This window comes from Ipomoea nil, unplaced genomic scaffold (assembly GCF_001879475.1).
Source record: "Ipomoea nil cultivar Tokyo-kokei standard unplaced genomic scaffold, Asagao_1.1 scaffold2537, whole genome shotgun sequence".
Taxonomy (NCBI): domain Eukaryota; kingdom Viridiplantae; phylum Streptophyta; class Magnoliopsida; order Solanales; family Convolvulaceae; genus Ipomoea; species Ipomoea nil.
The window spans coordinates 1,245,441-1,317,529 of NW_017618965.1; the positions used below are offsets into that span (position 1 = coordinate 1,245,441).

Sequence of the window (72,089 nt, forward strand, 5' to 3'; positions counted from 1 at the left end):
TCTGAGCCTTAGCTCAGGAACAACCCATTGGCCTTCAGCCACTTCCGAACCTGTAGTCCGGGATCAATCCATTCGGTCTTCAACCGACTTCCGAACCTTAGTCCGGGAACAATCCATTCGGTCTTCAACCGACTTCCGAACCTTGGTCCGGGAACCACCCAATTGGCCTATAACCAAAATGGGGGATCATGCAACACATAACACATAGGAGCATGTAGTAGCACATTGGGAGGGGAATGACATATAAATAAACTTACGTGTGATCATTCACTTACTAAGAATAGTCCTAAGGGTTAATACAACTTCCACCTAGGTCAACGGGTTACCAATTAAACTAGCATGCAATTCTTAAGACTCATTTAACCTATGAATGGTGCCTGATATATCAAACTAGACTCAAGCACGGTAAACGGGGTCCATTGCGACACCATGGGGAGCGGGGAACATCAAACAGGGAAGCCAAAGACCCGGGGTGGGGTGCGGACCAGCAGGTAGTCGGTGGGTGGGGGTCACCCGCCAACTGCCCGCCGGAGGGCGCTGTTCCGGGCAGCGGGTTGCCGGCGGGCAGTCAGCTGCCCGATGGCTGCCCGCTGCCGGGCAGTGCCGATTTGGGCAGCGGGTAGGTGGTGGGTTCCCCTACCCCCCACTGACTCTTTTCTCATATATTCGTCCTGAGAACCTTTGTGGGACCCGAAAGCATGCTTAGACACTTTTAAACGCAAATAACGACACCAGGTAAGCAATTAACGACTTATCATATTACGACTTCTAAATATAAACAACACCCGAACATGCGAATTCCCACCCAAATATAAATCAATAACATCACAATACAAATTCCCAACCCAACCTAGGGCTCTAATCCCACCCAAATCATTAAGAACACATTTTATTTTTAGCATAAAGAAATATCAAGATTCGTCAAGAGTCATCACATCATAATCAAGAACTACTTTTTAACATCAAGATCATCAAGATTATCAAGAAAGCATATAAATCATCTTATCAATCATCAAGAACAAAACACAATTATCATAGAAGAATTCAATCAAGACACGAGAATATAGAGGGAGGCCAAGGAAGGAGATTATAGCGAAGAAAATAGGTTTTCTTGAGACATGGGTTACCTCTTAGCGTTAATTAATCATTCCTTGGCTATTAAGGTTCTTCCCTAAGATTTCCATCCGCTTTGATCTCCCTAGGCTTGGTGGTGGGAAGTCCCTTGGAAATTCTTGTGTGGTGATATCTATTGTGGTGTGACTTCTAGGTGCCTCCTATGTCCTTATATATATATATTTAGGAGTCCTAATTAGGGTCTGAATGGTATGGGTTTACTAATTCTATTCCTTATAGGACTAAGGGCTTGTTTTAGGGATAAGGGTCCATGGTCCATGGTGGACCATATTAATTAATTAAAGAGAATCCTAACCATAATCTGAATAGTCAAGGTATACTTTCTTTATTCCTAATAGATGTGTAGGCCTATGATTCCTAATTTGGATCTGATTAGTAAAATGTTGACTTTCTTTATTTCTAATAGGCTTATGACTCTAGTTTAGGCAAGGGTCCACAATCCATGGTGGACCACATTAATTAATTAAATGGATTTCTAATCAAATTAAATCCTTTTTAATTATTATTAATTAAATAATTAATTCAGAATTAAAGGTCGTAACACGGGGTGTTACACTACACACTGCTGGCCCATCACTCGGTGGATCGCAGCCAGCCGTAGCCCTACACACTGCCTGATTACTCAGGTCGGTGGACTACAGCCTTCCTCAGGCTTATTGGCCCTACACACCGCCTGGCGCGTCCAGGTCGTTGGGTCATAGCACACGAGGCCCATGTGGACTGCAGCCCAAGAATTGAATCACTGACCGCAGCAAGGAGGATGAACCACAACTCATAAGTAACCAAACAGTGGACCGTAGCCCTATATAATATTTATATACCTGACCGATCGCAATCGGCCTGGTTAACAGTTGGAATGGTTCTCAACCCATCCAACTGCCCGTATAGCAGATTTGATCGCAACCAAATTGGGGAATCATGCATCACATAACATATAATAGCACATTGGGAAGGGGGAGACACATAAATAAGCTTACATGTGATCATTCACATACTAAGAATAGTCCTAAAGGGTTCATACGACTTCCACCTAGGCCAGTGGGTTACCGATTCGACTAGCATGCAATTCGTAAGACTCTTTCATCCTACGAACGGTACCCGAAACATCAAACTAGACTTAAGCACGACAAACGGGGTCTGTTAGGACACCACAGGGGATGGGGAACATCAAACGGGGAAGCCAAAGACCCGGGGTGGGTGACAAACCAGTGGGTAGCCGATGGGTGGAGGGCCACCCGCCGGCGACAACTTCCGGGCAGCGGGTGCCCGGCGTACAGACGACTGCCCGCCGGCTACCCGCTGCCTGGCGGTCTCACTTTGGGCAGCGGGTAGGTGGCGGGTACCCCTACCCCCCATTGACTCTTTTATCAAATACGCGTCCCGGGATCCTTCATGGAACCCGAAACCATGCTTAGACACTTTTAAATGCAATTAACGACACCACATAGGCATTTAATGGATCGAAAGCAAGAATCATATTGAACACATCCTAACATGACTTCTAGACACGAACAACACCCAAACATGCAAATTCCCACTCAAATATTAATCAAGAACATCACAATACCGATTCCCAATCCAACCTAGGGCTCTAATCCCACCCAAATCATCAAAATCATATTTTATTTTCATTATCAAGAACCATCAAGGTTTATCAAGAATCATCACATAAACATAAAGAACCTCTTTTTAACATCAAGATCATCAAGATCCCTCATAAAATCATCACATCAATCAATCGAGATTATATCACAAATATCATAAAGAAATTCATCACAACCCAAGTATATAGAGGGAGCCAAAGAAGGAGATCATAGCAAGGAAAATAAGTTTTGTTGAGACATGGGTTACCTCTTAGCCTTCATTAATCCTCCCTTGGCTATTAAGGTTCTTCCCTAAAATTTCCATCCGATCGACCTCCCTAGGCTTGGTGGTGGGGAATCCCTTGGGAATTCTTGTGTGGTGATATCTATTGTGGTGTGACTTCTAGGTGCCTCCTATGTCCTTATATATATATATATTTACGAGTCCTAATTAGGGTCTGAATGGTATGGGTTTACTAATTCTATTCCTTATAAGACTAAGGGCTTGTTTTAAGGATAAGGCTCCATGGTTCATGGTGGACCATATTAATTAATTAAAGAGAATCCTAACCATAATCTGAATAGTAAAGGTATACTTTCATTATTCCTAATAGATCTATAGGCCTAGGATTCCTAATTTGGATCTGATTAGTAAAATGTTGACTTTCTTTATTTCTAATAGGCTTATGACTCTAGTTTAGGCAAGGGTCCACAATCCGTGGTGGACCACATTAATTAATTAAAGGGATTTCTAATCAAATTAAATCCTTTTTAATTATTATTAATTAAATAATTAATTCAGAATTAAAGGTCGTAACACGGGGTGTTACACTACACACCGCTGGCCCATCACTCGGTGGATCGCAGCCAGCCGTAGCCCTACACACTGCCTGATTACTCAGGTCGGTGGACTACAGCCTTCCTCGGGCTTATTGGCCCTACACACCACCTGGCGCGTCCAGGTCGTTGGGTCATAGCACACGAGGCCCATGTGGACCGCAGCCCAAGAATTGAATCACTGACCGCAGCTATGAGGATGAACCGCAGCTCATACGTAACCAAACAGTGGACCGTAGCCCTATATAATATTTATATACCTGACCGATCGCAACCGGTCTGGTTAACAGTTGGAATGGTTCTCAACCCATCCAACTGCCCGTATAGCTGATTTGATCGCAACCAAATTGGGGAATCATGCATCACATAACATATAATAGCACATTGGGAAGGGGTAGACACATAAATAAGCTTTCATGTGATCATTCACATACTAAGAATAGTCCTAAGGGGTTCATACGACTTCCACCTAGGCCAGCGGGTTACCGATTCGACTAGCATGCAATTCGTAAGACTCTTTCATCCTACGAACGGTACCCGAAACATCAAACTAGACTCAAGCACGACAAACGGGGTCCGTTGGGACACCACGGGGGATGGGGAACATCAAACGGGGAAGCCAAAGACCCCGGGTGGGTGACAAACCAGTGGGTAGCCGATGGGCGGAGGGCCACACGCCGGCGACAACTTCCGGGCAGCGGGTCCCCGGCGAGCGGACGACTGCCCGCCAGCTGCCCGCTGCCTGGCGGTCTCACTTTGGGCAGCGGGTAGGTGGCGGGTTCCCGTACGCCCCCCCCCCCCCCCCCCACTGACTCTTTTATCAAATACATGTCCCGGGATCCTTCGTGGAACCCGAAACCATGCTTAGACACTTTTAATTGCAATTAACGACACCACATAGGCATTTTATGGATCGAAAGCAAGAATCATATTGAGCACATCCTAACATGACTTCTAGACACGAACAACACCCGAACATGCAAATTCCCACCCAAATATAAATCAAGAACATCACAATACCGATTCCCAATCCAACCTAGGGCTCTAATCCTACCCAAATCATCAAAATCATATTTTATTTTCATTATCAAGAACCATCAAGGTTTATCAAGAATCATCACATAAACATAAAGAACCTCTTTTTAACATCAAGATCATCAAGATCCCTCATAAAATCATCACATCAATCAATCGAGATTATATCACAAATATCATAAAGAAATTCATCAAAACCCAAGTATATAGAGGGAGCCAAAGAAGGAGATCATAGTAAGGAAAATAAGTTTTGTTGAGACATGGGTTACCTCTTAGCCTTCATTAATCCTCCCTTGGCTATTAAGGTTCTTCCCTAAAATTTCCATCCGATTGACCTCCCTAGGCTTGGTGGTGGGGAATCCCTTGGGAATTCTTGTGTGGTGATATCTATTGTGGTGTGACTTCTAGGTGCCTCCTATGTATATATATATATATATATATATATATATATATATATATATATATATATATATATATATATATATATATATATATATATATATATATATATATATATATATATATATATATATATATATAGGAGTCCTAATTAGGGTCTGAATGGTATGGGCTTACTAATTCTATTCGTTATAGGACTAAGGGCTTGGTTTAGGGATAAGGGTCCATAGTCCATGGTGGACCATATTAATTAATTAAAGGGAATCCTAATCATGATCTGAATAGTAAAGACCTACTTTCTTTATTTCTAATAGATAATTAGGTCTAGGACTCCTAATTAGAATCTGATTAGTAAAAATGTTTACTCTCTTTATTCCTAATAGGCTTAAGACTCTAGTCTAGGCAAGGGTCCACGATCCATGGTGGACCACATTAATTAATTAAAGGGAATCCTAGCCAAATTAAATCCCTTTTTAATTATTATTAACGGAATTAATTAAATAATTAATCCGGGGTGTTACATTAGGTTACAATACTAACACAAGGTGAAAGGTCAAGAATACCCTTACTGACATGGAAAGTTGTTAGGAACAAGGGAACTCCTTACAAAGCTCAAGGTACAACTTTGACTTTGGGGTTGACTAGTCAATTACTAGTCCCCGACTATTAAATTTCAGAAATTAAGGAATTAAATTACAAATTGAAATAGGATTAATTACTTAATTAATCCCTTAACCGAATTTGGATTTCGGGGTGTCACAAAACTCAATATCCCTTAGCACAACTGAAGCATAATATATCGCAGCCGACAGCTACTGCACTCAGCTCTTATGGATGAGACAAATGCTTCTTGATTATGGCCTACATCAAAAGTGCATGACTCTTTATTGCGGCAACACAAGTGCTAATCAACATCTAAAAAATCCGGTTCAAAATTCCCGTACGAAACACATTGAAATCAGGCATCATTTCACAAGGGAATTGGTCGAAGATAAAGAAATAAATCTGGAATATATATCAATGGAGAAAAATCTAGCTGACTTATTTACGAAACCTTTGGACAACACAAGATTTGAATTACTTCGAGCAGCTCTAGGGGTGTGCAGGTTTTCCATCTAATTTATATTTCCATGAAATAAATTTTTTTGTGTTGTGTTTTTTTTTTCTTTTTTTTTTTGTTTTGCAGATCTGATCCAGCGGATACTCCAGCCCCGTGCTCTAATCCAGATCGTACTCCAGGCCCTTTCTAATCCAAAATCTTAATCTCGCCCATTTTTTTATTATTTTAATTTTTTTCTCTCTTTCTGGGTTTGTTATAAACTTTCGGCCCTACCCTTTTTTCTACGATCAAAAATCCCTAATGTCTCTCAAAATGTCTATTTATTTTTCCCAAAATCTTCTCTCTATACCTAAATCTAGTCGAAATCATCCACAAAATCTTCTTCCTTCATCTCTCATCCGCAAATGGCATCTCATTCCCATATCAATCCCATCCTTATTTACCATACTGAGGATGAACGCTTAGAAGGAAGTTATCTCTGATCTCTCCACCAGGCTTGTTCTTGCCACTCTCTGTCGTCACCCAATACTCATGGAAGATCTATCTGTACGAGAATCAAAAGTTATCTTCGAGAGAGCTTCGGGCATTACTGAGGACCCCTAGCCACTCGATGAAGTGTTCGACGAGGAAGGCCTCCAAGCAGAGCTTTGGGCTTGGCATTTACGAGATCAATCTACGGTTTGACTCTCTTTCCCCCCTTTAGCGGCAATTGTTGGTTGCTTGATTCTAGGTTTTTGTTTTTTTGCGGTTTTGTGAACTTACAATGTGTGCCAGCGAATAAGTGTGGTTCTTTGCTTAGTTATTCGCTATCTGCTAGTTGTAGTTTCTTTTGCGTGGTCTACTTGATAAATGCATTGTTTGCCTCTATGATAAATGCTAAGTTGATACCCTATGTGTTGTATGTGTTTTTCTAATTTTTTAAGTGCTTTTGTGCTTTATATGTGTTTGAGTTCATTGGCACATCATTGTTTAAGTCTAAGAAGGGTTTGTGGTGAACTACTCCTGACTAGTGACTAATCCAATATTGTCAAGTTTGTAACAAGATTTTCTCATCTGGCAAAACCTTTGATTTTATAAGCCGTTGAGATCTTGTGGTAGTCATTGGTAGTTTTGTCAACTAATAGCCAAAGGAGGAGATTGTAAGTGTAAAAAATGTTGCACATTAAACCTCTTAATATTGGCTTGGATTAGTTGTCAAAGTAGTTAGAGGATTAGTTGCTGGATTAGTCTAAACATCTGGAGTAGTTGACTAGATCTGCGCAAGAAAGCAATCCAGAAGAAGTAAAACCCCTTCAAATCATTAATTCAGTCAAGAACCTATCTTGGAGGAGATCTAAATCCATAGGAGCAGCTGAAATCAAGGAGTGTGTAATTTTGCATTCCCTCTTTTTTAAACAGATTAACTGGATTAATCAACTGACGAAATGTACAGACTGATTAAGCGATGAAGTCAGTAATAATAAATCATAGAGAAGATAAAAGAGAAAAGAACAACACTGTAACACCCCAGATTTTCAAAACTTTTGAAACTTATATAAAGAAGGTAAAATCTCATTAAATCCCAAAACATAATATAAAGAGTATGGGGTGCTATGCCACACCTGAGCTAGAGAACTCAGGTGCACATGCTAACTAACTAATATCCTCAACAAAGTAAATGCATAAACATGGCACGCAGGCCAAAAGGGAAACTATCTACTTCTAAGCTCCACGGTTCTAGCGCGCTCCAGTGTCTACTCTTTTGTGCCTGAAAGCCAAATATATCTGTTCAGCGAGAGATGCTGGTAACCCACTCCAACGCGTTGAAATAAAATATATATAGATATATACATAGATATACGAAAAACCATTTCGAAGCATGAAGATATATCCTAAGAGACTCTAGCTTTCAAAACAGGGAATAGACTCGACAGATAGGGATAAGCACAACCAACAGTCATAAGCATATACAATTCACAAGCGTAGGGAACAGATTCGACAGATAGTGATAAGCACAGTCAATAGTCATAACCAAGCGTATACAGTTTACTAGCATGTATCCTATGGTCACGTTTTCATAACAATCATAACACCAAACCATCCATAACTCATCACATAGCACACTTTGTTGGCGCCACAGGACCAATCGCATGCCCATACATGAGGGTCAGCGCATATAGCTCTGACACTGCCCCGCAGCACCCTGCCCCGTATCGCAACACGGAGGGGTCGATCGCAACCGACTGATCAAACGCAGCTCATCATAGTTTGATCGCAACCAAACAGTGGACCGCATCCCAAGAGTAGTCATCTGACCGCAGCCAGGAATATGAACCGCAGCTCATGTAAAACGTTTGATCGCAACCAAACGGTGGACCGCAGCCCGAGAGTGTAAATCTGACCGCAGCCAGCTTCTGAACCGCAGCTCAGGAATAACCAATTCGATCGCAACCGAATTGGGGTATCATGCACACATAACACATAGCAAACACATGCAACCCACATAGGCACATTGGGGAGGGGAAGAAATCGTATAACGAAACCTATGCGTGATCATTCACATACTAAGAATAATCCTAAGGGGTTCATACTTCTTACGCCTAGGCCAACGGGATACCAATTCAACTAGCATGCAATATATATAGGACTTATTCAACCTACGAATGGTACCCGAACATCAAACTAGACATAGGCACGACAGACGGAGTCCGTTGGGACACCACGGGGGTCGGGGGAACATCAAACGGGGAAGCCGGAATCCCAAAGTGGGGTAAAATCCAGCGGGTAGCCGGTGGGTGAGGGGTCACCCGCCGGCTGCCCGCCGGCGTCGTGGTTCCGGGCAGCGGGTGCCCGGCGGGCAGTCGCCTGCCCGCCGGCTGCCTGCTGCCGGCGACTTCAAAGTTGGCCGCGGGTAGGTGGCGGGTCCCCTACCCCCACCTACCCCCACTGACTCTTTCATCACAAAAACGCCCCGGGAACCTTAGTAGAACCCGGAACCATGCTTAGACACTTTCAATCGCAGTTGATAACAACACGTAGACAATTAACGGATCAAAAGCAGGAAACATACGACACATATCCTATCATGCTTTTCTAAACATAATTAATACCCGAACATGCGAATTCCCACCCAATACATCAAGAGTAACACCATACGAATTTCACGACACGGCCTAGGGCTCTAGACGCATCTAATTTAATAAGAACACGATTCCTCTTTAAACATCAAGAACAATCAAGAATGGCACATAATCATCAAGAAACTAGGTTCCATCAAGAATCACACAATCATCAAGAATCCCTTTTCATCAACAAGATTATCAAGATCGCCCATGGAATCATAACACCAATCGTCAAGAACAATATAACGAATCATCAATACACAAGAATATGGGGAAATCCTAAGAGGGTAATCATAGCTATGAAAATAGGTTTTGTTGAGACATGGGTTACCTCTTAGCCTTTATTAATTCCTTGGCTATGAAGGGTCTTTCTTTAAGCTTTCTTCTTTCTTGATTTCTTCTAAGGGAATTCTTGGAACTTCTTGTGTGGTGAGGGATTATTGTGGTGGGGGGTTCTAGGTGCCTCCTATGTCCCCTATTTATATATCTAAGAGTCCTAATTAGGGCCCAAATACTATAGGCTTGCTAACTCTATTCCTTTAAGGACTAGGGGTTGGGTTTAGAGAAGCGGGCCCACGGACTATGGTGGGCCTTTTCCAATTTAATTATTGTAATTTAATTCTTTCTTTGGATAATTGGTTAAATGATTAATTGGTTTTAGGGGTCGTAACACGGGGTGTTACAAACACAAAGCCAAAGCCAAAGACACAGATTGTTTACCCAGTTCGACACAGTGTGTATCTACGTCTGGGGGACGATCACATAGGCATCCAATCCACTAAATCATAATCCAATGTACAAAGGTAGATATATAATAATCTTACCCAAGTGCCCCACACAAGGTGCATACCCAGTCTACATAGGTTTAGTGGATTGTTGAAGATGGAGAGCCATGCATACAGAAGTCCAATGAAATCCCTTCACTTGGAGAGCCCACTCTGATGCAGTCCACTTTAATGACGCTCTATACAGTTGTTCCCACAACAGTGTGAACACAGTGTCCTTTCGTTTAAGCAGCAGTGATTCTTCTCAAGTTCATCATCTTAATCACCATGAACATGTTGTATTGAGAAGATGCATGACAATCAAAGATCTAGTCTCATATAGCATATGTGGAGTGTTTCTTCTTGCGTAAGGCGTAACCCTAATTCTCTTAGAATGATGGTACTTATAGATCCGTCGATAGAACACTCCTTCCAAAGATGTCTTTTATTGTAGATGGTAGGACAATATTTGAAGAAAGTAATCTTAAAGATTCGGTCCATACATTTCCAAAGCAGATACGTTGATCTTCCTTCCAAATATGTCTCCTGTAAACCGCGTACAGCTTTTAAGTCAATACCTTCTTAAATCAGATCTTCAGTGTCAGTCCTTCTGTTGTTGCTTTTGATTGATCAGACGTCTGTAGAGCTGGACAGACACAAGCTAAACCTATCTTAGTATGCCATAATAATATTGCCAATTATAAGATGGGGTTTTTTGAACAATTAAAAACACTAACAGAGTGAAGGGCTGCATGTTGTTTGGTCGAAGAAGCATGTCATTACCTTTATAAAATGCTACTTTGTCTAGCATTTCTATGCGCACTTTAACAAGCGTATACATTGAGATACTTCAGCTATTAATTCTGATTATCTATAGTATTGCTACGTGTGAAGAAGGTGTCTGTTAGACAATTTTAATATATGTCCTCGCAAGTGCACGAGTCGATTGTAGTTATAGTGTGCTTTAAGCAAGGGTCGATCCCTCAGGGAATTGATACGATGCAATTTAATTAGTTAAAAAGAGTGGAAAGAGAATAAAGTTTGAATTGCAGCGAAATTAAATTGAATGAGAACACTTAATAATAATCTGAAGTCAAGGAAACATAAATGATAATCAGAATGGATTAACTAAATTAAATTATCAAGAAGAAAATAACGACTGAAAAAAATAATTGAATAACCTCAAGATGAAATAGCAAGACATCAAATAAATTCGAGAACAATTTTTATTTTTTTTTTTTGAAAGTTACTGGCTCTATTACATTGTAGTATCTGTTCATATACTTTCTCAACCTACTGAAACACAAAGAACCAATAACGCCTCCACTGAGGCTTGAACTCATAATCTTCCAATTGGAAGCCCAACCCGGATACCATTAGACCACGTAGTCCTGGTAGATGAACAATTTAATAACATGTAATTAAAATAATTAATTAAACAATTTAAAAGTTCAAAGCTAGTTAGGAATCAAATGTCAAATAATTAAAATTCTGAAAGCTAACTGAATGAATAATTGAATCAAAACTTAAGAAGGTGAATAAGTAAATTACCACGAACCAGAATATTAACTAACAATCGAATTAAAAAGGTCTAAAAACATGAACTTAACACCAATTAAATCAGCACATTTGATCTTGATAGAGTAAATAAGATAGAGTAAATAAAAGGAATGAAGGGATAAGGAGATGGCGTGTGCAATTGTTACTGCCAAACAATTATCTAAATAAATTCAAAGACTTTGTTGCCAAACCAAAAAGCTCTACTAGCAATCCTCAAAATCAACAGCGCAATTTACTAAGCAAATTGAAAAGATTAATGAAAAACTAAGCTGATTGAACCAGAAGATGCTATTGATGCGCACCGCCGAGAGCTGCTTGCGCCGGACAAGTCGCTGCCCGGAATCTCTACCGCCAATCGAAGAGTCTTTGTTCACCGCCACCGGAATTGGTCCGGGACGATTGATGATCCCATTGGTGAAGAAGATGCTTCTCTTTTATACTGCTTCTCCTCAAAAGATTGCCGTAGAAACCTCCCTTGACTGCAACGGAATACTGAACCTTAGGACCGTAAGGGAAGACTTGAATTGGTCGTCCGTAATTTGAGCAACAAACTAGACCACTCCCATCGTCAAAATATTGAAAGGGGATATGTTCTTTTACTACTAGGAAGACTAGGTTAATTAAATAAAAGGGCCAACAAACAATATTCAATAACATAATCCTTAGGCTCAAATATCAATATAATCAAGCCTGTTATTATTATCAGAATTCAAATAGTAGATAAAAACAATCCTAAACTAGAATAATATTAATAAAGCTACTTATAACAATAATAAATAAAATAGATATAAAATTAATCGATTATTGTAAATTAACTATAAAAAGATTATTAAAAATAACACTAAAAATAATTTTTATCAAATTTCCCCACACTTATTTATTTGCTTGTCCGCATTATTAAAAAGAAAACAAATTAAAATAAAATCAACATAAGATCGAGCTTTACCCAAATAGACTTCCAAATTTATTGCCACCAATGCAAAGTTAGTGCCAACTCAAAGAATGTATAAAACATTTGACTAGAAATTAAAAACTTTAACAACTAAAATAAATATAAAACGTGTGCTCGTGTGCTGACACCCCTTATATGAACTATACGAAAACTCAATAGAAAATTATGAAAATTTCACCAAATTCAACCTAAACCAAATTCAAAAATATTCTATCACAATGCAGGTGCAAAATATAAGAAATCAGGATTAAGACATTTATTAAAATTGAAATGCAATTGCTCGTCTCTTCTAAAGTTCACTCATTATTTTTCTATTTTGACTTTTTCCAAAGAGAACTTCCCCAAAAACCTCGCCATTTTACGCCAGACTTGTTTGGGTTTTCAATTTTGTGTGTACTCATAAATCAGACCACAACACTTATTGATCTATTTATTATACATGTGTGTATGTGGCTGATTCAGCGGAGTAGAATCTCTTATTTATTGCAAACAAAATAAATAAATATAAATAAATAAAACAGTCTCGTTTATTATTTTTTTAAAATAATTATTTATTTAATCTTTTTTTTTTTTACTTCACTAATGTCATAAAGATGATCCTTGAACCAACACAATATACCACAATTTATAGCACTCAAAAATTGTTTAAGAATTTGAAAAAGGTAAAATAAAGTGAAAGATGCATATAAACTACTAAAGAAATTGTATAGAACACATAAGGGTATTTGTGATTTTCAAATTCTATTTATGATTTTTTTTGTTTTTTTTTTGTTTTTTTTTTTTTTTTTGTTTTTTGTTTTTTTGACAAAGATATAAAATTAGAGAAATTAACAACTAGTCAAAAGCAATATATACACTAAGAGTCGACAAAAATATGCATTATTTCTATCAGCGAATATTTAAAAAAAAAACTTATAAGGGTAAAGCTCAAACTAATGTTAGAATTTTAAAATGAAAAGGTTTAAGAAAATAAACATAAGAAAATTAAAAATTTTGAATTTTTTATATTTTTTGTGATTTGTGGGATGATTTGTGGGTAAAACTTCTTCCCCACACTTATTTTCAACATTGTCCCCAATGTTGTGAGAAGGAAGAAAAGAAGACAAAGAAAGCCCTCGCTTATTCATTTTTTCTTTTGTGTAATTTTTATTTAGCCCTGCAATTTTAGAATAACAAGAAGAAACTGATTTATCAACGTCATTCAAAAGATTTTCCTTTAGGAGTTTATCAAACACCAACTTACCATCATCAGCAAAAGTCAACCCCGTAATTGCAAAAATATGGTTAGATCTATCAGACAGATTCATAGATGGAAAAATTGAAAACTCAGCAGTGTCAACAAACACATTTTTGGTCAATTTGCCAACTTGAGCATCAAAAGAGATTGGGGGCAATTCTTTTTGTAGCTCTGTACCTACCGTTTCAGGCACACAACTTTTGAGCTTATTTGGAAAAGGAACTGGGGGCACATAAGGCTTGGGTTGTACATAAGGCTCGTCTACCTCAAAATATTCATTTTGCATCGGTTTGGTGTTTTCAAAGCTTTCATCAACAGGAAAAGGGATTGGGGGCACATAATGCATGGGAGGCAGATAAGGAGTATCAGATTTATGCAATTGAGGCTCATCATTTTCGACAATAATATCAGCATCATTATTATGCAATTTTTCAATTATTTCAGCTTGTTTAGAAATGATATTATCTCCTGACTTGTTTTCATTGATATCACTAGTCTTAGCCTCTTCAAGTTAACTAGGTAACTTACCTGGCACATGCTCTTGCACAAATTTAGCAATTTTCTCTAAATGTGCTTCGATTCTTTTAAAGCAAGCCTCATTTTCTTGGATATTGCAACCCTGTATGAATTCCTGTAAAGTATCCTCCAAAGATGGTTTTTCAGGATGGGGTGGGTCAATTGGTTGAAAATCATTTTGATTATTATTATCCCAATAGGGTGGAGGAAGTGCATTTATGGTTGTAGTTGTTTCTTGCGGTTCAAAAATTGGGTTTTCAAAAAGTAATATTTCTTGCGGTTCAAAAATTGGGTTTTCAAAAAGTAATATTTCTTGCGGTTCAAAAATGGGGTTTTCAAAAAGTAATATTTCTTTCTTTGTCCTATCAATATGATCGTCTAAAGGCAACAGTTTAGGATATAAAGAACGACGACCCTCCATCAAATAAATAAACAAAATAACAAAAATAAATACACAAAGAAGTAAATAAAATCAAACAATTAAGTAAACAAATAAATATATAGGATAATCAATAAAAAGTGAAATGGAGAATATTAAACAATTATTAAGTACTTCTTTTGTTTTGAAGGTAATATTAAGAGGGGAAAAAAATAAACTTGAGTAGGATCAATTCAAATGCAAATTATTTGAAATTCAGGAAGCGAAAGAATTAAATTGGAAGAGAAAAAAATATAGCAAACAAAAGTATGGGAAAAGAAATTAAGATAGGGAAAAAAATAAACAACGAGAATAGGGAAAGCAAAAAGAAATAGTAAGCAGTTTTTAACTGGACTAATGACTTGAATAAATAGCAATATTAAAAAGGATAATCAAACGACAATAATAATAATGTGATAGAATTAAAGAATCAAGCAGTTAAGGAATGGGAAAAATAAAGAGAATAGTGAAAGTAAAAACAAGTATAAAGCAATTTTTAAATGGACGAATGAATTAAATAAAATTCATGATTAAAAATGAAGAGAAGACAATAATGACGGGAAAAAAAATCAAGCAATCAACGAAAAAAAAAAAGCAAAAAAAATTAAATTGCAAAATAAACAATTCCCCGGCAACGGCGCCAAAAATTGTTAGACAATTTTAATATATGTCCTCGCAAGTGCACGAGTCGATTGTAGTTATAGCGTGCTTTAAGCAAGGGTCGATCCCTCAGGGAATTGATACGATGCAATTTAATTAGTTAAAAAGAGTGGAAAGAGAATAAAGTTTGAATTGCAGTGAAATTAAATTGAATGAGAACACTTAATAATAATCTGAAGTCAAGGAAACATAATTGATAATCAGAATGGATGAACTAAATTAAATTATCAAGAAGAAAATAACGACTGAAAAAAATAATTGAATAACCTCAAGATGAAATAGCAAGACATCAAATAAATTCGAGAAACATTAACCAAATGAACAATTTAATAACTTGAAATTAAAATAATTAATTAAACAATTAAAAAGTTCAAAGCTAGTTAGGAATCAAATGTCAAATAATTAAAATTCTGAAAGCTAACCAAATGAATAATTGAATCAAAACTTAAGAAGGTGAATAAGTAAATTACCACGAACCAGAATATTAACTAACAATCGAATTAAAAAGGTCTAAAAACATGAACTTAACACCAATTAAATCAGCACATTTGATCTTGATAGAGTAAATAAGATAGAGTAAATAAAAGGAATGAAGGGATAAGGAGATGGCGTGTGCAATTGTTACTGCCAAACAATTATCTATATATCTAAATAAATTCAAAGACTTTGTTGCCAAACCAAAAAGCTCTACTAGCAATCCTCAAAATCAACAGCGCAATTTACTAAGCAAATTGAAAAGATTAATGAAAAACTAAGCTGATTGAACCAGAAGATGCTATTGCTGCGCACCGCCGAGAGCTGCTTGCGCCGGACAAGTCGCTGCCCGGAATCTCTACCGCCAATCGAAGAGTCTTTGTTCACCGCCACCGGAATTGGTCCGGGACGATTGATGATCCCATTGGTGAAGAAGATGCTTCTCTTTTATACTGCTTCTCCTCAAAAGATTGCCGTAGAAACCTCCCTTGACTGCAACGGAATACTGAACCTTAGGACCGTAAGGGAAGACTTGAATTGGTCGTCCATAATTTGAGCAACAAACTAGACCACTCCCATCGTCAAAATATTGAAAGGGGATCTGTTCTTTTACTACTAGGAAGACTAGGTTAATTAAATAAAAGGGCCAACAAACAATATTCAATAACATAATCCTTAGGCTCAAATATCAATATAATCAAACCCGTTATTATTATCAGAATTCAAATAGTAGATAAAAACAATCCTAAACTAGAATAATATTAATAAAGCTACTTATAACAATAATAAATAAAATAGATATAAAATTAATCGATTATTGTAAATTAACTATAAAAAGATTATTAAAAATAACATTAAAAATAATGTTTATCAGTGTCCTAACGAGATCATGAAGCGAAGAAGATCGCATGCACATCGAATCCCCTGGAATAGGTTCTGGAGTAGTTATAGGTTATACAATAGTCTGTAATTAAGTTCTCTATTTGTACTCCTGTTTATTATAATGGATTAGGGTTGATGTGAGTGGCCCCGCAGACGTAGGAGTGAGGCTCCGAACTGCGTGAACATTTCCTGTTGCACGGTTCCTTTATTGCTTTCTATTTTATTTTATTTATTCTTTCTGGAGTAGTCCTGGAGCTAGTCTAGTTTCATAATTGAAATAACATTAAGTAGGAACCTTAGGTTATTCCTTGCATTTAAGATCCACGTGCTTTTCATTTATGTTTAATTGCTAGAATCGCTAGAAAAGTGATTGAAAGGGTCAAAGCAATTGAGGAATGCTAGTCCAAGTTTCATGGAAACGGGAAAGGAGGACAATAATCGTAGGATACGAAACACGGGAGAAAGTACAAATATAAAAAATATAAGTGCGTATTTATAAATATTTTTTCTTCATTTATGCATAAAAATTAATTGTTTATCAAATTCTTATTATTATTAGAAAAGGTATTTCAAAATTTTCTAAAATTAGAGAACTCAATTTTAAATATTTATAATGTTTTCATAAATTTATGGATGGAACTATTTCTCCAATGGAAACAAATTTAATTGTTGAGAATTTCCATATAGGAAAATGTCACGTAAGACATGACAGCATTCAACAGCTATATCTCTCCTATATAACATTGGCTAAACTTCACAGTCCAACACATCAGCTATTTTACAATCTCAAAAAGTGAGACAACCTTTTTTTTTTTTTAATGATCGGTATCTCGTAAGTTCTAAGATTGAACTTTTGCATTTTTTCCATTTAATCCATTGATGTTTTCTTTGATCTTTTTTTTTTATCTCTCGTGAGAAATATCAAGAATACCGTTCTAGTAATTTGTTCTCAGTTTCATTTTTTAAAGCTTTGATTATATATAAGATTTTTTAGTGAGATTTTTTTTGGTCTTGTGTTTTATTATTCTCTATGTGTTGTCTTGATCTTTTTAGCCATACTAGAAGTCATAAATTTTCATGTTGGCTCATTCTTGGGGTTTCGTTGTAGCGATCTATTTATTTTCAGTTCTACACTTTCACTTAAACACCATGGCATGGTAGTTATTTTCTCTCTCTCTCTCTCTCTCTCTCTCTCTCTCTATCTCTATCTCTCTTTTATTTTGTGAATTGCATAGAATTAGGTCTTATGTTTGATCTCTTTCATGTCTAATGTATATTTAGTATATATGTCTGATATTTTTTTGAGGAATTATATATTTTAGATTTCATTGTTCATCAGTCCATCAATATTTTTTACTTTGTTTCTCTTGGTGAGATACTTTAAAATTACTTTTCTAGACTTTAACTAATTATCTATATGTTTTGAATTTTTACTTGTAGTTTTGTCAGATCTGGGTGTGCTAAGCTAGTTGATACTTAATTTAAAACAACATAATCATTTTGAATTAGTTTCTACCATTTAAGGCCAACAAAAATCGAAGGGACGACCTGCGATTGGAATTGACTACGGAAAAGATGCACCACCACAACTCCCATGTGAATTCAAACTTGTTTGATGATCCCATATAGACAAAGATAATCCATAGTAGACACCTTCTTCCTGACTCCCTATCACAAATAGAGCGTGAGAGAACATATTGGATCAATTTATACTCCTCCTTTGTGAAGGTAATAGTGACCCACAAAGCTGATAGATACGTAAATTGAAGGTGCAACGGCTTTTCAATGTCCCAAGTGCACTAGCAATCTCCTTTAGACTAGGGTCCCTGAAAGGAGGAATATAAATTGATCCAATATGTTCTTTCGCGCTCTATTTGTAGTAGGGAATTAGGAAGCAAGGTGTTTACTATGGATTATCTTTGTCTATATGGGATCATCAAACAAGTCCCAATTCACATGGAAGTTCTGGTGGCGCATCTCTTCTGTAGTCAGTTCCAATCGCAGGTCCTTTTGATTTTTGTTGGGTCATTTAAAGTCAATGACCTTGTGGTTTAGTGGCACTAAGTGAGTTTCCTAATTGGGGGGGGGGGGGGTCATAGGTTTGAGCCCCAGTGCTGGTATTCACTCTTTATGCTTCAGTAAGTTGAAAAAGTAAATAGTTCATTATGTTATAATAATATTATTATTATAATTATTAAACCAAGCAAGTAATTAATAATTAGTTAATTTGTTGGAAATAATGGGTGTGGGTCATGCATTGTATGTGAAGAGTGGCCTAAATTATAGCATTAGTACATGGAGCATTAGCTTCCTGATTAGTAGCTTTCATTTAGTATAAATATGTGGTTTGTATTCATTTGTTAATAATCCCTTCAAATAACATTATTCATTCCTCTCTCTTCTCTCTCAATATATAAATATAATATATTGATATATTATATTTAATATATATTATAGATATATTATATTATATTTAATATATATTATATTAAATATATTATATTTAATATATCTAACATTTGGTATCAGAGCCAGTCAACCTTTCAACCCCGAGATATTTCCCGTAGTGAAATATGGCAACAAATTTCAATATTGTATGGTCGGGTCCCAAATTGGACGGGAAACTCGATTACAATTATTGGCAAATTATGATGTCCACACATTTGCAAGCTCAGAATCTTTGGAGCTTTGTTGATCCCGGTCTACCCGAAGGAGCTGAAGCAGGCGCTATACGGCGAGATAAATTGGCCTTGGGTCAGATTCACCAAGGTGTTCATTATTCCATTTTTGGGCAATTAGCTCGTGCTCAAACAGCAAAACAAGCTTGGGACATCTTAAAGGTGTCACACAAAGGAGTCGATCGGGCACAGAAGTCTAAGTTGCAGTCGTTGAGAAGGTTGTACGATAATTGTGAGATGACCTCTACAGAAACAGTAGATGCGTATTTCACTCGTCTTATTGATATGGTGAATAAGATGAGGCTATATGGAGATACGATTGAAGATGGTGCAGTGGTTGAAAAAGTTCTTCGAACTATGTCGATGAAGTATGACCATGTGGTGGCTTCAATAACAGAGTCACACAAAACTGAGCTCTTATCAATTGCAGAGCTGAAAGGTATGGTAGAAAGTCATGTTGACAGGATTGCGTCAAAATCGGAACCACTAGCAGAAGAAGCTTTGAAGAGTCAAGTCACCCTTAATGTGACTGGCACTAATCAAAGAGGTGGAGGATCTGGTAGAGGTCGTGGAAGAGGAAGAGGAGGTTCTGGTGGAAGAGGTCGTGGTAACTTCAACCAAGGAGGAGGACGTGGTAGCTCCAACCAAGGAAGAGGTGGAGGTAATACCAAACAAGGTAAATTTCCATTTCATTGCTACAATTGTGGCAAGTATGGGCACAAGATTGCAGATTGTTGGTATAATGAGGACAACAATCGTGGAAATCAAGCAAACATTGCTGAAAACACTGCTGAAAAGTCTGGTGAGAGTTCTGAAACTTTACTTTTAGCCAGCGATAGTTTTTCTGCAGATAAGAACATATGGTTCTTGGATACTGGGTGTAGTAACCATATGTGTGGGAAGAAAGAATTGTTTTCTGAATTGGATGAATCAGTCCGGTCTGAAGTAACGTTTGGCAATAAGTCAAAGGTGCCAATTTTGGGAAAAGGTAAAATCTCTATTCAGTTGAAGGATGGTACTCACAATTTTATATCCGATGTGTTCTATGTTCCTGAACTACACCAAAATTTGTTGAGTATGGGTCAGTTGTCAGAAAAAGGATATAAGATACATATTGCTCAGGGGTGTTGTACCATTGCAGATGCTAAAGGAGTTTTGATTGCAAAGGTAAATATGTCCCAAAATCGACTATTTCCTTTGAAAATTAAGCATACTCTCCTTGCTTGCTTTAATTCTGAAGTTTGTGATGATAATTGGTTATGGCATATGCGGTTTGGGCATTTTCATTTTTCTGGGTTAAACTATCTTGCGAGAAAGGAACTTGTTTCTGATTTACCTGTTGTGAATGTCCCTAATCGTATCTGTGAGATTTGTGTGATTGGGAAGAAGCATAGAGATCCCTTTCCCGTGGCCAAGTCAAGGAGAGCCACAAAACAGTTGGAGATTGTTCACTCAGACCTGTGTTCGTTGGAGGTTCCCTCATATGGAGGTTGTAAGTACTTTATTACTTTCATTGATGACTTCAGTAGGAAAACATGGGTTTACTTTCTGAAGCAAAAGTCTGAAACATGTGATGTTTTCAAACAATTTAAGGCTTTTGTTGAAAAGCAAAGTGGTTATGAAGTTAAAATCTTGAGAACTGATAGAGGTACAGAATATATTGCTTGTGATAATTTTCTGAAAGAAAAGGGTATTCAGCACCAAATGACAGCTAGATACACTCCACAACAAAACGGAGTGGCTGAGAGGAAGAATAGGTCAATCATGGATATGGTGAGGTGCATGTTGAAATCTAAGGATCTGCCTAAGCCTTTTTGGGCAGAAGCTGTTGCTTGTGCTGTCCATGTGTTGAATAGGTGTCCAACTAAGAGTGTCCGTGATAAGACGCCCGAAGAAGCTTGGAGTGGGAGAAAACCCTCTATCAAATATCTCAAGATTTTTGGATGTTTGGCATATGCACATGTGCCAGATCCATTGAGAAAGAAGTTGGATGATAAAGGTGAGAAATGCATATTCATTGGTTATAGTGACGCTTCAAAGGCTTATAAACTATACAATCCTGAAACTAAAAAGGTTGTTATAAGTCGTGATGTCACTTTTGATGAATATGGTGCTTGGGATTGGTTAGCTAAAGATGAAAGTTCAGTTGTTATTCCTGTTGTTGAAAATATTGTTGATGAGCAACCGATTCCAGATAATGTCCGGTCTCCTTCACAGCCAGAGCCGTCAATTCGACGATCTCAGCGCGAGCGCCACTTACCAGCTCGCTTGCAAGATTATGTTTTGGGTCATGATAATGACCTGTCTGATGAAGAAATTGTTCAATTTGCTCTCTTTGCAGATTGTGATCCTTTAACTTTTGAGGAGGCTGCTACAGAAACTCATTGGCTTAAGGCGATGGATGAGGAGATCCGTGCCATTGAAAAGAATGGTACCTGGGAGTTAACAGATTTACCTCCTGGAAAGAAGCCAATTGGAGTGAAGTGGGTTTACAGAACGAAGTACAAGTCAAATGGAGAAATTGACCGTTTTAAGGCACGGTTAGTAGCAAAGGGTTACAAGCAGAAACCAGGTATTGATTATTTTGAGGTTTTTGCTCCTGTAAGTAGACTTGATACAGTTCGAATGGTTATTTCTCTTGCTGCTCAAAATGATTGGAAATTGCATCAAATGGATGTCAAGTCTGCTTTTCTGAATGGTTTTCTTGAAGAAGAAATATATGTTGAGCAACCTGCAGGATTTCTGAAGAAAGGGGAGGAAAATAAAGTGTACAGGTTGAGAAAAGCCTTGTATGGCTTAAAGCAAGCGCCTAGGGCGTGGTATGGTTGCATTGACTCATATTTTGTTGAAAGTGGTTTTATGAGATGTCCTCATGAACACACTTTGTATGTCAAATGCACGGATTCTGGTGATATTGTTTTAATCTGTCTGTATGTTGATGATCTGGTTTTTACTGGAAACAACTTGAAGCTAATCTCAGAATTCAGGGAGGCACTCATTAAGAGGTTTGAAATGACCGATATGGGCCTTATGGCTTACTTTCTTGGCCTTGAGGTTATTCAGATGGATGGTGGAATCTTTATTTCACAGAAGAAGTATGCTGCTGATATTTTGAAAAAGTTCAAAATGGAAAACTCCAAACCAGTTTCGACTCCGTTAGCTGAAAAGTTAAAGGTGTCCAAAGATGAGTGTGGTAAGAATGTGAATGTTACAGCTTATAAAAGTTTAATTGGAAGTCTAAGGTATCTGGTGGCAACAAGGCCAGATATTTCTTTTGGAGTTGGAATTCTTAGCAGATTCATGGAGGAGCCAAAAGAATCACATTGGGCTGCAGCAAAGCGAATTCTGAGATATGTCAAAGGTACGAGTAATGATGGACTTTTTTACTCTACTAATGAAGCTGTGGAACTTGTTGGGTACACAGACAGTGATTGGGCTGGAGATGTTGAGACTAGAAGAAGCACGTCAGGGTATGCCTTCTATCTTGGTTCGGCCATATTTTCTTGGTCTTCAAAGAAGCAACAGATTGTAGCACTTTCAACCGCAGAAGCAGAATATATTGCAGCAGCAAACTGTGCTACTCAAGCAGTTTGGCTGAGGAGAATTTTGGAATTTCTACAACACAACCAAGAAGCACCTACAACTATTTTTTGTGACAACAAATCAGCAATATCGTTGTCCAAAAATCCAGTCTTTCATGGTCGCAGCAAACACATTGATATCAAGTATCACAAAATCAGAGAGTTGGTTGCTGAAAAGCAAATCAACATTGAGTATTGTTCAAGTGAATGTCAAGTTGCAGATATCTTTACGAAGCCGCTGATATCTTTACGAAGCCGCTGAAGACAGAGACATTTCTCAAATTGAAGAAGGAAATTGGAATGACCAATATATCCAACTTGGTTTAAAGGAGGCAATGTTATAATAATATTATTATTATAATTATTAAACCAAGCAAGTAATTAATAATTAGTTAATTTGTTGGAAATAATGGGTGTGGGTCATGCATTGTATGTGAAGAGTGGCCTAAATTATAGCATTAGTACATGGAGCATTAGCTTCCTGATTAGTAGCTTTCATTTAGTATAAATATGTGGTTTGTATTCATTTGTTAATAATCCCTTCAAATAACATTATTCATTCCTCTCTCTTCTCTCTCAATATATAAATATAATATATTGATATATTATATTTAATATATATTATAGATATATTATATTATATTTAATATATATTATATTAAATATGTTATATTTAATATATCTAACACATTATAACGTACAGAGCCAATTTTGTAACAATGCGTATAGTTTGACCCCTAATAAGAAGTTTTTGAAGTGCGCAGATATAGTAAATCCAGCAGTATTCAATCAAAAACGTAAATAATATATGTACTCCGTATGTCTTAAGAATGAGAGATAAAAAACGTAAATAATATATGTACTCCGTATGTCTTAAGAATGAGAGATCAAAAACGTAAATAATATATGTACTCCGTATGTCTTAAGAATGAGAGATAGACTAACTCCTATTATTTACTCTTCGATAATATTTTGAACGCAAGGGTAATTATTTTCTTTCCACTTTCCTTCTTCTTCGAATGAAGAAACTAAATATGAAAAAGCCAAAATTATCAATTCATATTTGTACGCAATGGCTAAATTTTATTATTTATAAATTAATTACCTTCTTGAATTACATTAATGTATGAAGATTAAATCATTTCTCAGTTCTCTCATAGCTTCTAAATATGCACATACAGAAGAATTAAATGAATTTCTTCTCAATATACTAAAATAATTATTTCAAATTACATAATACCCGTTTAAGATGTTTTGGAACAAAATTTAGTTCATTTTAATTAATTATCTAATCGGATTTCCATTATGGTAGGGATTTTGTGTTATATTAGTGGAGTTTGGAGCAATTCCTATGGCCATGGACCAGGCAGGGGTCTACATTGCAATGTAAACCTGGCCCAAAAAATTATTCTTCCCAAAAGGTTGAATCCTCAACTCTAAGGGCCCCCACACCCCGACACGTCAGAGTATATGGGAGGATGTAAATTCAATCGTTATATCGTGCACCAGGGTGCACAATGCAATGTGCGCTCTGGCCCAAAACGAAGTCATTTTAATAAGTTGTCTGGGAGTTGATGCGACGGACACCGTTCTGTCTGTTACTGTTTTTTTTTTCTTTTTGTTTTTTTTTTTTAACACTTGTGTTTATGTGTATTCTGTTAAAAGTTTACATGTATTATCTTAAGAGTTGATGTGTATTATACTATTATGTTAAGAGTTGATGTGTATTATGTTAAGAGTTTATGTGTATTATGTATTATATTAAATTATGTGTAGTATGTAATTAGGAGTTTATATGTATTCAACTATACAATTCTGTACATTCGAAATAGGGAATTTTTTTTTTTTTTTAGAAGTTAACTGCAGAAACGAGAAACAGAATTTGTAAAAAATAGATACAAAACGATGTCGTTTAATTTTGGACCAGAGCGCACAATGCATTGTGCGTCCTGGTGCACGATATAATTTGCCATGTAAATCATGTTACCAGGGCGCACAATGCATTGTGCGCCATGGTGCATGATACAATTTGCCATGTAAATCATGGTAACTCAGCTTTACTGTGTACAAGGAGGACTCCATCCCTAGTCATTCTTTTTAAAGTTAACCTATTATGTATATGTAGTTAACATATTATGTGCCTTCAATTTATTCACAGACACAAAATATGTTAACTGTATGCACATTATATTTTAACTACATACGCATAGTTTGAATGTCATTTTTAAACAGAGTCCAAAATGCAAGGTGACCTTGATCCATGGTAGAATTTATTTTCTTCTAATGGCTAACTAGGCGAAGCCATATTGAATCAAATTTTCTAGTTGGGCTTATGCCATCTTACAACCAAGTCCCCTGATAATAGTCCGACAAATAATATCGTGGATCAAGGTCCACATAGTATTATGGATCATAGATAAAAAGGACATTGCACTGCTGGAAATTTTTAATTTTCTGACCACCTTTCCGATCACCAAGAAAAATGGTCGGAAAAAATGCTATTTTTTCACTTTTCCGTCAAAAAAGTATACTGGACGAAAAAGTGGTTGAAATTCCGACCACATTTACGTAGTGGTCGAAAAAATTTACCGGTCGGTTAAATTTTTTAAATTCAACTTATATTCCCCTCGGTATTTTTTAAAGAACGGTAGCTAAGTATGTCTACTTTTACTCTCTCTACTTTAATTTCTTTTATTTACAGCTGTTCACCTCTCACTTCTCTTCACCTCTTCACACTTCACCTCTCAGGCTCTCACGCCTCTCTCTTCGCCTCTTCAACACTTCTCCTCCGCCTGCCTGAAGAACGACGACGGCGCAGCGGTGCTTATGGATGACGCCGCCCACCTCTCTTCTCCAATTATATCGTCCGGCGAATCGCGTTAGATCAGGAACGCTTCTTCGCCTTGGGATCATCGCATCCTCGTCCAGATCCGGAACCGCTTCTTCTGGTCGCCAATAGCTTCGAGAGACGATAAACGCCACTCAAATGCTCGCCTTTCGACCTCAGGTACCCCTTCCGGCTGCTTGTTCTCCTTAAATTATGACTGTATCTGTGATGTATGTATGATGCCCGTGTATCTGGTAGAGATATCGTGATATAGGGTTTTGTAAGCGCTGCTGCTAACCGAATTACGAGCATGAAGTTTTTGAATTGTTCATAAAGTAACTTTTGGTGTTGGACCTCAGTTATTGAGATTATGGAAGGTATGCCAGTGTAATTTGAGCTGGTGATTCCTGTATTTTGTTTCTCATTCAAGATATGAAGCTTAGATTACATGTTTATTTGTGGATTTATAATGTTGATTGTGATATGCATATTTGTAATTGATGAGTTTTCAGAATTTTTTTATTGTTCTTGATTTTTTTGCAGCCCCGAGAATAAGTGCATCTCCATCAGAAGACAATATGAAGGTAATTGGTATTCTTCTGGGTAGATGAGGGGTGAATACTCTGTGTTTTTATGCATCATATCATGTTGTATATGTGTTTAATTGGCAAAACTCATTTTATGACATATATTTGGCCCCAGGAATAAGATATGGAGTGATAAATTGAATTACAATGATAAACTGAATGATAATGAGCTTTTTTTTTTCTTTTTTCTTTTTTGTTTGTTTGTTTGTTCGTTTGTTTGTGCAAGCATAAGGCGAGTACCTTATATTGAAAATATGGTGTTGATTTACTAAAGCTTGGATGCTGCATTTGTTGCCAATGTCTCTTTGTCATTGTCTTCAGGTAATGATATGCATTTTATCCTCATAGGATCTTTTTACTATAAACATGATTATGTAATTATGATCTGTTTATTGATGTTTTGTTGGATTTAATTGTGCATTACTTGCCTTTGGAGCAATCTGTTAACTGTACCAGCTGCAGGAAGATCATTGGAGCAGTCTCCTGTCTGTTAAAGATTCTCACCAAGTCAATTCAGTTGCCAATGTGAGTTTCTTGTTTGCCCATTCATTTACCTAACAATTTTCAACATGTTGTGTGTAATGTAAGTTTCATCTATGTTTTCATAGTTTTTTTGTGTGTTATATTACTGTGATCTTTTTGGTGCCATGTACTATGAACTACTTAAAGCCATGGTGGTGTTTATTAACAGTTTAGGTTATATATTTGTTGTGAGTAAAGAGTATTCCTTTTGAATGATAGTAGTCCTGATTGGGTTGGGGCTGGCAATGGTGATGGGCTTAGCTATCTACTTGCTTCTTTGGACAATTGAATACCGCATCACTACTGACGAGACCGAACTAATCAGGTATAACCCTTTCGTTCCTCTTCTGTTTTCTGTGATTGTGTATAGAACTTCATTTGGATTGTGTATAGAATCAAGAATGGATGAAAGTTGATTTGTGGTATCTACAATACGTTGTTGGCCTCTGTTCTTGTTACTAGTTTATTACTTTTGAATTTCTTTTCAGCCATAATATATGCAGTAGAGAAACAACTTGAACTACTGAACTAGTTTCAAGGTTGATGACTGATGCAAGTATGTGTGTTTCTAGACTAATCTGAATGTGCACTACGTCATTTATCAATTGAATTTCAACTATAGATTTGGCATTCGAGTCTAGGAAGAGTGAAACACCATAGCGATAGGTAAACATAATTTGTTCTACTCTATGAAATGTGATGTTGCACTGTATTGGCTGCATAATTGGATTGCAGTTATAGTTATTCAAATTTCTTTCTCAAAATCAAGTAATATGATAGACACTGCTTTTATCCTCGACTTTGGGTTGCTTTTAGGAAACAATTTGATCTTGCTAATATTGGAGGAGTAGATTTGATGAGGAGGCAGGAAAAGAGCTACTTGAGGTGAGTGCACATATTTGTGGCTTATTGTTGTTATTTTTTCTTTTCATTACTATTATCATTATTACTGCTCCACATTATTTTTGGTGACAGATAAGATAGTATGTTGGAGGAAAGTTTGCTTGTAATGAAAGTCATCTCTCATGTGCAGATATTAAATAGCTTTGCTGCTGGGTTGAGGATCCTAATTCAGAGGCCTTCAAATTGCACCTGCCAAGAATCTATGATTATATCTGGATTGCTGAAGATGGCATGAAAATGCAGGTTGAACAATAGTGTAATTGATCCTAATTTGTTCATATAAGACTAGTATATTTATTGCACTTTCTATCATTTTTTGTTTCCTTAAAACTCTTTCACGAACTTGTTACTTAAGGGATATAATGACAGCCAATCATGGGACACTGCATTTGTTGTCCAAGCAATCATAGAAGAATTATCATCATATCTGGCTAGCAAATTTTGTAGCCGGAGGTGAACGATGTTCGGCCTTCCAGGTTAGTGAAGCATGCCTTTCTTTGATTCTAATTATTATCCATATTTTATATATACTACTGATAATGTGATGAATTGCCATGTAGTTTAGTTCTTAATGTAGTTTCTTGCTCTAGTAATTTGAGTTATTTCTCTGAAAGCACTTGATTATTAGCTAATTTACCTGTAAGTACTCTTATTATTGCTGAATTGTAATATGCTCTTGGGCTTTATGGCTTACTACTCTACCTCTTTCTGGTTTATTGTATACTGAGAGTATATGTATGTTTGTGAATTGTGATTTCTTGCTTTGGTTGAAACCTTATAGAGCTAAGTGCTCAAACACCCCAAGTAGAGGCTTCCTTTGACTCATATGCATATATAACCCACCACCCAATCACTCTCAGATAGATTTAATCCTTCTCTGCATATGCATAATTTCTATCATCATGGAAACTTATTGTAACTTTTTATTCTGAATTTCTCTGTCATTTATTTGCAAGTTGGTGGGGGCTTGTAGAGAAATCCTGGGGCATTTCACAGAAGTATTCCCACGTGCTTCCATTTTACTCAAATTTTGATCAGGTATCGACTATGAAAATGAAGTATTTTATTTGATACATTGCTTATCAAATTTTGATCAGGTATCAGCTCAGTTTATGTCAGCATGCTTCATAGTTTTGAATGTAGCGCTAATTCTAGTGAATATCAAACTTTGGGATTTTGCATAACAACTCAATAAATGCATGGGATGGTCTTGTTAAGCTGCACCATTCTGTTATGCAGAAGAAGCTGCAATTGCAGAAGGAGAAGATAGGAGATGAAACTCACTTATGTACTTCATTCTCAACTTAGTAATTAGCACTATTTTGATAATAATGCATACTGTATTGATCTTTATAAAATTTTCTGAGCCATTTGTGGTTAATGATTGTTCAGATCAAACTTCTAGCAACAATATATATATATATATATATATATATATATATATATATATATATATATATATATATATTCATTTCACTACAGAGGGGTTTTCTCTGTAGTGAAATGAATTTTTTTTATATCGTGCACATTTTCCGACCACCACAAGTGGTCGGAAAATCAGGGACCCGCCTGACTATTCTCTTGGCCATTTTTTCCGATGGCCTTAGAAAAGTGGTCGCTATTTCAGACCTCTTATCCGGTTGTTGGAATTAGCGAGGGTGATTTTTCCGGAAACCTAAATTGGTCGGAAAAGAGGTCGGAACAGGTGTTTCCGACCTAATTAAGGTCATTTCCGACCACCTGAAGGTGGTCGGAAATTGGCAGATTTCCAGCAGTGTTGTTTAGTGCTTAGATAGTAACGGTTTGTAGTTGTCCCTATTTTTCTCGTTTTCAACAATTTTTTTAGTAGTTTCCTTTTTTTTTTTAGGCTTTCTCTCGTAATGATATTGGGTTCAACCTTTTGGAAGAATATATATAATGAGGTAAAAAAACCATGGGGTGAATTACAAAATTATTAAAAAAATTTAAGAGTGGAGTTCATTTTATAATTATTGCAAACTTGAAAGTTGATGTAGGGTGTGGATGTGTCCTTACTTTTTACAGAGGAGATGTTCTCACCTAAACTCTTCCCTATACGCGCACACACCCACACCAAATATTGTCTTTCGTTTATAATTGTTGTATATTAATTTGAATATAGTAGTTAATTAGCTTCTTATTAATTCTTAAAAGTACGTATAAATAGTAAATTGAATATATTTATTCTTATTGAGACATAAATTTAATATAACAGTGACTAATAGTAATAGGATGCATATTTAATTTGTATTCGATGTTGTATCATTTTTTTTGTTGTTGTTGCTTATTTTTCTTTTTCAAAATGTAAATCTCATAAAATTATCTTATTCTTATATATATGTTACCTCTTTTGTAAGTTGTTACACTAGATTTTATTGTGGAGTTAGGATTTTGATTTGAATGCTTCACATTAATTGTGCCTCTTTTGCCCGTTCTTACACAAGATTTTATTGTGGAGTTAGGTATTGATTTGAGTGCTTAACATTAGTTGTGATCTAGTTGAGAGGCTAATGTCGGCTAGCGTTAAAAAAAAAAAAAAAAAAAAAAAAAAAAAACCTAAAAGAATGTCACATGATGGTTAATAGGATGGTGATCGAGTGATACTTAATTAAGTTGAGGACATACCTTTCCCCTTCTGCAATTGGGCTGCTTTCAATTTTTACGATATAAATTTTTGTTTTGTTAATTAACTACTAGATACTGATAGAATATTACAAAATAGAAATATACATGTATACAACACATGTAAGTTATAATCATATTATATATTTCTTTAATGACAAAGATTACATGGATATATATATATATATATATATATATGTATGTTTAATTGTTAAAATTCCAATAAAAGTGATCGAAATTACCAAAACAATTAAGTGCTAGTCTAGGTTGAATGGAAATAGGAACGAGAACAATAGTCCTATGATACAAAATGCGTGAGAAAAGTACATATAAAAAAATATAAGTGTACATTTTCAAATATTTTTTCTCATTTATTCATCAATAATAATTATTTATGAAATTCTAATTTAAAAAATTCTTTTTAGAACACTAAGAAAATAGCTTATTACAAATATTCTCGTCTTTCATAGATATTTTGTTGAAGTTGACCTACTAAGTAACTATTAAACTTTTATAATATAATTAATAATTACAATAAATGCTATCCCCATTGAAGTAGTTGTCTTACTGAGATATTTTGTCGAAGTTGGCCCATCAAGTAGTTATTTAAATTTTGTAATATAATAAATATTGTTATTTTATAATTATTTTTTATCAAAACAATCCCTTTTGGTTCTAGTATTATTGTGACATGAACAATTAATTTTGCTCCTCTATCAACAAAATTGTTAAAATTTTGTTAAATTGAAGGGCATTTTGATCTTTTTAATACAAAGCGTGTTAACCCATTATATTTTTTATGTTTGTTTTCTTTGTTTTAAATTCATAATTGAAGAGCGAAATGCCTTTGTATTTAACGAAATTTCAACAATTCTTTTTTTTTTTTTATATAAAAAATCAAAATTTGTCATGTCACAATAATACTAGGACTAACAATGGGTGATCTGATAAAAAAGGACTAAAAGTTTACTGTCATCCACATATCTAGGACCAAAAATGGAAGTAACTCTAAACTATTTGGATTTTAGTGTACATTAAATATTCAGTATCTTTTGACGCATAGTCTGGTGATGACAAATTATGTTCTGGAACTGTATCCACCTTGCAAAGTGGACCGGGTTTCAAAACTATCATAATTGTAAATATAGAGTTCAAAATTTATGAACATAGAGTTTTATATATGAACATAGAATTCTGTAATTGTGAATATAGAGTTTAATAATTGTGAACATGAAGTTCCAAAATTATGAATTACTTTCTTATTAATTCTTAAATAAAATTATATATAGTAAATTGATAATATTTGTTCGTATTGAGGCATAAATTTAATATAACATTGACTAATAGTAATAGCATGCATATTTAATTAGTATTTGGTGTTGTATTATATATATTTTTTTGTTTATTTTTTTTTTAAACGTAAGTGTCGTAAAATTATATCATTTGAATGTGTTGCTTATTAATTTTTATCGTTTATATTTTTATTTTGTTAACTATTGATCGGATACTAATAAAATATTACAAAATACAAATCTTGTTATACATTTTTGTAATGCAAGAGATTACAAGTGTATTTATGTTTAATTGCTAGAATCGCTAGAAAAGTGATTGAAAGGGTCAAAGCAATTGAAGAATGCCAGTCCATGTTTCATGGAAACGGGAAAGGAGGACAATAATTCTAGAATACGAAACACATAGGAAAGTACAAATATAAAATATATAAGTGCGTATTTATAAATATTTTTTCTTCATTTATGCATAAAAATTAATTGTTTATTAAATTCTTATTATTAGAAAAGGTATTTTAAAATTTTTTAAAATTAGAGAAATCAAATTTAAATATTTTATAATGTTTTCATAAATTTATGGATGGAAATATTTCTCCAATGGAAACAAATATAATTGTTGAGAATTTCCATATAGGAAAATGTCACGTAAGGCATGACATCATTCAACAGCCATATCTCTCCTATATAACATTGGCTATGTTGACTCAAAGTTATGTGCAAAAAGGATTCCAGATCTATGAAGGAATACTGTCCTAAAAGGAATAGATATTGAAGAATACTAGTTCTGGGAGGGAATTGTTATTGAAGATCTTCTAGTTCTAGTTTGATTAGGAATAGCATTATTATTCACAAATCTGTTAGAAGTAGCTACTATAAATAGGGGTGTTCCTTTATCCTCAGAGATTAGGCATTCAACATTGATCTTGTGAGGTATGAGAGTCTTTGAGAATAGGATACTAAATTCCCCTAGAAAGTAGTACATGTGTTTAGGTTTCAATAGTTTGGTAGGAAAGATCATTCTAGTGTGTAATCTCAGGTTCCAAACAGTGTACTTTAAATATTAAGCTTTTAGTGGATTTAGGCAAATTCTCAAATTGAGAAGTGCCTCGTAGATTAGGGTTGTTTGCCCAAACTGCATTATAGATCGTTTGTGTTACAATGTCAGTTTCAACATCACTGTGTGCTGAGCCTATATATATTTCAGGCTAAACTTCACAGTCCAACACATCAGCTATTTTACAATCTCAAAAAGTGAGACAACCTCTTTTTTTTTTTTGTTTTGTTTTTTTTTTTTGTTTTTTGTTTTTGTTTTTGTTTTTTTTTGTTTTTTGTTTTTTTTTTATGATCGGTGTCTTGTAAGTTCAAAGATTGAACTTTTGCATGTTTTCCATTTAATCCATTGATGTTTTCTTTGATCTCTCTCTCTCTTTTTTTTTTTTTTTTTCTCTCATGAGAAATATCAAGAATACCGTTCTAGTAATTTGTTCTCAGTTTTATTTTTTTAAAGCTTTGATTATATATAAGATTTTTCAGTGAGATTTTATTTCGTCTTGTGTTTTATTATTCTCTATGTGTTGTCTTGATCTTTTTAGCCATACTAGTAGTCATAAATTTGCATGTTGGCTCATTCTTGCGGTTTTGTTGTAGAGATCTATTTATTTTCAGTTCTACACTTTCACTTAAACACCCAAGGCGTGGTAGTTATTCTCTCTCTCGCTCTCTATCTCTCTCTCTCTCTCTCTCTCTCTCTTATTTTGTGAATTGCATAGAATTAGGTCTTATGTTTCATCTCTTTCATGTCCAATGTATATTTAGTATATATGTCTGATATTTTTTTGTGGAATTATATTTTTTTAGATTTCATTGTTCATTAGTCCATCGAAATGAGAGTGCATTTTAAAGATCAATTTGATTTTGTTATAATATATTTGTTGATTTTTTACTTTGTTTCTCTTGGTGAGCCACTTTAAAATTACTTTTCTAGACTTTAATTAATTATCTATATGTTTTGAATTTTTACTTGTAGTTTTGTCAGATCTGAGTATATGTATACTTTTTTAAAACTAGAGTTTCTGAGGAAATGTCTGAGATTTTTTATCCGTTTTTCAAAATGAGAGTGTTTTTATAATGATCGATATGATTTTGCTATAATGTTTATGTTAATCGATTAGTTTCTTTCTCTTGGTGAGCCACTTTGGAAATATATACCTTTCCAAATATTGATTCCTTTGTTGTTTCAATTTTTTGCCTTTTATTATATATTTGATTATATATAGGAATTTTTTTTAAAGCTAGATTTAATATGGGATGGTAGATTCATCATTTTAGAAAATGATCTCTTTCATATTTAATATATATTAAGTGTATATGTCTGTGGTTTTTATTTTTTTTTAGAATTTTTTTGAATAAGTATATTTCTAAAATTTCATTGTTCATCATTAGCTGAAAATGAGTTTTTATTTATTTATTTACTGTGTCATTGGTTTTTCTATAATGTTTTTGTTAGACTAAAATATCACATGCATCACTATAATATGTGATAATAGGATCGACTAACCTACAGCCATAGTTCTTGATACGGTTGAGTGATCCGGACTGCTGCAGAGATAACGAGTATTTTGTCTCTCACTTTACTCAGCTCTCTCTAGATGGTGTATGAGGTATGTAATGTGAGCAGTGAGAGGACTAGTGACCTTATATAACCACTGGCCATCATTGTGGTTGATTGTCTTTAGGTCTCCTAAACCCTAACCAGACTCCTAATCATAATGGTAGTCTAGTTATTAGGTCATTAGTGTTGCACCACATATCAAATACTGAATATTATCATAACTTATCCAAATGTTATACTAATAGTAACGGATAAACGTTACAGTTTTAGTTTATCTATTACTTTGTTTTTCTTGGTCAACAACTCTCGAATATTCTTTCGAGACTTTGATTCATTGTTTGGTTGTTAGAAATGTTACGATTAACTTTTTTAAATTTTATTATATGTAAAGATTTTTCTATGAGATTATTTTCAATTTGGTTTGCATTGTGCTATATTGTTCGATGGATATTTGTAATTAGTTGGACTATTTATTTGAAATTTGCTTGTTATTTCATTTGTGGACTTCGTTGCAGATGTCTACTTCTTTTCTGGTATACACTGAGGAACAAGGATACATGAACATCACCACAAATGTTGTTAATGGTGCTTTGATTTTGCTGGCTTACAACAAGGATTTTGACACCTCTACGAGTCTATTGTTTGATGGTCTAGAAACCTTGACATGTTATATTTTGCTTGAGATGGTGTTTGTTCTAAAAGAAACAGAAGGATATATACGGAATTGCAGGACGAAACACTAGGCAGCAATACATTTGGCCTGTAACTTGGTGAAGCTGGTATAAATGTTTGTTTGAGTTAGAGTTCAATTTCGAACTGATTCTAACTATATTGTTCACCATCTGATCTTCAAATGTTTCTACATTATCCTCCTGAAGACCCTTAAAAAATTTCATTCTCAAGAATATAAGCATAATGTTCTGTGCAGTAATTGCATCAAAACAACTTTTTGGTGCATTCTGAACATCATTCTTTTTGGCATGTTATCTTGTTTTTATGTAACAAACTTCATAAGAATTAGACAACAAAACGACATGCAAAAAGATTGATGTTCAGAATGCACCAAAAAGCTGTTTTACTGCAATTACTATCAGAACATTATGCTTATATTCTTCAAAATTTTAGTTCATTTTAATTAATTATCTAATTGGATTTCCATTATGGTAGGGTTTTTGTGTTATATTAGTAGGGTTTGGAGCAATTTAGGGTCTACCTTGCAATATGAACTTGGTCCAAAAAATTATACATTTGCAGTTAACACATTATGTGTTTTTAGTTATTAAATTATGCACCTATAAATAAATTGAAGGTACATGATATTTTAACTACGGATACATAATAGATTAGCTATAGGCACATAAAATGTTGACGACATATTTTGTGATTGTATTTAATATATTATGTGCCTTCAATTTATTTACAGACAAATAATCTGTTAACTGCATGCACATAATATGTTAAATACAGACGCATAATTTGAATATCATTTTGGACCACGGTCCAAAGTGCAAACTGGACCCTGGTCCTTGGTAGAATGTGCCTCTAATGGCTAACTAGGGCACTAGGCCCAGCCACATTGGATCAACTTTTCTAGTTGTGCTTATGTCATCTTACTACCATGTCCCCCAAGATTAGTGCGACAAATTATATCGTGAATCAATGTCCACATAATTTTAGAGACCCTAGATCGAAATGACGTCGTTTTGTGGCTTAGATTATAATGGTTTATAATTGTCCCCACTTTTTTCATTTTCAACAGTTTCTTTAGTAGTTTCATTTTTTAGATTTTCTCTTATAATGTTCATGGTGTCTAGTTTTTCCAACACTCTAATTTGGATTTGGTCTTTGTGGATTTACTCGCAGGATCTGTGCTAGATATGGACGAGTTCATTGCTCAGCAAGATTTAGAAGTGTTAGACAAGATTACTTTCGTGTTTTTCTTATTTATTTTTTGGCCAGTTGCTTAAATATTTACGTTTAATGTGATTAAATTTCCTTTTGGGATGTTGTGATTACTTACCTAATAACGGTTTCTATGATATATTGTTTAATTATTATTGAGTTATTATGATTGAATTGCTAGACGAGATAATGTGTATTTTTGAATAGGGTTTTTATGTAGATGGAGTGGAGTAGCTTGAGTTATGCGTCTCGTATTATGGTTTTTAAGTGTCTTGTATTATGAATTTATGTCCCTTAAGAGCATGACACACACAACACGTTTTTTTAATGAATGAGAGGATTGAGTCTTTTGTTTGTTTTTAGGTCGTTTTTGAAATCTATTGATGGCAGATGTCCTCAAATTATAATGACTGATCAATGTTTTTCTATAGTCGCTGGCTCGCTGCTATTTGTCAAGTATTTCCAAGTTCACATCATTGACATTATATATGGCATATTGGTGAGAATTTAAATCACACCAAAGGATAAAGAAATCAAAAAGTTTTTTTTTTTTTTTTTTTTAGATTTATTCAATTGTTTGTTGAAATATACGATACAGAGGCAGGGTTTGAATTTTATTAGACACGGTATTGCTTAATATGTTCTGGACATTTATCATTGGTTTTATGTGTCTGTAGTTTTTGTTTTATGTGCCTTCACATAATCACATGTGAGTTTATGTGTCTGTGCCATATAATATTCGGCATGAAATAGCCTTATGTTTGTGCTCATTTATGCTTGCTTTTGGCTCAAATGTTAGGTAAATAATGGTGCAACAATGCAAATTTGGTGTATTTTGATTGAAGGAAGAAAAGATTCAGTAATGGTGCAAGGAAGTATGAAATAACGCTAATCTTGAGAGAAATCGAGGCATAAAAGCACATGGGAAGCACCTGAAGGCACACCGGGGAACGAAGGAGCAAAATGATAAAATGATATCCTTACATATACCACGCATAATTATACTATATATTATCGATAATAATTTATAACGATATTTTATGTAATGATTGACATTGATGTTAATTGATACTTTATAATTTTTCACATAACACAAAGTATACACAATAACAATCTTGCATGTCACTCTTTTATGAAATAAAAGTTTTCAATTATTTTGTTGGCAGCATTTTTTTTTTACATAATTAATTGACATTTATTTTAGGGAAAATCGACGATTTGGTCCCTCAATTGTTGGCGAACTGTCAATGTAGTCCCTCAATTCCATATAGATCCATTTAGTCCTCGAAATCAATTAATTTTGGTCGAATAAATCCTTTCGGTTGTATTCCGTGGTTCAGCCGATGAGAGGTACGAGTTACCATGGGCATTTTTGTCTTTTCCCAAGTCTAGTGAATGGTAAGAAAGGGCAGCGACTATGAAGTCCAAATTGGGCCTAGTCCCACCACCTCCTCCCTCTTGGGCTTTCCACCTCGTTCCTTCGCCTTCCAACAACTCATCACCTCATGGCCGAATCGACCAAAATTCACACAATACATTGGCACGTTCTCAAACACAAATTGCTGCCAAAAACCCTTCAATTCACCATTTTCACTCACAATTTCAATCCAAACGCTATCAATTCTAGGTTTGGAGACATCAATTTCCAGTCGCACATTGGCCACACTCGGCCTTGACCTTCGATTCGTCGATGACTGTACTCTTCAAATCGGAGTACATATGAGAGAAATTGAACAGAAATTGAACAAATAATAAGGTAATCTAGGCAATCGAATTCGTACACAGGTTAGAGGCGAATCCCTAGTAGCGCTCCAGTCCGGCGTCCAACTTGCGAGCTAAACTCTAGACCCTTCAACCATTGTTTGACCTTGCAGCGACGCTTTTCTACAGTCGGATTCTAGATCGAATCGCAGCAAGATCGTCCGTCTATCCCAGGATCCAATCTGGATTCCTCCGTCTAGGCGTAGGATCGAACATATTTTTGCCCTAATCAAATCCAGCGAAGGTTCCCTCCTTCATAAAATGGTCGATTAAGGTGAGTCTCTTCTAGACTGCCACTTTCTTCTCCAATTTTACTTCTGAAAACCTCTCCGTCGGCTTTCCTCGACCCTCTTCTGCTTCTAGATATCTCCTTTGCAATACATCAACTTGATCGCTCTCAGATCTGGAATTTGCATAACATTGAGGCGCGATTTCTGGAAAGCAGACACAATCTGACAACAAATCCCCCATCTGATCATCAATCGAAGCTTATGGAGATCTCCTTGACACTGTCGCTGATTTCGCGATCTCCGGCGACGTAGCTGTGACACCCCGAAATCCAAATTCGGTTAAGGGATTAATTAAGTAATTAATCCTATCTCAATTTGTAATTTAATTCCTTAAATTCCTGAAATTTAATAGTCAGGGACTAGTAATTGACTAGTCAACCCCAAAGTCAAAGTTGTACCTTAAGCTTTGTAAGGAGTTCCCTTGTTCTTACATCTTTCCATGTTAGTAAGGGTATTCTTGACCTTTCACCTTGTGTTAGTATTGTAACCTAACCTAGTGAGAACACCTCATTTTTATCCTTACACTCTCCAAAATCCTAGCTCCATCTTCTCTCTAAAAAGGTGGGTAGCTTTTCTTCCAAGCCAAGTTGAAACTTTGTCAAGACTTCAAGAGTTGCTTCCAAAATTCAACCTTTCATATATTTGGGCATCTATGAGGGTAATATCCATGTTCATCTTGTGTTTTTAGTGTTCTCTTAGGTGTCTTTTCTTAAAGATAGGATGTTTATGATCTTTTGGTGTGTTTTGAAGTGGGTTTGGAAGGTGGGCTTTGATAGGAGCTTGGTGTGGTGTTAAGTGAAGGTTTTTGGTCTACAAGAGGTAACCCATGCTCTAAAAAATCTATTTTTCTTACCTATATGATGATTTATTGGATTCTACATGTGTTTTGCTATGAAATGTGAGTGTTTATGCATTATCTTGTGAAAATGCATATCTAGAGCTTGTGTTTAGGGTTCATTTGTGCCATTGCTTGGCATTTCCTTTGATTCAAGTCATTTTGTTGTATTTGGTGAGATTTGGCATGTTTTGGACTTGAATTTGAGCTTGGAGTTGAAAATCCCCGAAGGGATTATTTGTGCAGGTATACGTACCCGTGGGCGGAACGACGGGTAGAGCTCCAACCCGCCGCCCACCCACGGGGAACATATGGCCGGTGGGTAGTGTACCCGCGGGCGGAACCATGGGTGGGAGCCTACCCGTGGGTCCACCCGCGGGGAACAGTTTGGTGTTGGATCGGGATTTGTTCCCCGTGATTCTTTTGACTCGGTATTTGATCTTTTGACTTTCCAATGTTCTTTTGTGGAACTATTTGAGCGTCTTCTTGATGTTTCGTATGTCTAGAACTATATGGTAGGAATCCATGTAGGTTTTGGTGTCTTGAATCGTGCTAAGTGTTCAACATTGTGTTTCGGTGAACCGTGATGAGTCTTGTGCGTTCTTCGGAACTAAGTTTGGTTTACCCATTTGATAAGCATGCTAGTTCAGTGTTTAAATTCTAGCGTGTGTGTTGTTTGTACCTTCCTATTGGTTGATGATAACTTGCTTTATTCATCGTTGTTGTTGTTGGGCTGTGACCCATTCCTTGATTGAGTATGGTTTCATATCTTCGTTGTGATTCGTTGATTGATTCCTGTTGTGGTGTGATGCGTGTGTGAGACACTAGTCACAAAGGTATTGCAGTGGTCCTCGTGGTGGCCATGACGTGATTATAGAGTTTGTGGCCTGAGTGATGGGTCCACGTATTTCTTGGGTGGCATGTGTTGCCGTGTGTGTGAACAGTACCCTCGTGTACTATGAAATTGGTGGTCTTGTTGGTGATTTGTTGGTGGGGGACGACGGTCCCAGGAGGGAAAAGGTTAGACTAAGAAGTACAGGGGTCCTGGAGGTAATGGTCGGAAGAAGATACAAGGTTGGGGGTAGCCATAAGGTTTGAACCGGGCATAAGGAAGGCATATCAACTCGTGATGGGTGATGTCACGAGGGCTCGTGTAGCCGTTGTTGTGAGTTCTCTTCTTGTGACGTGTGTAGTCACAAGGGCATGTGTTGCCGTTTGTCGTGTCTCTTTCCTTTGAGTTATGCATGTCGGGTGTTGGTCTATTGTGTGATGATAGACCATACCTTGAGACTTCTTGTGAGTTGTTGTTGTTCTTTGTGGTCTTGGGATGTGTTCCCGTGTTCTTGTTGATAGTGTTGAGTCTTGTGTTGACTATTACTCTTGGTTTTTGACTTATATATATGTATTCCGTTTCGCAAATGATTTTACAAATGTATATCTTACCTATGTATGATATTTCACATGTATTGGTGGGTTACTAGCATTATTCGCTGACCGGGCATCGTCCCATGTTTATTGTGTTCTGTCAGGTGATGTCTAGATGAGTGCGCGATCTAGTGCTTGCTAGAATAGCTTCTCCCTTACGTTTTGTGGCCTGTGAGCCAGCTTAGATGTAAAACAATGAGATATTTGGTTTAGATTTAAACATTGCAATGTTGCCTGTGCGTTCATCCCTTTGGTGAACGTGGCATAGCACCCCGTATTCCAGTTTGTTTATATCTATCTATCTTTCAGTCCTCCGCTGTGTTTGGTGTTTGGTTTAGTTATCTACATGTTTAAGGTTTTAAATTAGCATGTTTCTTTGGGGGTGTTACAGTTGGTATCAAAGCCTAGGTTTGAGCCTAGGATGTTAAGTGTTGGACCTTAAGAAACTAAGTTGAGCTTAGGTTAGTGCTGTAAGTTGAGACCTTAAGATGTTTAGTGACGCCTCTAAGTGTTTAAGTACCTAAGTTTAGGATTCTTAGGACGCGCGGTGAGGTTGTGTGTTGCCTTTTTGTTATCAGTGCAGTTCTCTTATCTTGCTTTGTTGTTAGCAGTAGTAGTTGTAGCTGTTGTTCTCGGTTGGTTTGAACCTTCTCGGTAAGTCGCCTCGTTCTGGGTTCGTTAAAGTCTTGACGAAGTCTGTGTTCAAGAGTAAGAAGACCGAAGATCGACTGATACAAGTTGGTCAAGTTGTGATGGTTGCAGCTGAGCACGTGGTCAACGCAAAGAAGATAGACCGCTTCCCTCGCAACCTGGAGTCAGCTACATCAATCTCCGTTCGAACAAGTGGCATCGTCTCTCGTATGACATCGTCATCAGTTCTACGCTAATCCTAGAGTTGAAGTCACCGTTTCATGCAACCGTAGTCCGATAAGAAGCAAGACGTCGTTTAGAGTTCAAAGATCAAGTTTAGAAGACCCTCACTCGCGAGGGGAAGTCAAGAGCGGTCGCAGACGCTCCAAGAAGATGTCAACACACGCAAAGAGGTCATTCATGGATCAAAGTGTTTGAAGCCTCCCAAAGTTAAAGAGCTACGAGTCAACCGTGGACCGTCCCAAAGCACGAAGAGTTGACGTGCAAGATCGAAGTGCTCAACACAGATGTAGTTCTACCTCTCTTCAGAGAAACCAAGATCTGGAAATTTTGAAGCAACGAACTTGGAAGTAAGAAAGATCAAGATTGCCATACATGAAAAGCTTGGACCCTTAAGGTGCATGGAATAGAAGAACCTCGTTGTTGACCAGTCGCCTGATCCCGTGAAACGTGAAGAGGTTGGGTAGTAGTTGGTGACCGAGGGCAGCGTTCATCCTTGTCGGCACACTTGGAAAGTTATGGTTAACATGAAGACTTTTGGTAAGGAGGTTCGACAACAAAGAAGAAATGAAGCCGTAACCGAGTTGCAATCAAACGTTGGGGCAGTCAGAAGACTCAAACCAACAAGAGCAAAGCAAAGACGTATTGATCACCGAGTGTTCCTAAGTTGCATGTGGGACTCTGTGCCGATGATCCCTGGTAAGAAATCTACCTAAAACCAGGAAGGATCGAGAAGTAGCTAATCCTGTATGGGAAGTTTGAACAGTAAAAGGAAGGACAGTCAGAGATCAACTTAAGGACCAGTTCTACCGTTGGACCTTCATAAGTAAGACATGCTCGTGCGACAACAAAGTTTTCAGGGAAGGCCTACCGTTAATCAAGTCAGGAAAAGACCAAGTGGTTGTAACCGACTACTGTATGAAGACTGCAAAGTTATCAACAGTGTACAAGACTCGACTTACTGAACTTATAGTAAGGATAGGTGCAAATCTTTGGGCAACGAACCTAGTTAGGCCTCCAGATGTGGACTTTGGTAAAGCCGTCAGGCCAGAGAAAAAGTGGTTGTCTGCGGAGCAACGGATTTTGGTTATGTTGGTATCGGATTGCTTGTTACCCAATAACAACAAAAGTAAGTTGTTGGGAAAGTTGGAGTGCACCTTTGCCTTTTGTCTCAAGAATATGGTTAAGTTCAATCTGCCAGCTTTGATGTTGCAACACATGGTTTTCTGTCGTGATCATAACCGGAAAAGTCTACCGTATGGGATGGTGTTGAGCTGGATTTTGGTTAGGAAGGGTGTAAGTGTGGATGGTTGTCTTCCGAAGGCTGTGGGAAAGTTGGTGTTGGATGCCACCAATCTTCGGAGTTGTAATCTGTTTCAGCAGGATGATGGTGAGTACATCACGCTTGAAGAAGTTGCAAGGAAAGCCCCTGAAGAGAGAGCTGAGTTGGCGACAGAGCTTGGGATTCATGCCGGGAAGTTGAGCCTCGCAGTCTAGAGTTTGGGCGGTGATGAAGAAGATGAAGGTGAAGCAGGCCAAGAGGAAGAAGTGGAAGCACCAGAAGCTGCCGAAATCGAAGAAAGTGATTCTGACAGTGAGGAAAATCGAAGAAGGAAAGAAACTCGTACCAAGAGGGAGCATGACGCCATGGCGCATGAGGAGCGCGTTGTCACCTTGCTTCGTCAATAGAACAGTATGATCGCAGAAGGCTTCGCGTCCATGAAGGCGCAGTTTGTCGTAGTGCACCAGAGCCTGGATCAGATCGAAGCCAGTTCTAGCCGTAGAGGAGAAGATGAAGATGAGTCTGAGGAGTCCGAGGAGTCGGAGAGCGAGTCCTTCTAGAGTGGAGCTGAGGCCGTCTTGTTTGTCCTTCTTTTGGTTGTTGTTATCTTCCTAGCCGTTTAGTTGTTGCTTGCTTTGTATGCTTGTCTTTGCTTGTTGTCTTGTTGCTTGGTTAGTTTGTAGTTGGTGTTTGGAGCTAGTTGCTTAGTTCTTAGTTGTTGTCTAGAAGTTAATGTTTGTGTTGGGAGTAGAGTTCGTTATGCTCAATCTATCCGTTTGCTTAACTCTTGCCAATCCTTGTTTTGAATACTTTATTGCCTTGAAATCTTGTGGAATCTTTTGGAGTTTTTGACCAAAAGAGTTTGTTCTTGAGCCTCTTGTCACAATGTTGTTTCCTATCAACGTTTGTTCTAATTCGTCGTACCCAAGCTTCGGGGACGAAGCTTCTTTGAAGGGGGAGAGGATGTGACACCCCGAAATCCAAATTCAGTTAAGGGATTAATTAAGTAATTAATCCTATCTCAATTTGTAATTTAATTCCTTAAATTCCTGAAATTTAATAGTCGGGGACTAGTAATTGACTAGTCAACCCCAAAGTCAAAGTTGTACCTTAAGCTTTGTAAGGAGTTCCCTTGTTCCTTACATATTTCCATGTTAGTAAGGGTATTCTTGACCTTTCACCTTGTGTTAGTATTGTAACCTAACCTAGTGAGAACAACTCATTTCTATCCTTACACTTTCCAAAATCCTAGCTCCATCTTCTCTCTAAAAAGTTGGGTAGCTATTCTTCCAAGCCAAGTTGAAACTTTGTCAAGACTTCAAGAGTTGCTTCCAAGATTCAACCTTTCATATATTTGGGCATCTAGGAGGGTAAGATCCATGTTCATCTTGTGTTTTTAGTGTTCTCTTAAGTGTCTTTTCTTAAAGATAGGATGTTTATGATCTTTTGGTGTGTTTTTGAAGTGGGTTTGGAAGGTGTGTGTTAGGAATAAAGTGTAATGGTTTTGATATGCCAAATATGTATTTGTAGAACCCCCAATTTTATTTTATAGGTCTAGTAGAGTCTTAGACCATGTTCGGGAAATTATTTAAGTTGGAAAGAGAAAAACAGAGGAAGATGCATGAAAATAGAAGAAGAAGATATAAAGCCTAAAATCAAGAATTTGTCTGGAGAAAATGACAAATAGAAGAAGAAGATGAATGATATGAAATCATGTCAATGCTACTTAAAGAAATATCTAAGAAGAATTTTCGTTGAAGAAAATTAAGATTGGAAGATTGCATGAATTTGACTTGGAGATCAAACATCTATGGAAAGAAAGGAGTACATCAAATATGATTGGAAATATAACCAATAAGTTATATGGACAAAGTGGAAGATGCTTGACATGTTATGTGAAATGGCTCAAGTTTGAAACTCACCATCAACAAATTTGAGAAGCCAAAATTAATTAAGTCTGATGGAGTTAAGCGATTTCATTTCAAATTGGAGGAAGTGGAGGAAGTTTAAAGCCAGTTTGAAGTCTGAGAACACCTAGATTAAATTGAAGAATATTTTTAAATCCCAAAGATACAAAGTTTAAAGCCAGTTTGAAGTCTGAAAACACCCAGACGTGAGAATGAAGAAGATGAAGAAAAACTTACAGTAGTGACGAATTTCTTACAAGGAAAAATACTAGTCTAACTAGTATGGGATTAAATTGAAGAATATTTTTAAATCCCAAAGATACAAGGACCACTTCAGAGCTGATCAGAGAAGCCATTCTACACCAAAACAGAGACCCAGATATTCCCACTCAACGTAAAACCAGAGGAATATCAGATGATGTTTGGGAACTCATTTACATGGAGATGAAGCTCTAACAACAGCTATCTTATCTCTTCTGACACTTTGCAGAAGATAAGATAAGATCTTTGACAAAAGATACAATATTTCAAAAATGAGATCGTCTCTTTCCAACGGACAGATTCTCATTACCAGCTATAAAATGATGAAGATATGAAGACATGAAGAGGTAGAGAGCAAACGAACTCATCAAGGGGAACGAATAGAGCAATAGAGCAAAAAATCTCAGTTGGTACAGAGCATACCAAAAATCTTCAAGTGAGAAGTGAGAAAAGAAAAAGAACTCAGAGAGCTTCAAAAGAAAAATATTCTGAGAGTTCTTAAACAGAGCATAAATATCAAGTGCTTTACATGATACACTCAAAGAGAGAAAACACTCAGAGCGTTCAAGAGAAATCATTCCAGAGTGTTTAAGCTTCATCAAAGAGACCAGCGCATCATTGAAGATCAACTACAGAGTCTCGGAGTTGGAAGCAAGAAAACACTTGTTTTGGAGCAAAACAAGAGAAGGGGGGAAAGTAGCACGGAGCTGTGAAATCCTGGATTGGCACACGGAGCTGTGAGATCCGAAGCAGCAGTGTCGGAGGCACTGGGCGTGATTAGTGTGGGCTTTGAGATCAAAGCACTAGATCACGAGATACGTTTCTACCGGAGTGTGGAAGACGGGGAGAAAGTAATGCGGAGTCGTGAAATCCTGGGATAGTAGCGCGGCGACGTGAAACCCGAAGCAGCAGTGTGGTGTCACTGGGCGTGATTAGTGCGGGCTTTGTGATCAAAGCACTAGATCACGGAAATTCATTGTATCTTGGAACCAAGAAGTGGTAGATATAGCGAATTGCTCTTGGAGAGAAGAGCAAGTGGAGTAGGTGGATTACACCACCTCGCGAACCACTATAATTGTCTTGTGTTCTTTACTACTTTCTTCACTTACTGCTCTTTACTTAATTGCTCTACACGAGATATACTGCTCACACACACTTTATCTTTATTTAATTCCGCTATGCACCATACTCTAACAATCTAGTTAAGAGTTTTGGTTTATCTCTGGTTTAGCAATTGTTGTGCTGTGCGAAAAAGTTTGAAAGTCTATTCACCCCCCCCCCCCCCTCTTCTAGACTTTCGCCTTACCTCTTTTGGGACCAACAATTGGTATTAGAGCAGGTGCCTATCCGAGTCGGAATTTGTCTCTAACTGATACCAACAATTGGTATCAGAGCAGGCTGTCTATTTAGGCAAATTTGCTATCTAAGCACGTTGTCTAATTGGGTCATCCGTTTCTGACTGCTAGAAAGATCCATTCTACAAAGTTCATATGCAGGTACACTTATCGGCTTTACACGATGAAATGTGGGAAGTTATTTCCACTGGCCCTATAGAAATATTAAAAATCAATACGGCGTTTGTTATATCCCCGGATGCTTCACAATACGTACAAAAGCCTAAACCGGAATGGACATCGGATGATAGAACGCGGAATAATCTTGATAATATTGCCAAGGATATTCTATTCAAAGCCATGAATTATACAATATTTCTGAAGATTCGAAAGTGTGCTACTGCCAAAGAAATATGGGAAACTCTCATCAAGATTGGCGAAGGAGATGAACAAGAAAAAGACAATAAGCTTACAATCGCCATGAAGATTTTAAAATGCTCTCAAATGAAAGTGTTGCAGACATGGAAGCTCGAATGATCAAAGTTCTTGGAGAGATTAGTGATCTTGGCAAAAATATTAGCCAAGAAGAAATTAATCTCAAAATACTACGAGGCTTACCATCTGCGTGGGATATGAAGGTTACGGCTATGCGCGATCACCGAGATCTAAGAATGTTGTCAACAGACAAATTATTTAGTGATCTAAAAGCATATGAGTTCAAAATGAAGGCCAAAGATGATGATGTTCATGAAGCTCGAAATTCTGCTCTAATGGCCGAACAATCGTCAACCTCCAGGTCAGTAGAAAATAATGTTGATTTTATGACTGACGAACAGTTTGCTCTTTTTGTCAAAAAATTTAGAAGGTTTATGAGAAAAGGAGACAACAAAAAAGCTCGAAATTCGTCTCTCGCATATCACAAGAAGAAAAAGTCGAAGAAAACAAGGATTTATGCTACAATTGCCGCAAACCCGGATATTTTAAAATAAATTGTCCATATCCGATCGTTAGCAAGTATCAAGGCGAAACTGTTGAATCTACGCTGAACAAATCCGAAAGCAAAAGGTTCAAGCGCGACAAAAGAAAAGCTCTCATTGGCAACGAACCAAACGAAAATGATGATTCAGAGGATTCATCATCAAGCGATGAAAGCGTGTGTTCGGATGATGATTCGGCGCTAGTATGCAAGTCAATTGAGTTGAGTACAAGTGAAGACTGTCTTATGGCTCTTAAAGCAGAGGAAGAAGAGGTAACATCTAATTCTTTCAATTCTGTTAATTCTTCTTTTTCTCGTGAATCTATTGATAGTCTAATGCGAGATTGTCAAGAGATTATGCTCACTCATCGTCAACTCAAGGAGCGCAATAATATTCTAATTCTTGAAAAAGAAGAAATGAATAAAAATTGCAAGATGCTTTACTTGAAGTGAGTAAATTGAAGAATGAAAATATTCATCTTCAAGAAGAGTGTAAAGCAAGAAAGGTTAGAGAACATAACCTTCGGGAAACTATTGCTACGTTCACTAATTCGTCTAAAATAATAGATAAAATGGTGAGCATGCAAAAGCCGTCAGGAGATAGAACTAGAATCGGTTATGACTCCACATGTTCTCAAACCCCTCAAAATCTGACTAATTCTACTACTACTTTAAATAATAAAGTTCAAGTGGTAAAATTTGTTAAAAGTCAGAATAACACGATGAGACAAGGACTTGGCTATCAAACAAAAGCAAATTTGAATGTTGAAAGGCCGAAACAATTCTACAGTACGGCTAAGCAACAAAAATTCATCAAGCAAAGATATGCCAAAGAGTCAAGTGCAAAAAGATTTCATAGAAAAGAGGGAAGCTTTTCTAGAAATAAAGTTGGAAGATTTTATCCCACTCAAAAGGATTGTTTGTGTAATAGATGTAATCCTTTTTTTTAGACCAAAGCAACAATCCTCTTCCCAGGTGCCAAAATATAAAAACATTTTTCAAAATCCGGCGCCAAAAATGTTTTCTAATGTGAGTTATGATTATCGTGTCTCTAATGGTTACAAATCACCTCATCTTAATTCAATAAGATCTAGGTGGGTTTGGTTACCTAAAATAACTAACAGTAAAGGACCCAAGCAAGTATGGGTACCTAAAGTTAATTAATCTTTTTTGCAGGATGTTTGGTACATCGATAGTGGTTGCTCACGCCACATGACTAGAAATAAATCATATCTAGTGAATTTCAAAGAAATCGATGGACCAAAAGTTATATTCGGAGGAAATCAAAATTATGGAATTACAAAAGGAGTTGGCACGATCAAGAAAAATGGATTGAAGATTGAAGATGTTTCTTTCGTGGAAGGCTTGAAATTTAATTTGTTGAGCACTAGTCAATTTTGTGATAAAGGCTATCTTGTAGAATTTTCTAAAGATAATTGCCTAATAAAAAATGAGCTCACAAATGAGATTGTTCTCTCTGGAAAAAAGACGAAAGAATATGTATGTTGTTGATTGGAGTACAAGCAAACATTCAGTGTGCTTAATGGCCAGAAATTCAAATGAAGCTAATTGGGAATGGCACAGAAAGCTCAACCACTTAAACTTCAAGACTATCAATCAACTTGCAAAGAAGAATCTAGTTGAAGGCTTGCAGATATTATCTTCAAGAAGGACCAAGTGTGTGATGCATGTCAACGCGGAAAGCAAATCAAATCATCTTTCAAATCAAAGACACACGAGTCAACGTCAAGACCGCTAAGCTTACTACATATGGACTTATTTGGACCGGTTGATCCAATAAGTGTAAGTGGTAAGAAATATACTCTCGTTGTTGTTGATGATTTTTCCAGGTACACTTGGACCGTGTTTCTCAAGAAGAAAAATGAAGTTGAGCAAGTTCTACCGAAGCTGTTGAAGCAACTACAAAATAAGAAAGAATTGCAAATATCAAAAATACGAACGGATCGCGGAACCGAGTTCGTGAATGGAGTTATACAAGCTTTTTGCAATTCACATGGAATTTCTCATCAATTATCTGCTGCAAGAACTCCGCAACAAAACGGTGTTGCCGAAAGAAGAAATCGGACGCTCAAAGAAGCCGCACGAGTGATGATTAGTGCAGCCGGTCTCCCGAAACGATATTGGGCGGAAGCTATCAACACTGCTTGCTACACGCAAAATCGAAGCATGATCCATAAGCAGTACAAGAAGACGCCATATGAGCTTTATAAAGGGAGAAAACCAAATATTGGCTATTTTCATATTTTTGGATGTAAATGTTTTATTCATATTAATGATAAATTGCATCTAAAAGCTTTTGATGAGCGTGCAGATGAAGGAATTTTTCTAGGATATTCAGCTACCAGCAAAGCATTCAGAGTTTTGAATAAAAGATCAATGGTGGTTGAAGAATCCATACACGTGGTATTTGATGAAACATCACAAATCAAAAAATGGCGCTTTTGACGAAGAAATTGCACAAAATGGTAACAAGTGTCATATTGATTTTTGTGATACTAATGATACGTGTATAGATGATGTTTTGCAGGGAATGGATGAGTTGGAAATTAATTCTCTAGAAAATCCCATCTCTCATCCAGAAGAAGTTGGAAATTCTTTTAATAATAATTTTGGAGGTGATGCCGCACGTGAGAATGGAGATGCAGTACGGGTTGAGGTTGGTGATCCAATTAGTAATCAAGTTACTGGTGAAGTTGGTGGTCAATTTCAAAATGAATTAAATGTGGAAATTCGAACCAACTCTTCCAGTACACAACAAATGGATCCACCCAGTACCATGCACCCATTTGAACCAGATTTAAGATGGCTTAAAAATCACCCTCCAGAATTAATTATTGGGAATATTCGTGAAGGCGTGAAAACAAGATCATCTACCATGGAAGCATTGTTCACGTGTTATCTATCTCAAATTGAACCAAAAGAAGTGGACGAAGCTCTTAATGATCCAGATTGGATAAATGCTATGCAAGAAGAGCTCGATCAATTCAAAAGAAATGATGTTTGGGAACTTGTTCCAAGACTGGCGAACCACAATGTTGTAGGAACCAAATGGGTCTTCCGGAACAAAGCAAACGAAGAAGGCGTGATTGTTAGGAATAAAGCAAGGCTCGTTGCGAAAGGATACTCTCAAGAAGAAGGAATAGATTTTGATGAAACTTTTGCACCGGTAGCTCGACTTGAAGCAATCAGAATTTTCCTAGCCTACGCCGCACACAAAGATTTCACCATTTATCAAATGGACGTGAAAAGCGCATTCTTGAATGGTCTACTCGAAGAAGAAGTTTATGTTGAACAACCCCCAGGTTTTGAGGTAAAAGGCGGAGTTGATAAAGTCTACAAACTTAAAAAGGCATTGTATGGGTTGAAACAAGCACCTAGAGCTTGGTATGATACTTTGTCAATGTTCTTGATAAGCCGTGGATTCACCAAAGGCCTTCTTGACAAAACTCTATTTAGAATTCAAGATGGTGATCATATTTTATTAGTGCAAATCTATGTTGATGATATTATTTTTGGAAGCACTAACAATTCTTTGTGTGAGAAATTTTCGAAGCTTAATTATGCAGAATAAATTCGAAATGAGCATGATGGGTGAATTGAATTACTTCTTGGGCTTACAAGTCAAACAACTGAAAGAAGGAGTATTCATCAATCAGGCAAAGTACACCCGCGACTTGATAAAGAAGTTTGGCCTTGATGGAAAATCATCGATCAAAATTCCAATGAGCACATCATTAAGGCTAGACAAAGATGAAGATGGAAATGATGTCGATCAAACAAAATGTAGAGGAATGATTGGTTCTCTTCTATATCTTACTGCAAGCAGGCCGGACATTTCTTATGCTGTGGGAGTGTGTGCAAGATTCCAAGCAAATCCAAAAGAAAGCCACCTCACCGCAACGAAGAAGATCATACGATATAGGAAAGGCACAATCAATGTTGGATTGTGGTATCCAAAAGGTACAGATTTTACTCTAACGGGTTTTTCAGATGCGGATTTTGCAGGTTGCAAAATAGACAGAAGAAGCACTTCCGGGACATGCCAGTTCTTGGGGGGAAGGCTTGTTTCTTGGTTCAGCAAAAAGCAAAATTCCATCGCAACTAGTACCGCCGAGGCCGAATACATTGCTGCAGGAAGTTGTTGTGCGCAAATTTTGTGGATGAAGCAACAATTGAAGGATTACGGAGTTAATTGTGATGACCTTAGTATTTATTGTGATAATACTAGTGCAATCGCTATCACTCACAATCCGGTGCTTCACTCAAGAACCAAACATATCGACATTCGACATCACTTCATAAGGGATCACGTTGAAAAGAAGAATCTAAAGATCGAATATATCCCTACGGAAAACCAAGTTGCTGATATTCTCACGAAGCCTTTATGCGAAACGAGATTTTCTACTTTAAGGCACGAGTTGGGAATGATCGAAATGAGCTAAGTATCACTGGACTTAATCTCTCAATTTAAATTGATACTTGTGCTCAAAATAAATTGTTTTATGTGAATAAATTGTTTTATGTGATCATATGCATATTTTTATTCGAAATTTTTATGTCATAAAGTTGCAATATGTGTTAGGAATTTATTTGTGTATTTGCATGTGTTATTTAACGTGAAATCATATGCCATGCAAATTAATTTGATGAAATGTGCAATTCGTGTTTTATTTGACAATTTGTTTAAAATTGCATGTTTTAATGTGTTATTTAGTCTACAAGTATTTGTTCATGTTTGTATAATTTAAATAATTTGTTTGCATGAACAATTTGCTTTAAAAATTTTAACTTAGTATGTTTATTGCATTATATATGTGTTTCGTACATATATGATTTATGTGTTATAATTTGTTTTAAAATATTTTAGAAACCTGAGCTAAAAATTAATATTTTTGTTAGTTTCTAGAATATTTTGGAATCTGATTTGTGTGTTAATTATGTGAAGTTGTTTCTAATTATTAATTTGGAATATGTGTGTTAATTTGTTAGTTTCCAAAATTTGTTTGTTTTAATTGGAAATTACCGTGTGTATGTTTAATATAATTGGTATGTGTGATTAATTATTTGTGGAGTAATTTTTGCTACTAACGAGATGTTTGAGTGTGATTATATTTGTGGTACACGTTTTTGAGAAGGAAATCAGGAGACAAAGGAGGAAAATCAGAGTTTAATTGGGTATCACACCTCCACCCATAAACTCCTACCCTTTCTAAACCTCCACTCATCCTAAACCTCCCCCCATAATCCTCTCCTAGATCAAATCTTTCCAAACAGATTTACCCTCTCTCTCAATTGACACCCCCATCTCGCCTGTCAGAAAAATCACCCTCTCAATCGATCCCCATAAACAAATCTCAAGGAGATCAAAACCCAAATCCTCTCTAAGTGTCTCTTCAAATCTCCACCCTCTACACCTTACGTGCATTGGGTATTTCTAAAGAGGTGTGAGCATTAAATGCTCTTGTCTGCTAATGATGGTATTTTCTCTTTCCTCGTAACACCATCTATCAGATGACTCATCTACCCTAAACTCACCCAATCGACACACCTCAACCAAAGGGTACAATTGAGAAGTCTCATCTCTCTTTCTTTAAATTCGAAAAACCCTTCGAGTCACCCTCCTCATATAAACCCCTATCTTATCTCTCAAAAACTTTTTCAGACCTTCAGAATATCAGAAAACTCTCTCTTGAATAATTATCCCTCTCCTATAAACCGATCTGATCATCATGGCTCAATCTGGAAGAAAGCAAATCGATCCCATCCTAGCCCTCTCGCAACAAGTGACTAATGGGATGGTACTTAACCCTGAGTTTTTCAAACTAGGTTCTACCGACAAGGACACGGCCGAGAAAATTTTTCAAGCTCTAAAAGACTGCGGACTATTTGATTTCTTCACCTACAACTACTTTGGAACATTTGAAGAAGATGTAGCTGAATTCTACCTACATGTAGTCTTTGAAAAGGACTCGATCAAATCTTGAGTTGGAGGATCAGAAGTTTCAATAACTGAGGATGATATACACAAGTGCTTCAATTTTCCCGAATCTCAGTTAATGCCAGAATCTCACAGCTATGTTGTTCAAAATTTTTGGAATGAGATTCGTGGTCCTACAGCTCCAATTTTCTCTGATGTATCCGCTCACAAGAACTTGTTGAAGTTTGAATATGAGATGTTGGTGGACATGATTTACAAGATTCTTGAACACAAACTGGGAAGTACTGAAGATTTGATCGCATCAACAGTGTGCTTGATGGACGGAATTATGAAGGGAATCAAATTCAAATGGGCAAGATTTATCTACAGGAAGATGATTATATTTGTGCATGCTGCCAAACCAATGAAGAAACCTACTGTGGTGGACCGTTTCTATCAGAATGTTGGATATGGTCTCATCATTGGAGAATTGCTAAGGTAGAAGACAATTCCAATGAGAAAGCACAAAAATATTGGAATCTACCAAGTACTCTTCAGAAAATTCAGCCCGAATTTTGGGAAAAGATCAAGCCAGAGAAAAGGACAAGAAGGTGGGAGTTCTACAAGTTCAAAGACACCTCAAAGCTCAATAATGAGAAGCAACAAAGCAATCTCAGCCTCAAGTAATCAAATTGGATCAAGTAATCGGTCCGGAAGAGATCAAGAAGCCATCAGTACGACTATGACCATTGTTCCGCTCAAATATGCCGAACCGAACTTGTTGGCCGAAGGAGTTAACGATACAACAAGAATGGAATTTGCAAGAGTTGATGTGCAAATTTGAATGATGTACAAAGAAGACTCTCTAGTCAATCTGCAGCCGAAGGAAGTGCAGGACCTATAGTATTTGACTCAGCTCTCATTCAAGATGATCCGGAGCTGTTGAGAGAATTAATAATGGTGCAAACTTGGAGAGAATGGAAACTTCAAAGATATCACTCTTTCATATCAAAAATCACCCCAGATTTGATACGAAGTGAAGATTTTTCTTTGGAATGGTGCGGAACTAACGTGATGATAGATGCACTCAACATGGATTTAAATCAAGTCTATCACATGAAGCTACAGGAAAAGGCAAACAAAAAGAAAGGAAAAGCACCAATGAAAGGAGGAAGTACGGCTCAAGACCGTATAAACGAACAAGAAAGACAGAATGAAATATCACTTCAGTTAGCTCTACAAAGGTCAGTCTATGACACACATCATTATCCAGGTAATACATCTCTTGTGGATAATGAAATTTTTTATGAAAGAACTGAAGGGACGGCACTCATTGATGTACCAATCATGAGCACTGAAAATCATATGGACATACCTGTGAAAGTCCATGATGCTTCTTTATTGATATCTGATTTGACCCCCACAACAATTAATGTGAATCTGGAGTGCATTGAACAACTTGTGGGATCTAATGAAGTTGAAGTGTCAGTACGAGAAGAATTAAGAGGAGAAGTGTCAGAAGAAATAAGAAGAGATATACTAGTGGAAGTTGCAGTAGAAGTTGCTACTGAGAGTAGACAACAAATCACAGAGGATTTATCCAGTGTATTGCCAGTACACAATACCGAGTCTACCATGCCTATCATGGACCCTGTTCTAGAAAATGAATATATATTTGCAGACAATTACACAAGAACAAAAGTTTTTGAAGAAGAGATTGGTGATCTCAATCAAGAAGCCGAATCACCTGAAGAAGAAGAAAGGATGCAACTTGTTGATACACCCGTTCTCACAGATCCGAGAAGGAGTCCATTCGGATCTCCTCAAAATTTTGTACGGACAAGTGATCAAGAAGATGGCATTTTTACATCCTTATTTGCCAAAGTTGCCGAATCCGGTGATGTTGTTTGTCAAACAATTGGAGAAAAGTTGATTGAACAAAATCAAAAGATGGATCAACAACACACTGATACACGAGTCAATCTAAAGGAATTAATGGAGCATCAAAATATTTTGAAGACCCAGATTGACAAAGCAGAAAGAATCTTGAAAGGAGAATTAACAAAAGGCTTACTTGAAGTGATTCAACTCATGTAGAAGGAACGAGAAGCAGCTGAAAAGATTTACAATGAACGTCACTTGCGACAAATCAAGGCGATTCAACAAACTTGAAGTTGAGCTCACAGTTGCAACAAACAAGCTGGAAAATGTACAAGCTGTTTCCATTGAAACACACAATAGCGTTGAAGCTGTAAAATCAAACCAAGACCGAGATTGTAAAACCCTTGCATTTTTGGTTGATAACGCCAAAAGGGGGGAAGAAATTCTCAGTCACTTGGCTTTGCAACAAATAGAATTTATTCTTGGAAGCCAACAACAGCCAGTAATATCGACTCAAGGTAGAGGCCGAAGTCGTGGACAATCCTCACAAGGACCATCTCAGATTGGTTTTGCTTAGTTCGCGAATCCTAGTCTTGGTACGAGTACATCGAAAGTTGCTGAAACTCGTGGCTGGTTTGAATGCTCTAAATGTACCGCCACTTAGACAACAATATGGACTAAGGAAAATCTACCAAGAATGATCAAAAAATTGCTTGCAGCCGATCAAGCCCAATGGATCTCGGACAAGAATAAAGAAGAAGAAGGCAAACGAAAAAGAACCGAGATGTGGTATGAACTAAGAGATTTCACTGGAAATATGGGCATGAATCTTGGAGAAGAAAGAAGCTTCGAAGAATGTGTCTTATGGTGGGAAGCTGGAGTTCTTCCGGGCAACAATATCAAAGAAGCTTTTGGATATTACATGGCCGGGCAAGTTACAAAGGGATTTCAGAATGCGAAGTTCAAAGATGATTTCTTCAAGCTCAGAGAACATGTCAAGGAAATTTTGAAGAAAGACTTTGGTGAGAAGAAACTCAGAAGGTAATCTGAAAAATCTCTTAAACTGATGTTTCTGCTATTTTCGAACCTCTGTTGCGTTTTTCTCTATAAATTCGAAATATCTCAATAATAATTTCCCATGGTCTATTTTGAGTTTAATATTTTATCTGTCTTTTGTAATTAGACCTTCGTGAATTAAAAATACAAGAAATGTCAAAACGCACATAAAAATTTAAAAAAAAAAATATGATCAAAAATAAATAATTGAAGATGAGTTTAGGAGCTTGTCTAAAAATTAATTCACAAGTTTCTTTTGATTGTGTCTAGAAAACCATTTGTTAAACTCATCTTGGCTTTGTCAAATAAAATTGAGCAAAAAGATTATTTTTCAAAGACTTAAAGCCAATGATTGAGTATAGGTTTTGGCATTATCAAAAGGGGGGAAATTGTTAGGAATAAAGTGTAATGGTTTTGATATGCCAAATATGTATTGGTAGAACCCCCCAATTTTATTTTATAGGTCTAGTAGAGTCTTAGACCATGATCGGGAAATTATTTAAGTTGGAAAAGAGAAAAACAGAGGAAGATGCATGAAGATAGAAGAAGAAGATATAAAGCCTAAAATCAAGAATTTGTCTGGAGAAAATGACAAATAGAAGAAGAAGATGAATGATATGAAATCACGTTAATGCTACTTAAAGAAATATCCCAGAAGAATTTTCGTTGTAGAAAATTAAGATTGGAAGATTGCATGAATTTGACTTGGAGATCAAGCATCTATAGAAAGAAAGGAGTACATCAAATATGATTAGAAATATAACCAATAAGCTGTATGAATGAAGTAGAAAATACTTGATATGTTATGTGAAATGGCTCAAGTTCAAAACTCAACAGCAACAATTTTACAAGGTAAAATTTTAGAAGCCAAAATTAATTAAGTCTGATGGAGTTGAGCGTTAGTTTGGCTTTGGGCGCCAATTACAAGTGGAAATTGGGAAGCAATTTCACTTGGGTGGCAATTGAAAAATAATCTTTTTGCTAGTTCAGAGAAATTGAAAATGGGAGCTAGTTTCAGAGAAATTGAAATTGATTGAAATTGGGAGCAAGTTTCACATGGAATCAATTCAAGTTGGGAGCCAATGTAAAATTGAAATTGGGAGCCAATTGAGATTGTAGTATGGGATGCAATTTCAAAATGGGGACCAATTAAAAGAAAACATTGAGGAGCAATTGAATTGAGATGAAATTCAATACCAGGAGAAGTCTGGGAGCTAATTTCGAAATCAAGGTCAACATAATTCAAAATTGGATGTAATTGAAGCACCAGGAGAAGTTTGGGAGCCAATTGCAAGTCAAAGTCAATTGGGAGCCAATTACAATGGAGAAATTCAAATTGGGTGCCAATTATAAGTCAATTGAAATTGGGTGTCAATTACAAAGGAGAAATTCAATTTGGGAGGAAGTTCAAAGCCAGTTTGAAGTCTGAGAGCACCCCGTGAGAATGAAGAAGATGAAGAAACACTTACAGTGATGAATTTCTCACAAGGAAAAATACTAGTCCAACTAGTATGGGATTAAATTGAAGAATATTTTTAAATCCCAAAGATACAAGGACCACTTCAGAGCTGATCAGAGAAGCCATTCTACACCAAAACAGAGACCCAGATATTCCCAATCAACGTAAAACCAGAGGAATATCAGATGAAGTTTGGGAACTCATTTACATGGAGATGAAGCTCTAACAATGGCTATCTTACCTCTTCTGACACTTTGCAGAAGATAAGATAAGATCTCTGACAAAAGATACAATATTTCAAAAATGAGATCGTCTCTTTCCAACGGACAGATTCTTATTACCAGCTATGAAATGATGAAGATATGAAGACTTGAAGAGGTAGAGAGTAAACGAACTCATCAAGGGGAATGAATAGAGCAATTGAGCAAAAAATCTCATTTCGTACAGAGCATACCAAAAATCTTCAAGTGAGAAGTGAGAAAAGAAAAAGAACTCAGAGAGCTTCGAAAGAAAAATATTCTGAGAGTTTTTAAATAGAGCAAAACAGAGCATAAATATCAAGTGCTTTACTTGATACACTCAAAGAGAGAAAACACTCATAGCGTTCAAGAGAAATCATTCCAGAGTGTTTCATCTTCATCAAAGAGACCTGCGCATCATTGAAGATCAACTACAGAGTCTCGGAGTTGGAAGCAAGACAACACTTGTTTTGGAGCAAAACAAGAGAAGGGAGGAAAGTAGCACGGAGCTGTGAAATCCTGGATTGTCATACGGAGCTGTGAGATCCGAAGCAGCAGTGTCGGAGGCACTGGCGTGATTACTGCGGGCTTTGTGATCCAAGCATTAGATCACGGGATACGTTTCTACCGGAGTGTGGAAGACAGGGGGAAAGTAACGCGGAGTCGTGAAATCCTGGGATAGTAGCGCGACGACGTGAAACCTAAAGCAGCAGTGTGGTGTCACTGGGCGTGATCACGATACGTTTCTAGAGCTTGTGTTTAGGGTTCATTTGTGCCATTGCTTGGCATTTCCTTTTATTAAAGTCATTTTGTTGTATTTGGTGAGATTTGGCATGTTTTGGACTTGAATTTGAGCTTGGAGTTGAAAATCCCCGAAGGGATTATTTGTGCAGGTATACATACCCGCGGGCGGAATGACGGGTAGAGCTCCAACCCGCCGCCTACCCGCGGGGAACACTTTGGTGTTGGATCGGGATTTGTTCCCCGTGATTCTTTTGACTCGATATTTGATCTTTTCACTTTTCGATGTTCTTTTGTGGAACAATTTGAGCGTCTTCTTGATGTTTCGTATGTCTAGAACTACATGATAGGAATCCATGTAGGTTTTGGTGTCTTGAATCGTGCTAAGTGTTCAACATTGTGTTTCGTTGAACCGTGATGAGTCTTGTGTGTTCTTCGAAACTACGTTTGGTTTACCCGTTTGATAAGCATGCTAGTTCAGTGTTTAAATGCTAGCGTGTGTGTTGTTTGTACCTTCCTATTGGTTGATGATAACTTGTGTTATTCATCGTTGTTGTTGTTGGGCTGTGACCCATTCCTTGATTGAGTATGGTTTCATATCTTCGTTGTGATCCATTGATTGATTCCTGTTGTGGTGTGATGCGTGTGTGGCTTTACCTGGATTGCACGATTAGTGGTATGGGACACTAGTCACCAAGGTATTGCAGTGGTCCTCGTGGTGGCCATGACGTGATTATGGAGTTTGTAGCCTGAGTGATGGGTCCACGTATTTCTTGGGTGGCATGTGTTGCCGTGTGTGTGAACAGTACCCTCGTGTACTATGAAATTGGTGGTCTTGTTGGTGGTTTGTTGGTGGGGGACGACGGTCCCAGGAGGGAAAAGGTTGGACTAAGAAGTACAGGGGTCCTAGAGGTAATGGTTGGAAGAAGATACAAGGTCGGGGGTAGCCATAAGGTTGGAATTGGGCATAAGGAAGGCATATCAACTCGTGATGTGTGATGTCACGAGGGCTCGTGTAGCCGTTGTTGTGAGTTATCTTCTTGTGAAGTGTGTATTCACAAGGGCATGTGTTGCCTTGGGATGTGTTGCCGTTTCTCGTGTCTCTTTCCCGTGAGTTATGCATGTCTGGTGTTGGTCTATTGTGTGATGATAGACCATACCTTGAGACTTCTTGTGAGTTGTTGTTCTTTGTGGTCTTGGTATGTGTTCCCGTGTTCTTGTTGAGAGTGTTGAGTCTTGTGTTGACTATTACTCTTGGTTTTTGACTTATATATATGTATTCCATTTCGCAAATGATTTAACAAATGTATATCTTACCTATGTATGATATTTCACATGTATTGGTGGGTTACCAGCATTATTCGCTGACCGGGCGTCGTCCCATGTTTATTGTGTTCTTTCAAGTGATGTCTAGACGAGTGCGCGGTCTAGTGCTTGCTAGAATAGCTTCTCCCTTACGTTATGTGGCCTGTGAGCCAGCTTAGATGTAGAACAATGAGATATTTGGTTTTGATTTAAACATTGCAGATGTTGCCTGTGCGTTCATCCCTTTGGTGAACGTGGCATAACACCCCGTATTCCAGTTTGTTTATATCTATCTATCTTTCAGTCTTCCGTTGTGTTTGGTGTTTGGTTTAGTTATCTGCATGTTTAAGGTTTTAAATTAGCATGTTTCTTTGGGGGTGTTACAGTAGCCGCTGCCGGAAACTGCTCCGCCGTCGCCCAATGTTCGACAATGGTAAGAAAGGGTTGAACATGAGAAAAGAGTAAAATTCTCATGGTAAATCGGACCTCTCACCTGTAAAATGACGGAATACGGCTGTACGGATTTATTAGACCAAATTTAATTCATTTCGAGGACCAAACTGATGAATATGGAATTGAGGGACCAAATCGTTGATTTTTCCTTTATTTTAGTATTACCAAAATTTGAAGAATGGGGACGAAACTCAAAATCACGAATTAAAAAATCAATATTAACATTAGTTTTCCTAATTTCAAAACTAATCTTGAATTAGCAAATATACATTTTAAAAGTGTAAATAAATAATAAAAAAACATAATAACTAACTAATTAATTAATTATTTGATTTATTTCTTTGTGTTTTGTGAATTTGAACTTCAATAATGTTTTAGGCTTATATTTAATAAATACATAGTAAAAATTTTTAAAAGAAAATTTGAGGGGGTCAAAAGAGAATTTTTATTTGTAATACAATAATATATATTTAAATATATATTAAATTTTTTAGGTTAGGGTGAGGTGGGGTGTGGGGTGGGGGCCAAGGCCCCCCATAGCCCCCACGTACCTCCGCCCCTCGCAGCAAAGAAGGAGTAGAAAATGGTGGCGGCGGCTCTGGCTTGTTTGAAGAAGGAGAAGTAGAAGGGGGGAAATTCCTTAGACGAAATGGTATTATCTTTTTAATAATAGCTATACGACGTCGGATGTTACGAACAATTAACATTGTATATTATATTTAAAAATAAATGAAATACGCCTATACAACGTCGGTTACACCAAAATTTACTCCATATAGGTATTAATTTCGTTTTAAAAAAACTAGTTACGACGTCAGTTCGATGATGAACCGACGTCGTATCATATATTTTTAAAAAACAAATACACCTATATGACGTCGATTACACCAAAACCGACATCGTATAGGTATTAAGTTTTTTTTTTTAAAAAAATAACATGTTACGACGTCGATTCAATGACGAACCGACGTCGTAGCCTAAATTAAAATAAAAAATATGTATACTATACGACGTCAGTTATACCACAACCCACGTCGTATTGATATTATTTTTAAAAAAATAATTTGGTTACGACGTCGTAACCTAAATATAAAAATTTTTAAAAATACTATACGATGTTGGCTATACAAACAACAGATAACGAATAGTTTGTTAATTTTTGTATTTATTTAAAATGAATTACGACATCAATTTTTACAAAAATAACTGACATTAAAAGTCTTGTTGCAAAAATTATAAATTTATTTAATGTTTTGACATCAGTTTTGTTAATAACCGACGTTATATGTGCGACGTTGTAGGTGATTTATGTTGTAGTGATTACATAGAATTTTTGATCATAGCTCTAGTGACAATCTAGTATATTTGTTCACTAAGTCCCTGTCTACATTCACATTTAAGAGATATGTTTAGAAAATTTTGATGTATCTGCTTGTAAGATTGTTGCCTTAGGGGGAGCGACAACCTTTAGTTGTAATTAAATGGATAGTCTAGAAGACTCTTGAAATCCTGCAGATTATGCTCTGAAGGTTTATGGTTGTACTCTTTTTCCCTTAGCTACGTTTTTTTCCTACTGAGTTTTCTTAATGAGGCAACTAGTGCAACACATGATGTAAATTGATGTTACATACGTCATGTACTCTTTTCCTTAACTAGGTTTTCTTAGTGAGATTTTTAACGAGGCATGATTAAGGATAGATCATGGCCAAGGGGAAGTGATATAAATATTTATTATTTATTATGACCATTATCCCCAGTCCCCACTATCCCTTTATCTTTCCCCATTATTATCCCATCATCTTAGTTATTTATAATGCAAGTGTAATAGTTACCTTTGTATATATATATATATATATATATATATATATATATATATATGTATATGATACAATGATCAATAAACTGGTGGTTTTTTGGGAGTTCCTGCATATTTCAGTTTCTATTGCTTTCTCTCCTTCTCTGTATGATTTTGAGCGGTGTTATATCTTATATGTGTATAATTATACAAGATTTACATGATGATACACATCAGTTTCATAACAATCCCTAATGTAATTCTATTTTCTTTCATTCGCCCTACTAGCTTCATATATAACAAATTATTGGCAACATTGAACGACTTATATTCTTTCTTTTCTTAACATTTAATCCAATCACTAAGAAGCATGTAATAACTCCATAAAAGTGAAGACTAATTTCGACCGACCATCTAGATTTATCAACATTTGAGGATTTTATTAAAAAAAACATAGGTGAATTTTATAATTATGAAAAACTTTTAAGTTTAAAATATTTATAAAATTTACCCAATCCCTTTTTCATTTATTATTTACAAATACTCAACTGTTAGTCTACCCATATGGATGGATTAGGCTAGTCTTCTGTTTTTACATGGGATCACGTTCTCAATTGAAATCTCTACATATATATACCAAACTATTTTTTTTCACATATATATACCAAATTATTTTCAAATAAATAATTCAAAGTATATTAATGCAATATTATATAGGAGATAGATGTTCATGCTTAGGTAATTTAATTGAATGTTGAATTTGTTTATTTAAATCAATAACTCAAAGTATATAAATGCATTATAATATATGAGAGATTAATTATTATTGTGACTAAAAAAATGTTTCCAACTTGGTAGGTATATGTTGGCATAGTTGTTTAACAATTTTATTCGTATTTGATATTTTGTATTCGAACATTGTATTTGATCATTTTTTAATTCATTTTACCTTTGCTTTTTCGCCCCCACTCAACGTAAATCCTGTGTCCGCCACTAGAGGATGGTAATAAATAATTTGAAATATATGGTTACAATGGATATAGTTATAATGATATAAAATAAAAAATTAACCTACAAATTATTTTCAGAAGTTTTATTCTGAGAATGATGTGTAAAATTATTCAATTAGAGTCATCGGGATGTCAACATTGTCAATTCTTTGGAAAATGGTCCTACCGTTTTAGAGTGTAGGTGTGATTGTATATCTGATCAATAACTTTGTAGTTAGATCGCGCACAATGATGTAAGAACAATTTTGTCCGATAACGAAGATAGATTTGGAAAGAAGATCAGCTTATCTGCTTTGGAAAGGTATGGACCGAATCTTTAAGATTACATTCTTCAAATATTGTCCTACCATCCACAATCAAAGACATCTATGGAAGGAGTGTTCTATCGACGGATCTATAAGTATCCTCCTTCGAAGTAAATTAGGGTTACGACTTTAGAGAGAAGAAACACTCCACATCAGCTTTGTGAGAAGAGATCTTTGATTATCATGCCTCTTCTCAATACAACATATTCATGGTGATTAAGATGACGAACTTGAGAAGAATCACTGCTGCTTAAACGAAAGGACACTGTGATCACACTGTTGTGGGAACAACTGTAAAGAGCGTCATTAAAGTGAAGGGATTTCATTGGACTTCTGTATGCATGGCTCTCCACCTTCAACAATCCACTAAACCTGTGTAGACTGGGTATGTACCTTGTGTGGGGCACTTGGGTGAGATTATTGTTTCTCTACCTTTGTACATTGTATTATGATTTAGTGGATTGGACGCCTATGTGATTGTCCCCCAGACGTAGATACACACTGTATTGAACTGGGTAAACATCTTGTGTCTTTTGCATTGTGCTGTTATCTTTTTCCTTTAAACATCTCTATGATCTGTTATCACTGACTGACTTCATCGCTGAATCAATCAGTCCATTTCGTCAGTTGATTAATCCAGTTAATATGTTTAAAAAGAGGAAATGCAAAATTACATGTGGTATCAGAGCTTTTAAGTCTACATAGTGACTTGATCCGTACGGGTTGTTTTAGTTTTGCATTGTTCTCTTTCTTTTGGAAGTGCTTTTGTGTGTGTTTGTTGGCTGGTTGTTTTTGTTCAGGATGGATGCAAGTATGAAACCACCAGAACTAGATGGTCACAACTACTCTTTCTGGAAGGCTCGCATGGAGATATATCTCTAAGCACAAGGTACCAGGGTTTACCGTACTTTCCTAACTGGGTGGAGCCGTCCAACTGTTCAGAATGCGGATGAAACCACTGGAGATAAGCCCATGGAGACTTGGACAGACGATGAAATGAATGCCTCTGATCTAAACAAAATTGCTTTGAACTTGATTGTAGGATCTTTGCATGAATATGTTTTTACTCTTGTCACAGGGGTAAAAGAAGCTAAACGTGTATGGGAAATTCTTGAAACAAGATTTGAGGGAACTAGTGATGTCAAGCAGTCGAAGCTACAAATGGTACTGTCAGAATTCGAAGCCCTTAGAATGAATGAAGAGGAAACCATTTCAACCTTTCATAGTCGGGTTCAGAATCTGATGAACAGAGCCTCAATTCTTGGTGAACCATTCACTGATGGTAGAGTAGTCAAAAAGATCCTTCGATCTGTGCCTAAACGCTTCCTGATGAAAGTAACTACTATTCAGGAACACACAAGTTGGGAAAAGAAGACTGTCGAAGAACTTATGGGAAGTTTACACACATATGAACTAGAAGTGCGTGCTGATGATGATCTTGCGAGCAACAAAAAAGGAAAGTCAGTCGCTTTTGTGGCTGAGGCTGATCGAGAATCTGACAGAGACGAAGAATTTCAAGAAAATATTAAAAGGATTCAACAGAAAGAGTCAAGGTCAGCCCACCAGGACACAATACAAAGGCAATAACTCCTCATATCAGAAAGCCGAAACAACTCCTTTTTCGCAGAACAATCAATCTCAGACTGGTCGAACAAGACAGAACAGAAACAGTTCCACAGATACAGGGAGGTCTCTCAACCGGTCAGTATAGTGTAGAGAGTGTGAAGGTTATGGACACATACAGGCTGAATGTGCAACGTATCTCAAGAGGAAAAAGGCTATGTCAGTAGCTACACTAAGTGATGATGAGGAGGAAATATCTAATGATCAGTCAGATGATAATGTGGGAAACTTTGAAGCCTTCTTTACAGCTACAGACATTCAGTCAGACGGAAACCAATCAGATGAAGAATCTTACATATCAACAGATGATTTTGAAGAGAGACATACTCAACTTGAAATTGAATTTGCTAAACTTGTTGCAAGCTGGGAACAACTAGTGAAAGTCAATAAAAATCTGAATGACGAGCTCAAGCAAAGGGATGATCTTCTAAAAAAATTGAATACAGACCTTGTCATAAAAGAAGATCTCATCACTCAGATAAGATCCAGAGAAGGAAAACTGATAAAGGAATTGGAAGGTTTGAAGAAAAATATCCAGATGATGGACACCACATCAACTTTAGACAAGATTCTAGACTCTGGCAGAAATCCTAATGATAAAAAAGGTCTAGGATTTGAACGAGGTGAATCTTTGAATAATGCACCTATGTTTGTCAAAGAGGGTATGTTTAAGGCCACAGCAGTTCACAGCTTTGAACAAGGACTGTCATCTCGGTCAGTGCAGAGCATTGACAAGAAAAGGAAATATGACCAGACTGCAGATACTGACCTTGCCAAAGTAACTCATAAATCTCATTATTCAAGGTTCAAAAATAAGTTTTTCAGTGTTAGACAATACACTCCCATTTGCCACTACTGTCAAACAAAAGGTCATACTCGGCCTGAGCGTTATTTTTTCTACAGAGATCAAAGGAAGGAAAAATATCAGAACAAGACTATTACACCGTTCACTAGACAAGTTTGGGTCAGAAAGTCAGAAGTTATATGCTACCCCACTATAGTTCTGACTGCGTCTATGACTGAAGCTAGATGGTATTTCGACAGTGGCTGTTCCAGACATATGACTGGAAATGTAAAGTGTCTCATGGTTGTTCAACCAAGTAATGGATCTGTAACATATGACGATGGACAAAAAGGGAAAGTAGTTGGGAAAGGTACCCTGAATGTACCAGGTTTGCCTCAATTAGAAGAAGTTCTGTTAGTCAGTGGGTTGAAAGCTAATCTGATTAGCATCAGTCAGTTGTGTGATCAAAATTGGAATGTGTGCTTCGATCGTAACTGCTGCAGAGTTAGTGACAAAGCAAATCAACTTGTCATGGAAGGAACCCGATCCTCAGACAATGGTTATGTTTTGGCCAATGAAACTGCATGTCACCTATCTAAATCTGATGAATTAAAACTCTGGCATAGACGACTGGGTCACGTAAACTACAGAGATATGGATAAGCTGATCAAACTGGAAGCTGTGAGAGGAGTACCTAAGATCAGAATAGATATGGAAAGAGTTTGTGGTGCATGTGCCATTGGGAAACAAATCAGAACTCCTCACAAAGCAATAAGAGGTATCACCACTGAGAAGTGTCTAGATCTTGTTCACATAGACCTCATGGGGCCAACACAGACTGAAAGTATTGGGGGAAAGAAATACATATTTGTGTGTGTAGATGATTTCTCTCGATACAGGTGGGTATACTTTCTAAGAGAAAAATCAAAAGCATTCAAGGCCTTTAAAACTCTGTGCATAAGGGTTCAGAAGGAAAAGAATGAGTCTATAATAAAAGTTCAGAGACTGAGAAGTGATCATGGAAAAGAATTTGAGAATTCACTATACCCAGATTTCTACTCCGAGCACGGTATATCACATGAGTTCTCAGCTCCTAGAACTGCTCAACAGAATGGTGTGGTGGAAAGAAAGAATCGAACCTTACAAGAAGTGGCTAGAGTTATGCTACATGCCTCTCATCTGCCGCAGCGCTTCTGGACTGAAGTAGTACACATAGCCTGTCATACAGTAAATAGGGTCTATCTCAGACCAGGAACGACCAAAACACCATATGAGATCTGGAAGGGAAAGAAGCCAAACCTGAAGTATTTTCATGTGTTTGGGACAAAGTGTTATGTGCTGGCTGATAGAGAACAAAGAGGGAAGTTTGAACCTAAGAGTGATGAGAGCATCTTCCTTGGATACTCTCCAAATAGTCGTGCCAATAGAGTCTACAACAAGAGAACTCAATCTGTGATGGAATCAGTAAATGTGGTTATAGAAGACAGTCCAGAAGAATTAGTAGACACAACAGTGACAGATCCAGTGGCAAAGCTTCCTCTCAGTGATCTAAATACTGCAGACAGTAACAGTCAGCCCAAATCACAAGAATCCTATGATGAAGATCAAGAAAGTTCGTGTTAGAATTGAATAGACAAGTATGTGAAGGGTCATAATTAGGTGAACAGACATGGATGTGAAAAGGCATAGATAACCCTCCCCTGTGTATATATAGAAGTGTCTCATACTGGTAGAAACACACACACAGTAAACAGTGAAGTAGAGATACAAGGTCAGTTTCATAGACCTTCCTCTTTTTAGCTTTCTACATGGTATCAGAGCGGGTGAGAGTGAGAGTAAGTTAGTAGGCATTGCTCGGAGAAGAAAGACGACGCCGGAGGTCGAGTCGCGACGTCACCGGAGCAGCCACGCGCCACCGCCACCCACTGCTCGCCGACTCACGCGCCGGCGCGTGAAGGTTTTTCCGGCGACCATCTTCGACGGCGGTCACACCGGTAGGCTCGCCGTGAAGTATAGATTCCATCTGGGTGGAGAGGAAGAAGGTTCGAGAGACTCCATATCCTGGGAGAGAGAAGACGACCCTGCGGTAATATTGTTTGTATTTTTTATTTGCTGCCAGGGCTATTAGACACTTGGAAATTCAAGTTTTTTTTTGGCACTCCTGCGAACTGACTCCAGTATTGAATCTAATTACAAAGTATGACTGAAAACAAAAATATCACTGTTGTGTCTACCCATCTAAATTAATTGATGTAGTCCTGGCTGCGGATGGTTCTAATTTTACTGAATGGAAATTTTTGGTCAAAATTAATTTAGATGGAATGGGTAAAGGTGACCATTTAGATAAAGATTGCCCTCCAGATGATAAGGAGTGGGAGGTAAATGATAAAGCTTTGTTATCCCGGGTAATTAATTGTATTGATAGGAAAGTGATCTTATCAATGCAACATTGTACCACGGTTAAAGCAGTGTGGGATCTAGTGTCTGAATGGTTTAGTGGGTCAAGTAATTTGAGAAAACTGTATCAGTTGTCTTAGGATGTCTATCGTCCTAATCAGAAGGTCGAGATCTATGGGACTACTATTATGATTTCAAAAGTTTAAGTGAAGCTTTGTGTACTGCGATGCCTATTACAACTGATGTAAAGACAATGAAAGCACAACGTGATCAATTAATTGCTTGTAGCTGGATTTCTGGACTTGACAAAGAATATGAGATTCTTAGGTCACAATTGTTGGGAAACAAGGAGTTAGGATCATTGGATCAAGTCTTTTCCCAAATACAGAATGCATCAGTAAGTACTGATGAACCTCCCAAGAAGAATGTTTTTATATCACAAGGAAACAACAATGAAGGAAGTACATTTGTGTCACAAGGGGGGTGTAATAGTCGAGGTGGAGGTGGTCGCCATCGAGGCCGTGGAGGAAGGGGCCGTGGAGGAGGTCGTGGAGGACCGAAGGTATGTTTCAACTGTGGAGATCCATGACATTTCAAGAATCAGTGTCCTAAACCACCCAGACAATAGAGATTTGCTAATACAACCTCTGGCCCTGAAGGACATATGGTATTTATGACAGATGAGGAGTTAGCAGCATTCAATCAACTGAAGGTGTATTCTTCTATGCAGTCTCCGTCTTCGTCCAATCAACCGCCCTCCACTGCAACCCTGGTCCAAACAGGTAATCCTGTTGCATGTGTATCTTCTTCATCTACACAGTGGGTTATTGACTCAGGAGCTAGTGACCATATGACAGGTAATTCTAATATCTTGTCCTCATATTCTCCATCAAGCCCTGGGGCTATGGTTACTTTGGCAGATGGGTCATCTGTTCCAGTTTTAGGTAGAGGTAGTACTGTTGCAACCTCATCATTACCCCTGTCATCTATATTATACCTTCCAAAGTTTCCATTTAATTTTCTTTCCATTAGCCAAATCACAGGGACTTTGAATTGCTTTGTCTCCTTTTTGCCTGGTTATTGTTTATTTCAGGATCTTTTGACGAAGAAGATTATTGGTAAGGGGAAGGAAGTCGGATGACTATATGTTTTGGAACAGTCTGTATCTCCGTCCAAGGCCATGATGAGTGATACCTCTCCCTTTCAACTACACTGTCGGTATGGTCATCCATCACTCTCGATCCTAAAGAAGTTGTTTCCTAGTTTAGATTCATTGTCTACTTTGTAGTGTGAGTCATGTGAGTTTGCTAAGCATTGTCGGGTTTCCTACCCTCCTCGTATTAATAAAAGAGTACAATCGATATTTGATCTTGTTCATTCTGATGTCTGGGGTCCTTGTCATGTCACAGGGAAGAATGGGCTTAGATATTTCGTAACATTTGTAGACGACTTCTCTAGGTGTATGTGGTTATACCTTATGAAATCTAGGGATGAGCTGTTTACTATTTTTTATAATTTTTGTGCTGAGATTAAAACCCAGTTTAATAAAACTATTAAGTGTATACGGAGTGACAATGCAGAAGAGTATTTGTCCAAATCTTTTCCACTTATATGAGCCAAAATGGGATGGTTCATCAGTCCTCGTGTGCATATACCCCTCAGCAAAACGGAGTTGCAGAAAGAAAAAATCGTCATGTGTTAGAAGTAGCTCGGGCAATTTTGTTTCAAATGAAAGTGCCTAAGGTCTTTTGGTCTGATGTTGTTCATACTGCATGTTTTCTGATCAACAGGATGCCCTCGTCTGTCCTTAAAGGTCAAATTCCTTATTCATTGGCGTATCTAACGAACCCTCTTTTTCATCTCCCACCAAAAATATTTGGGTGTACTTGTTTTATCTAGGATACCCGACCTCAATGCAGGAAAATTGATCCTAAATCACTCAAGTGTGTATTCCTGGGGTACTCACATACTCAAAAGGTTTATAGGTGCTATTCACCTGACTTGGGGCGGTATTTAGTATCAGCTGATGTTACATTCTTTGAAAACATGGTGTTCTCTGGGGATGTTGTATTGTTTGGGTATGGGTCTACTCCAGATAATGACTTCCTTACATATACTATTACCATACCAATCGATTCTATTTCTAGGCCCCCCATTACACAGGTTTATACTCGACGGCCGAGAGATGAAGTGGCGCCACTTGAACCGCAAGTGACTACTTCCTCCTTACCAGAATCTTCGTCAAATGATCTGGATCTTCCCATTGCCCTTTGTAAAGGTAAGCATCATTGTCAAAACCTTATTTCCTCTTTTGTGTCCTATGATCATTTGTCGTTGTCATCTCGCATCTTCGTATCACGTTTAGATTCTGTGTCAGTTCTGAACACTTTGTGTCAGGCTATAGCTCATGATGGGTGGAGACAGGAAATGGAGGAAGAGATGGCTGCTCTTGAGGACAATCATACATGGGATTTTGTACCCCTCCCGTCCGGTAAGGCTGCAGTTGGTTGCAAGTGGGTTTATGTTGTGAAAATGAATCTTGATGGGTCGGTGGCTAGACTTAAAGCTCGTTTAGTGGCAAAAGGGTATACACAGACTTATGGTGTTGATTGTACAGAAACATTATCCCCTGTAGCTAAGATCGCTTCGGTTCGTATCTTTATTTCTTTAGCTGCGTCTAATCATTGGCCTCTGTATCAGCTAGATGTCAAAAACTCCTTCTTGCATGTTGATTTGGTTGAGGAAGTCTACATGGAGTAACCTCCTGGGTTTGTTGCTCAGGGGGAGTCTGGGAAAGTGTGTAAATTGAAGAAGTCTCTATATGGCTTGAAGCAATCACCACGAGCTTGGTTTGGGAGGTTTAGTAGTGTGATTAATGGGTTTGGTATGCAGAGGAGTATGTGTGATCATACTGTCTTTTTCAAGCATACTAATGTTGGATGCATTCTCTTGATTGTTTACGTTGATGATATAGTAATCACAGGTAGTGATGCAATGGGGATTGAAGCTCTTAAATCCTTTCTCAAAGAAGAGTTTCACACGAAAGATTTGGGAGTGTTGAAGTATTTTCTAGGTATTGAAGTTGCTCGCTCTCGAAAAGGAATATTCCTTTCCCAAAGGAAATATGTGCTAGATTTGCTTGATGACACTAGGTTGTTGGTATCAAAACCATGCGAGACCCCTATGGAGCAGGGTGTTAGACTTGTGGCTGGTGAAGGGGAGGCCTTTGACTCTCCAGAGAGATATAGGAAGTTGGTGGGAAAGTTGAACTATCTTACCATTACGCGTCCGGATATTGCTTTTCCAGTCAGTGTGGTAAGTCAGTTCATGCAAGCACCTATGCGAGCTCATTGGGAGGCAGCAGTTCGAATTGTAAAGTATCTCAAGAACGCACCCGGTAAAGGCATTCTATATGCTGATCGTGGACATATGAGAGTTGAGGCCTTTTCAGATGCTGATTCAGCAGGTTCGTTTAGCGACAGGAAGTCTACAACAGGATATTGTGTGTTCGTAGGAGGTAATTTGGTTTCTTGGAAAAGCAAGAAACAGACTGTTGTAGCTCGGTCCAGTGCAGAATCTGAGTATAGGGCGATGGCTCATGTGACATGTGAGATAACTTGGGTGCACAATATGTTGAAGGAGGTTGGTATGGAGGTGATGAAGCCTATACGTTTATGGTGTGATAATCAAGCCGCTATACACATTTCAAATAATCCAGTATTCCATGATCGTACTAAGCATATTGAGGTAGATTGTCATTTTGTGCGCGAAAAGATTCAACAAGGCATAATTTCTATGGCTCATGTTCGTAGTGGTGAGCAACTAGCTGATTTGTTCACCAAAGGACTCAGTAGGGACAGGGTTGAATATATTTGTAACAAGCTGGGCATGCTCAATATCTATGTTCCAGCTTGAGGGAGAGTGTTAGAACTAAATAGACAAGTATGTGAAGGGTCACAATTAGGTGAACAGACATGGATGTGAAGAGGCATAGATAACCCTCCCCTGTG

General features: G+C 37.0%; 2 long non-coding RNA genes across 11 annotated transcripts; both read left to right on the plus strand.

The window, feature by feature from the left end:
- Positions 1 to 12,861: 12,861 nt before the first annotated feature.
- LOC109153748 lies at positions 12,862 to 36,020 on the plus strand. Its single transcript, XR_002049584.1, has 3 exons — positions 12,862 to 12,950; positions 24,751 to 24,755; positions 36,010 to 36,020. It is a non-coding gene; the product is annotated as an uncharacterized LOC109153748 (long non-coding RNA).
- Positions 25,606 to 34,947, plus strand: LOC109153746. 10 transcript variants are annotated; one of them, XR_002049582.1, is made up of 10 exons: positions 25,606 to 25,878; positions 26,242 to 26,282; positions 26,512 to 26,606; positions 26,748 to 26,810; positions 27,027 to 27,132; positions 27,624 to 27,692; positions 27,841 to 27,953; positions 28,066 to 28,186; positions 28,667 to 28,748; positions 28,950 to 29,118. It is a non-coding gene; the product is annotated as an uncharacterized LOC109153746 (long non-coding RNA). The 10 variants fall into 10 exon arrangements; XR_002049580.1 differs by having other exon boundaries at positions 26,242 to 26,606; positions 26,722 to 26,810; XR_002049579.1 differs by having other exon boundaries at positions 26,242 to 26,606; positions 26,742 to 26,810.
- Positions 36,021 to 72,089: the final 36,069 nt, after the last annotated feature.